The sequence below is a fragment of the Lampris incognitus genome, chromosome 8 (assembly GCF_029633865.1).
Source record: "Lampris incognitus isolate fLamInc1 chromosome 8, fLamInc1.hap2, whole genome shotgun sequence".
Classification (NCBI taxonomy): Eukaryota; Metazoa; Chordata; class Actinopteri; order Lampriformes; family Lampridae; genus Lampris; species Lampris incognitus.
In genome coordinates this window covers 7,239,423-7,300,370 of record NC_079218.1, presented here as the reverse complement: position 1 = coordinate 7,300,370, position 60,948 = coordinate 7,239,423, and the positions used below count along the sequence as shown (strand labels likewise).

The 60,948-nt window shown below is 48.7% G+C and overlaps 2 protein-coding genes across 3 annotated transcripts in view; one reads left to right on the top strand and one right to left on the bottom strand.

The window, feature by feature from the left end:
• Positions 1–3,672: 3,672 nt before the first annotated feature.
• On the bottom strand, positions 3,673–32,313 carry igsf5a (immunoglobulin superfamily, member 5a). 2 transcript variants are annotated; one of them, XM_056285256.1, is made up of 9 exons: positions 32,290–32,313; positions 29,515–29,595; positions 22,387–22,701; positions 18,259–18,552; positions 14,315–14,434; positions 9,207–9,231; positions 9,004–9,095; positions 5,104–5,168; positions 3,673–4,192 (listed from the first exon to the last, which is right to left on the bottom strand). In XM_056285256.1, the coding sequence occupies exons 2-9, from the start codon at positions 29,558–29,560 to the stop codon at positions 4,091–4,093; spliced, it is 1,059 nt and encodes a 352-aa protein (XP_056141231.1). In that variant the 5' UTR covers positions 29,561–29,595; positions 32,290–32,313; the 3' UTR covers positions 3,673–4,090. The 2 variants fall into 2 exon arrangements, with proteins under 2 accessions (XP_056141231.1, XP_056141232.1); XM_056285257.1 differs by lacking the exon at positions 14,315–14,434.
• Positions 32,314–57,435: 25,122 nt separating this feature from the next.
• Positions 57,436–60,948, top strand: part of hmgn1b (high mobility group nucleosome binding domain 1b) — a 4,365-nt gene continuing 852 nt past the window's right edge. Inside the window, exons 1-6 of the mRNA XM_056285040.1 lie at positions 57,436–57,646; positions 59,419–59,445; positions 59,612–59,641; positions 59,731–59,772; positions 59,918–60,025; positions 60,635–60,948. The exon at positions 60,635–60,948 is cut by the window's right edge and continues 852 nt beyond it. Of these exons, the coding sequence (XP_056141015.1) occupies positions 57,629–57,646; positions 59,419–59,445; positions 59,612–59,641; positions 59,731–59,772; positions 59,918–60,025; positions 60,635–60,682 (273 nt within the window). The 5' untranslated portion in view covers positions 57,436–57,628 and the 3' untranslated portion in view covers positions 60,683–60,948. The remainder of the gene's footprint in view (positions 57,647–59,418; positions 59,446–59,611; positions 59,642–59,730; positions 59,773–59,917; positions 60,026–60,634) is intronic.

Here is a 60,948-nt window from a genome sequence, read left to right as displayed (position 1 = left end):
CCACTCGAGTTCGCTGTGATCGACGACCGTGGCACCATGCTCATTTTGGCTGAACCACGGAGTACCTTTTTTTTTTTTGCACTGAATGCGGATTGTGGATTTGTCCTCCATTGGAGGCGAGATGGAGCTGCACGTCCAGTATGAATAAAAGGATGGATGACAGCAGTGGTGGATCTAGAGATTTTTTCCTGGGGTGGCAAGACTGTGTCCCAGAGGTGGCAGCTGCCACCCCTTGCCACCCTGTAGATCCGCCCCTGGATGACAGCGACAACGAAACATACCTGCGCACGACGTGAAGATGAAATAGGGATAGCGTTCAAAAATCCCGAACTGTCCCTTTAAATCATCAAGAAAATTGAGGAGTGGCCAAAGCACAGAATTTTTGGTTCATTCGTTTTCAGTCTGACTGCCTACTCACGTGTATAATAGGACAAGAAGGGGTATTATGGGATAACTAGAAGAGCCCCGCTACAATGTAGCGGTTTGCTTATCCACCCGTCTACACCTCCCTCCTCTTCATCCTGCCAGCTAACCGCCTTCCCCCCTGCCCCTAAACCCCCCCCCACTCCAACTCCCTCCCCCCCAATGCTCAGAGTCATCTGAAATGCCGAGGAAAGTGGTTTTTAGCCATTTTTAGAAAATGCATATTTTGCATAATTATGCATAATTATAATTATTTTAATTTTCTGCTATTTTTCTGGTCCTCTCTGGAACAATACCTACCACCTCCAAAAAAAATGAGGATCATAAGTGCATTTTTGCAAAAATGCATATATTTTGCATAATGCCAAAACATTTCTAAGTCCCAGAAAAAAAAATTTTATAGGTGAAAAAATCAAAGATGCTCAGAATCATCTGAAATGCCGAGAAAAGTGGTTTTTAGCCATTTTTAGAAAAATGCATATATTTATGCATAATTAATTATGCAGCATGTGTCCAACATGTGCCATGCAGGGCCATGTGCGTGCAGGTCTTCTTTCCGGGCAACCCAACACTACAGCAGCCGATGTCTCTGGTTAGCAAACCTCCAGCAAGACAAGACCGCGTGATGCGTCTCGTTTTTCAGCGACTTCGCCATGCGCGAGGGCAATCTGTTCTTCATGTTGGCCCATACCAGCATGCTTACAGCTCAAAAATGCCCCCCCCCCAAATAAATAAATAAGTAAATAAATAAATGGGGTTTACATCCCTAGCAATAAAATGTGTCATCCGTGCATCCCCGTTTGCGTGGTGGCTCCTGAATATTGGAATTTGATATGTTGGATGATCATGGCGGCACGGTGGTTCGCGCGGTCGCCTCACAGCAAGAAGGTTCTGGGTTCGAGCCCCGGGGTAGTCCAACCTTGGGGGTCGCCCCGGGTCGTCTTCTGTGTGGAGTTTGCATGTTCTCCCCGTGTCTGCGCGGGTCAGGTGAGTCGGCCATAATTGTTCCTAGGCGTGTGTGTGTGTGTGTGTATGTGTGTGTGTGTATGTGTGTGTGTGTGTGTGTGATGGCCTGTCCAGGGTGTCTCCCCGCCTGCCGCCCAGTGGCTGCTGGGATAGGCTCCAGCATCCCCGCGACCCTGAGGGCAGGATAAGCGGTCCGGATAATGGATGGATATCGCCTAACCGGGGCGAACTCTCACGCATCTGGCGTGAGTCGCTTCGCGCTTTCAGGCTGTGTCTCAGTGAGGCAGTGATGTCAGTGAGTGAGTCGCTTCGCGCTTTCAGGCTGTGTCTCAGTGAGAGTTGCCTTGGCATCGTGATCAAGCTCTCGCGATACCAAGGCAAATCTCACGCCAAAACACCGCGATAGCAACAGAGATGAAGCGGCGAACGTAGAGGTCTCCCTGGCATAGTAATGGTTAAACCAAGGGAACGCTTCCGACTCTAGAAGACAGCTGAGTATTCGAAAACTGGGTATTGTATGTGGGTGTTTCCATGGAGACGCATCTTAAAGTGCTCTCTGATTGGTGCGCGCTGCGCATCTCCGTGTTGAATAAACGCTCTGTAAACAGCCGGCTAGCTTGCGTTAGCCGTCCGTGGCCAAGCGCATGGCAGAGAATGGAAGCGTACGCGCATGCGCACAAACGTGCGCAAAATCTCTCTCTCCGCCCAGGGTACCAAACTTGGCAACTCTTGCTCCTAAGGTATCATCCATCCATCCATCCCTTATCCAAACCGCTCTCAGGGTCGCAGGGATGCTGGGGGGCCTATCCCAGCAGTCATTGGGCGGCAGGTGGGGAGACACCCTGGACAGGCCGCCAGGCCATCACACAGGGCCCCCCCACACACACACAACTGGATCTATGGACGAGGAATTTTGGGAACAACTATACGTATAACAATGGTGCTGCTTACAAAGCAACACTGGAAGGAATATGCGAACAGGTCTGCGTGTCCTGGCTATCTCTAGTTTATCCCATGGGAAGCCATGAGTGTCTCTGACGCTGACTCTGTGCAGCCTTCCTCTCTTTAAGGTGATTTTCCCCCCCCCATGGTACTAGAATATAGATTGATATGTGCATATTTAACGACACGCATAGCACGCTGTGTACACACGCTAAAGAAACGAGTACTGTGAAGTACACGAGGACCGTGGCTATGGGTGATCAGGAGATTATTTGGAAGGTTGAACGTAGTATTTCTGGAGGGTAAACCAGAGGAAGAGCCACCCCCTCATAACTGACGGGTAGGTGATAATGTCAACTAACTTTGGTCGTTATTCTGCTTCGTTTCTCTGCTCGTGACAAACAGAGATGCCCTGGCCAGCCACCAACAGGACAGGCTAAGCAGTAATTAAAGATACCTTGTTCTATATCTTGTATATTTGTGCACTCGTTGACAGAGATGTAAATGGGGAATGTACAAAATATTGACAGTGGACTTTTTTTTTTAAATAGCTTTATTTACGGTACATGAAAACTGCCGCGTAGAATGCAGTTTTGTTTGTGATTCTTATAAAACACGGTGGTTCAAGTGCACTTTAATTTAACGCCCCCAACCAAACTTTAATACTAAAATACATATGTGAGATGAACAAATATACCTCACCCATCAATATGTCGGTATGCATAATACATTACACGGTGTTACAAATCCGGAGAAGGATATTCAGGAAATAATAAGAACAGCAAATGGCTAAGAGCAGCTGCCATTAAATATACATCTGACATATTTCTACGTCTCTTTTTGAATGGCAACCACGTGAAATGCTTGTCTTGCATCTAAACACGTGGAGAAAAGGGGCAGGACATTCATTTATAATGGAGACAGACAGAAATTAAAACTTGAGCAAGAAGGAGGAGGGTGAAGATGATCCAGCCTGGACTCTAACATTGATGTTGCATCGCATACTGGCTGCATGACTTGCAGCACTAAGAACTGGTCTTAGTTGGCCGTGTCTGCGGGTGGGAAGCCGGATGCGGGTGTGTGTCCTGGTCACTTCGCTAGCGCCTCCTCTGGTCGGTCGGGTAGCCTGTTCAGAGAGGAGAGGGAACTGGGGGGGAATAGCGTGATCCTCACACGCGCTACGTCCCCCCAGGTGAAACTCCTCACTGTCAGGTGAGAAGAAGTGGCTGGCGACTCCACATGTATGGGAGGAGGCGGGTGGTAGTCTGCAGCCCTCCCCGGATCGGCGGTGACCGGGACGGCTCGGAGGAGTGGGGTAATTGGGGCGGGTACAATGGGGGGGTGGCTTTATAATATGAAATTATAGTATAAAATCGGGCAAACAAAATAATTTGAGAGAAACAAACAGGAGTCGATATAAGACGGGGTCAGGGGTGGTGTTCCTAAGGCCTCCGACGCCGCTTCAGTCTGCCTGCTGCTGCTGCGTATGCAAACGGGCTGCGTGGAAAACCTTTAACGCAGCACTTCCAGAGGAAGATGGTTGCCAGAGCTTTCAACGGGGTTATTTAACGTCATTTCATAACGCGGTGGGACATCTCCCCCCCCTGGAGTTTGACCGACAGAACCGTGTTCACCCACACTCTGCAGGGCGCGAGCCGAAGCCGGCAGTCCCAAAGTGCCGAGATGCTGCGTCAACGGCCGCTCCCAAACTCCGGAAGACGTTCGACTTTTAGAGCCCCTGCTCCGAGTCTTTCCGTCCTTACACGATGGTGACGTGTCTGTGTTTCCTAAATCCACCCGGGGTGTGGCGGGCTCCGCCGTGGCCGTTTTCATCCAGGTTGCTTTTGATAATATCGGGGATCTGACGGAAAACAAAACACACAACAACAATGGACCACGTGTCCAGTCTGCCGTCGCTACACTGAAAAAATTCTGCCCCGGATAGCAAAGAATCTTTGGCCCGAGTGTGGCCCACATCCGCAGTTGTCTTACCGCCCGCATTTGGCCTTGAGCGACGGCGTTGACTCGGGGTGGGCGTGGCTGCCTCAACTCAGCCACACTCGGGCCACGTCTGGCCCGCATAGTATGTGCTGGAACCCAAGTCAAGCCCGGTTCACTACATTTGGGCCATGTCTGGCCCACACGACGCTTGCCGTAACCCAAGTCAGGTCCGGCTTATGACATGCGGGCCCACGTCTGGCCCACATAACTGAGCCGTAAGTACCAAAAGGGCCCCAGATTGGGCCCAAACGTGTCCGCTATCTGGGGCAGAGCTGAATTTTGCCAACCTTTCCCACTTCCCCTCTTTGTGTTGCGCCGAAGCAAAGTTTATACAACAGCAAAAACTACCGCCCTGCCGGAAAGGCAGTCAAGCTCGTAATCCCTCGGCTGTAATTAGAGACTTGGAAAAAAAACAACACGTGTCCGTGAGGCGTCTCATACGCTGCTTAAATTGCACTTAAGAGCCCTGAATTATGTATAGTGCTTGGTCGTTTATCAAATGCTTGATAAATGAGAGAAAAAGCAATTGTCTCCCTGATAACGAGCGGTAATTAAACCGCATAAGGCTGACGCAACCCGCGGACCAGGGCTCGTTGCAACGCAAGACCGAATCTCCCCGCTCATCTGCGAGGCGCCGAGGAAGCGAGCGGAGGTTTTTGCAGCGAAAACATGCAGTTTGTCCCCTACATGTCGTTTTGAAATGCTCGACATTGTCGTACGCCACGGTGAATTACTGGATCTGCCCCCCCCCCCCCCAAACAGTCTTGTTACCTCGCAAATGTTGGAGTCGTCTGTCTTGCTAAAGCTGCTGTCGCCAGATTCACTGGGAGGCACACCTGCAGACAAAGAGGACAGAGAGCGGACTGGAACGATTTCAAGAGGCGGGGGCGGGGGTGGGGTGGGGGGTGATGATTATATCTTACTCGTTAGACAGGATGCATGAGGAGAGAATGGTTAAATACCACAGCAAGAAGCTTCAAAGGAATCTATCATTTTTTCTATCCGGATGGGGACATTTGGTCCCCAGTCGGACAGAAAAACCCGAAACCACCTACCTTGTGGGGACATTTTCTGGGTCCCCATCCCAGATAGCAAACATGCTGTGGCCCGGACCCGTCCCACACCCAACACTTCATCCGGCCCACATACCGCGTGGAATGATGGCACTTGGGCGGTCCGCTCCTGTTTGCCAGATCTGGGCCAGAACCAAGCCATAGCAATGGTGCATGTGCCACGTATGTGCCAGAGGTGGCCCCATATTTGTGTTGTGATACTTGGGCCATATTCACCATTTACCACACGGGCCACTTCAGGGTCACATCCAGATCACATGTTGCCCAGAGCACCGCGTCTTTGCCCAAAAAAAAAAAGCCCACATTTGATTTGGCGTATTTGGGCCATATTTGCTGTCATACATGTGGGCCACTTCAGGGCTCACATCCATTTTGTCAGGACCTGAAGAAGACCATCGGTGCCGCATCACTGCCTGAAGTGGCCCACATCCGGATGCTATCTGGGAAAGGGTCTATTTCAGGGTAGGGACTTGGTTTTAGGGTTAAGGTTAGAATTACGATTAGGTTAAGGGTTACGGTTAGAATTAGGATTAGGTTAAGGTTAGGGTTAAGGGTAGAATTAGGATTAGGTTTAGGTTAGAATTAGGATTAGGTTAAGGTTAGGGTTAAGGGTAGAATTAGGATTACGTTAAGGGTTACGGTTAGGATTAGGTTAGGGTTAAGGGTAGAATTAGGATTAGGTTAGAATTAGGATTAGGTTAGGGCAAGGTGGTGACAGGGGAGAGCGTAGCCAGGCAGCATCGGATGGTGGTCTGTAGGATGACTTTGGAGACCAAGAAGAGGAAGCGAGTGAAGACACAGCCGAAGATCAAATGGTGGAAGTTGAAGAAGGAAGACTGTTGTGTGGAGTTCAGGCAGGAGTTAAGACAGGCACTGGGTGGTAGTGAAGAGTTGCCAGATGGCTGGAAAACCACTGCAGAAATAGTGAGGGAGACAGCTAGGAAGGTACTTGGTGTGTCATCAGGACAGAGGAAGGAAGACAAGGAGACTTGGTGGTGGAATGAGGAAGTACAGCAAATTATACAGAGGAAAAGGTTGGCAAAGAAGAAGTGGGATAGTCAGAGAGATGAAGAAAGTAGACAGGAGTACAAGGAGATGCAGCGTAAAGCAAAGAGAGAGGTGGCAAAGGCAAAGGAAAAGGCGTATGGTGAGTTGTATGACAGATTAGACACTAAGGAAGGAGAAAAGGACTTGTACCGATTGGCTAGACAGAGGGACCAAGCTGCAAAGGATGTGCAGCAAGTTAGGGCGATCAAGGATAGAGATGGAAATGTGCTGACAAGCGAGGAGAGTGTGCTAAGAAGGTGGAAGGAGTACTTTGAGGGGCTGATGAATGAAGAAAATGAGAGAGAGAGAAGGTTGGATGATGTAGGGATAGTGAATCAGGAAGTTCAGCGGATTAGCAAGGAGGAAGTGAGGGCAGCTATGAAGAGGATGAAGAATGGAAAGGCAGTTGGTCCTGATGACATACCTGTGGAGGCATGGAGATGTTTAGGAGAGATGGCAGTGGAGTTTCTAACTAGATTGTTTAACACAATCCTGGAAAGTGAGAGGATGCCTGAGGAGGGGAGAAGAAGCATACTGGTACCGATTTTCAAGAACAAGGGCGATGTGCAGAACTGTAACAACTACAGAGGTATAAAGTTGATCAGCCACAGCATGAAGATTTGGGAAAGAGTAATAGAAGCTAGGTTAAGAGGAGAGGTGACGATCAGCGAGCAGCAGTATGGTTTCATGCCACGAAAGAGCACCACAGATGCGATGTTTGCTTTGAGAATGTTGATTGAGAAGTATAGAGAAGGCCAGAAAGAGTTGCACTGTGTCTTTGTAGATTTAGAGAAAGCTTATGACAGAGTACCGAGAGAGGAGGTGTGGTATTGTATGAGGAAGTCAGCAGTTGCAGAGAAGTATGTAGGAGTGGTGCAGGATTTGTATGAGGGAAGTGTGACAATGGTGAGGTGTGCGGTTGGAATGACGGATGGGTTCAAGGTGGAGGTGGGATTACATCAAGGATCGGCTCTTAGCCCTTTCTTGTTTGCAATGGTGATGGACAGGTTGACGGACAAGATCAGGCAGGAGTCTCCATGGACGATGATGTTCGCGGATGACATTGTGATCTGTAGTGAGAGTAGGGTGCAGGTTGAGGAGAGCCTGGAGAGGTGGAGGTATGCACTGGAGAGAAGAGGAATGAAAGTCAGTAGGAGCAAGACGGAATACCTATGCGTGAATGAGAGAGAGGACAGTGGAATGGTCAGGATGCAAGGAGTGGAGGTGACAAAGACATCTGAGTTTAGATACTTGGGGTCAACTGTCCAAAGTAACGGGGAGTGCAGTAGAGAGGTGAAAAAGAGAGTGCAGGCAGGTTGGAGTGGGTGGAGAAGAGTGTCAGGAGTGATTTGCGACAGAAGGGTACCAGCAAGAGTTAAAGGGAAAGTTTACAAGATGGTTGTGAGACCAGCTATGTTATATGGTTTGGAGACATTGGCACTGACGAAAAGACAGGAGGCGGAGCTGGAGGTGGCAGAGTTGAAGATGCTAAGATTTTCACTGGGAGTAACGAAGAAGGACAGGATTAGGAACGATTATATTAGAGGGACCGCTCAGGTTGGACGGTTTGGAGACAAAGCAAGAGAGGCAAGATTGAGATGGCTTGGACATGTGTGGAGGAGAGATGCTGAGTATATTGGGAGAAGGATGCTGAATATGGAGCTGCCAGGGAAGAGGAGAAGAGGAAGGCCAAAGAGGAGGTTTATGGATGTGGTGAGGGAAGACATGCAGGTGGCTGGTGTGACAGAGGAAGACGCAGAAGACAGGAAGAAATGGAAACGGATGATCCGCTGTGGCGACCCCTAACGGGAGCAGCCGAAAGTAGTAGTTAGGGTAAGGTTAAGGTTAGAATTAGGATTAGGTTAAGGTTAGAGTAAGGTTAAGGGTAGAATTTTGATTAGGTTAAGGGTTACGGTTAGAATTAGGATTAGGTTAAGGTTAGAGTAAGGTTAAGGGTAGAATTAGGATTAGGTTAAGGGTTACGGTTAGGATTAGGTTAAGGTTAGGATTAGGTTAAGGTTAGAGTAAAGTTAAGGGTAGGATTAGGTTAAGGTTAGAGTAAGGTTAAGGGTAGGATTAGGTTAAGGTTAGGGTAAGGTTAAGGGTAGAATTAGGATTAGGTTAAGGTTAAGGGTAGAATTAGGATTAGGTTAAGGTTAGGGTAGAATTAGGATTAGGTTAAGGTTAGGGTAAGGTTAAGGGTAGAATTAGGATTAGGTTAAGGTTAGGGTAAGGTTAAGGGTAGAATTAGGATTAGGTTAAGGTTAAGGGTAGAATTAGGATTAGGTTAAGGTTAGAGTAAGGTTAAGGGTAGAATTAGGATTAGGTTAAGGTTAGGGTAGGGGTTAAGGTTAGACATGTAGTTATGATGGTTGAGGTTAGGGTTAAGGACTAGGAAACGACTATAGTCAATGAGTGGTCCCTACAAGTACAGGGTGACACGGTGTGTGTGTGTGTGTGTGTGTGTGTGTGTGTCTGTGTGTGTCTGTGTGTGTGTGTGTGTGTGTGTGTGTGTCTGTGTGTGTCTGTGTGTGTGTGTGTCCATCCTCACTCGTCTGGCCATCTGTCTGGTATCCCAGGTTAACTTGTCCCCGTCTCGTTCCATTTGCGCCCTCGCCGCTTATCTGGCTCTGTGTCCTCGCTCTCATGCAACACAAAAACACAACAAAGTGCCGTTTTCTTTCTTTATATCTTTCACCCCATGATGACTCACAACAGAGAACCAGGAACGTCTGAGCGGTGGATCCGTCCTACCTCATCTCGTCTTGGTAACCGGGCTCTGGAAGAGATCATAGAAACAACACAGACGAGTGAGTCTGGATGCCCTTTACTAAAGGCCCATTTATCCAAAAGTGCTCCGTTCTCTTTAGATGACATCATCAGGTAATGTTTATGCTAATCTATGATAAAATGTTAAGTATACCTCATTACAGCAGGGCAGCGTTATCGTGGCAGGATAGAATATGGTTAATATCAAGTGTTACGATGGAGATTTCTTGCAGTGAGTTCACATATGTAGTGTTTATGGTTTATAATGCATGTGATGCTTCTCGTGTCGTCATCTGATGTTGTTTTATTTTATTCGTTGGGGGCGCTCTCGGTTCATTTTGTTGTAAGTGGTTGCGGGTTGAAAGAAAGAAAGAAGAAGAAAAACCCCGAAAATGTGGAATCGCCTTCGTTACAACTACCAAGCATGGAGGCTGAATAAGGTAATAAAGGAATTTAAACATTACATCGCTGCCTTGGAATTAGATGTAATACTACTACTGCTGCTACTACTTCTATACTACTACTACTACCACCACTACTACTACTACTACCACTACTACTACTACTACTACTACTTTCGGCTGCTCCCGTTAGGGGGCGCCACAGCAGATCATCCGTCTCCATCTCTTCCTGTCCTCTGCATCTTCCTCTGTCACACCAGCCACCTGCATGTCCTCCCTCACCACATCCATAAACCTCCTCTTTGGCCTTCCTCTTCTCCTCTTCCCTGGCAGCTCCATATTCACCATCCTTCTCCCAGTATACCCAGCATCTCTCCTCCACACATGTCCAAACCATCTCAATCTTGTCTCTCTTGCTTTGTCTCCAAACCGTCCAACCTGAGCTGTCCCTCTAATATTCTCGTTCCTGATCCCGTCCTTCTTCATCACTCCCAGTGAAAATCTTATCATCTTCACCTCTGCCCCAAACTGACCTGCCCCAGCCCGTAGGCCGCTCACCACTCGCAGCGCTCTACTGGCAGGTTAGTGACAGCACAGCGCCGAACAGACTGAACCTATAGAAAGGACTGGATTCTGGGTTATGGGTTTTGTTAAAGTTAGAGAAGTTGAAGGGGGGGGGGGACGTTCTGAATCTGATAGCCAAATCACGCTATGGCAGCCTTACTGATCATTACCCACCCTTAAACCTAAACTCAACAACCACAACCCAACCTCAAGCCTAAACTCAACCACAACCCAACCTCAAGCCTAAACGTAAGCACAACCCAACCTTAAGCCTAAACTCAACCACAACCCAACCTTAAGCCTAAACTCAACCACAACCCAACCTTAAGCCTAAACTCAACCACAACCCAACCTTAAGCCTAAACTCAACCACAACCCAACCTCAAGCCTAAACTCAACCACAACCCAACCTTAAACCTAAACTCAACCACAACCCAACCTTAAACCTAAACTCAACAACCACAACCCAGCCTTAAGCCTAAACTCAACCACAACCCAACCTCAAGCCTAAACTCAACCACAACCCAGCCTTAAGCCTAAACTCAACAACCACAACCCAACCTTAAACCTAAACTCAACCACAACCCAGCCTTAAACCTAAACTCAACAACCACAACCCAACCTTAAACCTAAACTCAACCACAACCCAGCCTTAAACCTAAACTCAACAACCACAACCCAACCTCAAGCCTAAACTCAACCACAACCCAACCTTAAACCTAAACTCAACCACAACCCAACCTTAAACCTAAACTCAACAACCACAACCCAACCTTAAACCTAAACTCAACCACAACCCAGCCTTAAACCTAAACTCAACAACCACAACCCAACCTCAAGCCTAAACTCAACCACAACCCAGCCTTAAGCCTAAACTCAACCACAACCCAGCCTTAAGCCTAAACTCAACAACCACAACCCAACCTTAAACCTAAACTCAACCACAACCCAGCCTTAAGCCTAAACTCAACCACAACCCAGCCTTAAGCCTAAACTCAACCACAACCCAGCCTTAAGCCTAAACTCAACCACAACCCAGCCTTAAGCCTAAACTCAACCACAACCCAACCTTAAACCTAAACTCAACAACCACAACCCAACCTTAAGCCTAAACGTAACCACAACCCAACCTTAAACCTAAACTCAACCACAATCCCACCTTAAGCCTAAACTCAACCACAACCCAACCTTAAACCTAAACTCAACAACCACAACCCAACCTTAAACCTAAACTCAACAACCACAACCCAACCTTAAACCTAAACTCAACAACCACAACCCAACCTTAAACCTAAACTCAACCACAACCCAACCTCAAGCCTAAACTCAACCACAACCCAACCTTAAACCTAAACTCAACAACCACAACCCAACCTTAAACCTAAACTCAACCACAACCCAACCTTAAGCCTACACTCAACCACAACCCAACCTTAAACCTAAACTCAACCACAACCCAACCTTAAACCTAAACTCAACAACCACAACCCAACCTTAAACCTAAACTCAACCACAACCCAACCTTAAACCTAAACTCAACAACCACAACCCAACCTTAAACCTAAACTCAACCACAACCCAACCTTAAGCCTACACTCAACCACAACCCAACCTTAAGCCTACACTCAACCACAACCCAACCTTAAGCCTAAACATAACCACAACCCAACCTTAAACCTAAACTCAACCACAACCCAACCTTAAACCTAAACTCAACAACCACAACCCAACCTTAAACCTAAACTCAACCACAACCCAACCTTAAGCCTACACTCAACCACAACCCAACCTTAAACCTAAACTCAACCACAACTCAACCTTAAGCCTACACTCAACCACAACCCAACCTTAAGCCTAAACATAACCACAACCCAACCTTAAACCTAAACTCAACAACCACAACCCAACCTTAAACCTACACTCAACCACAACCCAACCTTAAGCCTAAACGTAACCACAACGCAACCTTAAGCCTAAACGTAACCACAACCCAACCTTAAGCCTAAACTCAACCACAACCCAACCTCAAGCCTAAACTCAACCACAACCCAACCTTAAGCCTAAACTCAACCACAACCCAACCTTAAACCTACACTCAACCACAACCCAACCTTAAGCCTAAACGTAACCACAACCCAACCTTAAGCCTAAACGTAACCACAACCCAACCTTAAGCCTAAACTCAACCACAACCCAACCTTAAGCCTAAACTCAACCACAACCCAACCTTAAACCTAAACTCAACAACCACAACCCAACCTCAAGCCTAAACTCAACCACAACCCAACCTTAAGCCTAAACGTAACCACAACCCAACCTTAAGCCTAAACTCAACCACAACCCAACCTTAAGCCTAAACTCAACCACAACCCAACCTTAAGCCTAAACTCAACCACAACCCAACCTTAAACCTAAACTCAACCACAACCCAACCTTAAACCTAAACTCAACCACAACCCAACCTTAAACCTAAACTCAACCACAACCCAACCTTAAGCCTAAACTCAACCACAACCCAACCTCAAGCCTAAACTCAACCACAACCCAACCTTAAGCCTAAACTCAACCACAACCCAACCTTAAACCTAAACTCAACAACCACAACCCAACCTCAAGCCTAAACTCAACCACAACCCAACCTTAAACCTAAACTCAACCACAACCCAACCTCAAGCCTAAACTCAACCACAACCCAACCTTAAACCTAAACTCAACAACCACAACCCAACCTTAAACCTAAACTCAACCACAACCCAACCTTAAACCTAAACTCAACAACCACAACCCAACCTTAAACCTAAACTCAACCACAACCCAACCTTAAGCCTACACTCAACCACAACCCAACCTTAAGCCTACACTCAACCACAACCCAACCTTAAGCCTAAACATAACCACAACCCAACCTTAAACCTAAACTCAACCACAACCCAACCTTAAACCTAAACTCAACAACCACAACCCAACCTTAAACCTAAACTCAACCACAACCCAACCTTAAGCCTACACTCAACCACAACCCAACCTTAAACCTAAACTCAACCACAACTCAACCTTAAGCCTACACTCAACCACAACCCAACCTTAAGCCTAAACATAACCACAACCCAACCTTAAACCTAAACTCAACAACCACAACCCAACCTTAAACCTACACTCAACCACAACCCAACCTTAAGCCTAAACGTAACCACAACCCAACCTTAAGCCTAAACGTAACCACAACCCAACCTTAAGCCTAAACTCAACCACAACCCAACCTCAAGCCTAAACTCAACCACAACCCAACCTTAAGCCTAAACTCAACCACAACCCAACCTTAAACCTACACTCAACCACAACCCAACCTTAAGCCTAAACGTAACCACAACCCAACCTTAAGCCTAAACGTAACCACAACCCAACCTTAAGCCTAAACTCAACCACAACCCAACCTTAAGCCTAAACTCAACCACAACCCAACCTTAAACCTAAACTCAACAACCACAACCCAACCTCAAGCCTAAACTCAACCACAACCCAACCTTAAGCCTAAACGTAACCACAACCCAACCTTAAGCCTAAACTCAACCACAACCCAACCTTAAGCCTAAACTCAACCACAACCCAACCTTAAACCTAAACTCAGTTGCCATCGCTACTGTGCAAAAACCAACCTTGGCGTATGCATTGCACAATATTTTCAAGTCGGACGCTCACTGATACTGTGATTGGGCAGTCCTTACCGGTCAGGTGGATTCTGAGTGAATGTCTGTGAGAACGGAGACTCTTGGCCCTTCATTATAACATCTTAATAATAAATTATAATGCCTTAATGAACGAGTTATTAACCATAAATAAAATAATCGGCAACCACTTGTAACCCCTTATAAAGTGCGCCTTACTTTAAAGTGGTAACACTAGTTCTGCTGGTCGGTATATAATTGAATGAAGATCTCAGTCTGGCCCTGCCCTTGTCCCAGTAACAGACCCGAGTGAAACTTGTTCTGCATTCTTTTGATTGGCTACTACAGTTCCTGCAATGTTGTATCTGCTGGCTTTGGGGATTTTGGGGGCGCAGACCTGCTTTAAGACAAAGTGCAATTCATAAATGAGGTTTGTACTAATAGCATGAGAGCCACGGCTTACCTTGTACTTTCCTGCGTTGGTAGCAGAAGATTATTCCAAGGATAAGCAGCACCAGCAGAGCAAAGCCCCCAACTGACGCAACCACGGCTATTAGCACGGTCCAGTCGGTGGGGTTGGGGACTGTGCAGGAGATAGACCAGACAGACCGGAGTGAACAGGGTGAAATGTCGCAAGGCCAACAGAGCCCGGTTGTACAACTCTGTCGCAGGTCCCAGATTACCATGACTGCCAATGTTCTCTCACATGCATATGACGTCCCCGTATGGATGCATGAGGGCGTGACTGAAGAAATTCACTCAGATCAACTTTTAGACCAGATTTAAACTCAGTGCAGATTATCCACTTAATCCTTACGCTGACCTTAGCCACACCAAACCCAGACCTAAGCTTCACCGTCTCTAGATTAATATCTAAACTTAACCTTATGCCTAAACTTAGTCATCGCTAATCTAAAAGCATTCATACTGATGATGTGAGTGGGAATCCTCGACAGTGTCCTCGTTCATCAGTACGTTGAAATGCAACTTATGCATGTAAGAGAAAGTGGTTTGACAGCTTGACATGTGGTCTTGCGAGGCCAGACATATAGTAGTACAGAAGTATGTACGTCTATTCTCCCCTGAGACTAGCTGACAAATATGGCATAAATGTGACAGACTGTTGGCAAGCAACACATTTAGGGGGCTGCAAATCTGTTGAATATGAACATTTTTTTCTGTGAGACTAATTTGTTGAGTTATGACCCTACCCCCAAGCGAGCTGCGGGTTTTGATTCATGTCTTTAAACTCAAGTTTTATAATCTCTTAAATGTTGGGAGTCCAGCTGCTGAGGTATAATATCTTCAACAACAATACTTCAAATTAAATAAAAAGCAATGTTGCCTCCCATAAGGCTAATGTGAGTTGGAATGGGTCAAATTCAATAAGATAATAGTGATTTATGGGGGTAAAGGTATAAAGAATATAGTGCGTCGCAGTTCGGGTTACACGCGTTTTTTCCCCCACATCTTAATATTCTTGTCCGTTTGTGTAAGGTATATTTTGAATGGGGGACACCTCCTCTAGGCCCTGTGACGGCCTGGCGGCCTGTCCAGGGTGTCTCCCCGCCTGCCGCCCAATGGCTGCTGGGATAGGCTCCAGCATCCCCGCACCCCTGAGAGCGGGATAAGTGATTTGGATTATGGATGGATGGATGGATGGATACAAACTTCTTCTGAGTCCTATCAGCACCCATTTGAACTAGACTGGCTCTTTTTGGCTGGACCACAACAGTAAGGCCAGACCTACACATGCAGTTGTATGTGAGTGAGTGAGCGAGTGAGTGAATGAGTGAGTGAGCGAGCGAGAGAGGGAGTGAATGAGTGAGTGAACGAGAGAGGGAGTGAAAGAATGAATGAGTGAGTGAGCGAATGAGCGAGCGAGTGAGTGAGTGAGTGAACGAGAGAAGGAGTGAAGGAATGAATGAGTGAGTGAGTGAGCGAGTGAGTGAGTGAACGAGAGAGGGAGTGAATGAATGAGTGAGTGAATGAGTGAGTGAGCGAATGAGCGAGTGAGTGAGTGAGTGAACGAGAGAGGGAGTGAAGGAATGAATGAGTGAGCAAGCGAGAGGGAGTGAAGGAATTAATGAGTGAGTGGGCAAATGAGCGAGTGAGTGGATGAGCGAGTGAGTGAGTGAGTGAGTGAGTGAACGAGAGAGGGAGTGAAGGAATGAATGAGTGAGCGAGCGAGAGGGAGTGAAGGAATTAATGAGTGAGTGGGCAAATGAGCGAGTGAGTGGATGAGCGAGTGAGTGAGTGAGTGAGTGAGTGAACGAGAGAGGGAGTGAAGGAATGAATGAGTGAGTGAGCGAGTGAGAGAGGGAGTGAGTGAGTGAGTGAGTGAACGAGAGAGGGAGTGAAGGAATGAATGAGTGAGTGAGTGAGCGAGTGAGTGAGTGAGTGAGTGAATGAGTAAGTGATAGAGTTTCACCACTCATCAGATGGCCGAGTTGGAGTTTCCCCATTGGCTGTGCAAACAGTGAACAGTTTTCTATGACATCATCAGCTGTGCATGGAACCCATGCCAAAACAGCTGCTTTTTAAACGTAGTCACGCAAAAACCGCCGTTTAATGTAGTCGTGGTCCCACCATATATATATATATATATATATATATATGTACACACACACACACACACACACTAGTTTTAAACCTAGTCTTGTTTTACCCGAAAACCAGCCAAATTCTTAATGTACAGTTATTGTTTTTGTAATCGCTGTCGTAAATAAGCAAATATTGCGTGCCTCTTTTAAAGGCTGCAATATGTAAATAATTCCTGCGATGCACCAAAAATTTCACAAGTTTAACAAATAATCATGGTTTGCCACAATTTACTCTAATAAAAACCCCAGTTAACGCCACGTCTGCCTCATAAATCCAACACATCTCTGCTTCTAAAAGAAGCAGCCGTTACAGCACTGATTCCTGAACTACATATCCGAGCAGGAAGCTCAACCTCCAACCAAATGCAAACATGCAACTGCTCTGCAAGCTCTTCAGCAGTGAGGTGCTGCAAGGTGGCAGGAAAGGCAGGCGGGAGAGCGCTCTTGTTATACTTCACAATCAGAGTAATGTCCGCGTGTGCACAAATGATGTGTTTTCCAATGAATTTTAATGAGGCGCTAAGATTTGGTGAGTCATCATCCCAACTTGAATGGCGCATACTAATGAAAGGCACCTATCGAGTGAAGGCAGGCGTTTGGGGCAATAGTGAACCGAATATATGTGATAGAGGACACAAGAGCAGAGTCCACCAAACAAGGTTGAGACTCAGCCATGATGGACGCGAGAACAAACGGTTTTGAAAGTCGGCCTGCTTCGCTCGTGCACTTCCAGCCGCTGCAGAAGAGGCAGCGGCTTTTGCAATAAATGGTTCGAAGATACGATCCACCACTGCCGTGGTGAGTTGACGGTATTACATTACCTCACCCAATGGCTGATGACATCATGTACATGTTAAACACCTCAATTATCAGTGTTTACAGCAGTACCCTCCTTTTACCAGCGCTTGATATTTTATGCTTATGTTATGTCCACTATACTGATGTGTCAATGAAAATCTATGTTGTACCTTTTAACATATTCACCACCTCCTGATGATCTGAGACACACTGCCAATAAACGCGCTTGAAACGACATGTAATCTTTGCTATCACATGATTACCACATCCGGCTTCCCACCCGCAGACACGGCCAATTGTGTCTGTAGGGATGCCCCACCAAGCCGGAGGCAACACGGGGATTTGAACCGGGATCCCCGTGTTGGTAGGCAACGGAATAGACCGCTATGCTACCCAGACGCCTCGCTACCACTACTGCTTCATACTGTGCAACTATGATATGCTTACAATGCAGCAAATGTACTGCTAATACACCTACAAATAGTACTACTATGATATGATTAATATGTAAAACTTTGGTACAACTACTGCTACTTCATATAGTACACTACGCAGTAGGGATTACTACTCCATTACACTATATGGTTACTACAGTATGTAGCACTATATGATGCCAGTGGGCAACACTTACGTTGCTGACTCTCCTGCACACTGCTTTGGATAAAAGCATCTGCCAGATGAGGAAATGTGAATACACATGACAAGTCTGTGGCACCCTGCTTCTTTTTTTCTTTAACAAACAGCAAAACTACAAAGTTTTAGTGTACAGGACCTTCTTAAAGCAAGCATGGATGCCTGCTTGCTTTGCACCAAGGAATTCGAGTAGGATGTGTGATCTACTCCAGCCATAAAGGTGACATTTTTAATTAGACACAGTCCCTAACCCTAACCCTAACCCTTAACCCCTACGAGTCTCTTTAGACAATACGCTTAGACAGAGGAAGACAGGTTAACTGGTCTCATCTCAAATGATTTGAAAGCAAGATGGAGTCACAAGGCCTCTTACCAACCACCAAGTGGACAGAGCTGGACAGCGGACTTATCAAGGCTGGGACGGTCACCAGGCACTCCACCGTGGCGTTGCTGACAGCGTTGAATTTCAGGATGCTGGTCGAATTAAACATATACCCATGGCTCTGGGAGGTGGTGGTGTTGAAAAGGCTGGTTTCCACAACCTCGCCGTTTCGTGACCAGTTGACCGCGGGTTCGGGAAACCAACCGCTCGTTACACACTGGAACTCAACCTGCTGGTCCTGAGCCGCTGTCAAGTTCCCGCCCAGGATGTCCACTGTACCGCTTTCTGGGATAGAGTGGTGGACAGGGGAAGGGTGGGGAAGGGGGGAAAGGATGGAGAGTGGATTTAATCAGGGATAACCGTAGGGATGCTAAGGACTAAATGCCATAGATGCAGGGGAGCAGAGGGGAGATGGTGAGTTAAAATAGATGAGAGATACTGGGTCCATCCACACTGCTGCGACAAACAAAACAAAACATGTTTTCAGAAACTCAAGTCATATCAAAATGGAAATCTGGGATTTTTATTCATTAATAATTTGTTATTTTATCCATCTGGACCATGGAGCCAGGTTACACAATACTGAGAGACACTCTCCATATACCACTAAGAGTTTTTGACTGGTAGGACGAACGCTGGTTCAGCAAGAAACACATTCCTGCTCAAACAGGATCATGATTTAAACATGACGACAATATGGCGATGCTTCTGTTGGGCAGCTAATCTGCCAATTCTACGATAAATATTACAGTATTCCCACTCTTCCGAGCCTTCCCGGTCTCTGCTGCTCCACCCCCTCTGCCGATCCGGGGAGGGCTGCAGACTACCACATGCCTCCTCCCGTACATGTGGAGTCGCCAGCCGCTTCTTTTCACCTGACAGTGAGGAGTTTCACCAGGGGGGGACGTAGCGCGTGGGAGGATCACGCTATTCGCCCCAGTAGTGACCAGGACACATACCCACATCCGGCTTCCCACCCGCAGACACGGCCAATTGTGTCTGCAGGGACGCCCGACCAAGCCGGAGGTAACACGAGGATTCGAACCGGGATCCCCCGTGTTGATAGGCAACGCAACAGACCGCTATGCTGCCATTTTTACATAGGTGAGAACTGTTTCCTGCTGAGCTGATGCCACACAAACCACAACGGCTGCTACATCCTGTTTGCAGTTCTTGCTGCCAGAGGAGGGACAGAGCAGTTGTTATGGCCACGGGCGTGTCCGTACAGTAAAATTACAAATTTCAGGTTTAATGTGTCTGCTTCCTCCGGGTGGTCCGGTTTCCTCCCACAGTCCGAAGACATGTAGGTCAGGTGAATCGGACTTCCTAAGTTGTTCCTAGGTGTGAATGTGTCTGCCCTGTGATGGACTGACAACCAGTCCGGGGTGTTTTCCCCACCTTCTGCCCAGTGACGGCGGGGATAGGCTCCAACACGCCGCCACCCTGATTAGGATGGAAGCTTTAGTAGGAAAATATCATTAGCTGCTTTCTAGATGAGTGCCTCCTTTGTTTAACGGGTCTGTTGCGCTGGACAGCGATCTGAATAATCAATGTCCTCACCAGCAAGTCTATCAGGTCTTCTCATTACCCTCAGCTTGGTGTTTTACGACAAGAAAGAGAAAATTTGTGTACTCAGAAAGGCTCAAATCAGTGGCACCATAGGACTAGTGCACCCTGGGAAGGCAATCAACAACAGAGTTGACCGCTGGGTCCAAGATGCATCACTGTGAGATTACTGCCTGATTGCTATTGAGTTGAGACGTATGTGGGGTAGGACGCGGCTGGGTTGCGGCATTTTAAGATGGCGGGGAGAGGAGAGTCGACTGTGGTAGCCCTCATTCTGGAGGCAATGACAAAACATTTCTGTAATTAGTTTTTAGGGGATTAACACCGGAGTAAACCTAATGAGTCATACTTTCTCCCGTGGGCCACATCCCCCGTTCTAACCAAGCTGACTCACGATACATAACACCTTCTGGGGGTCTGAAGATGATACATACCCCCCGAGCGCTTTTGCAAATGCGTGACTTTATATGATAGTGCTTTACTGCAAAATCCTTGACATATATTTTTGTAAACTATCCCCATGTACACGCCTCAACTGCCAGCGTCTCTTGGGCAACATAAACAAGCATTCTTTCTTAAATAAAGCATGACGCAGCCTAAAAAGAGACGACTTTTTAAGGTAAGAGATATCCAGCCCTTCGATTCAAAGCTGTCGAATGCTTGAATGCGAGCGGACTAGACGTGGCCATGTTCTGCCAGACGCTGCTCAGGGGGAAAGCCTCCGTGAGTCTGCACACCCACAGCTTACGATGTGTTGTACTGCTCTCCAGTGCACAGCCCGGCCACTGCACCCCCCTTCACCACTCTGCAGGGGCTTCAACACTAAATGTGAAGCGGGATTCATATTTAGGAACGAGGATGAGTCCTGGCTTGTCGGCATGTTTACAGCTCAGGATCACAAAAAATGAAAAGAGCATGATAATAACAATAGCAATGTCATATTCTATTGATATCTAGGGAGGTCACGTTGGTGAGTTAGCTACCTACCAGCTCGAGCTGGTCGATATTCTGTTGTTCTGTTCAACTGAGACTGCGGGGTGCGAACTATACAATGGCTTTTTGGGGGGGGGGGCTCACTGCATTGGGGGGTATACCTCAGAGAGAACTTACAATGAGTCATCGGTAATAAAACGTCCGTGTTGCAAGCCTAAACTCGCTGTAAATCAGCAGACCTGCGCCGTCCTCAGAGACGAATATCGAAATAAACATCCCCTACGGTGCAAAACAGCCAAACTGAATACAGCAGTGTTTCTCAACCCAGTCCTCAAGGACCCCCTGTCCTGCAGATTTTCTTTGCAACCCTGCATAGGTACCTGTTTGTAGTTATTCAACCAATCAGCAATGAATTTTGTCAGATGTTGCACACCTTGCATAATTAAGTGCTGCGAGATGATTGGTCGAGTAAGTACAAGCAGGGCTACCTATGCAGGGTCACAATGAAAATCTGCAGGATAGGGGGTCCTTGAGGACTGGTTTGAGAAACACTGGAATACAGCATAACAACTCTGCAGCAAATCAGGGGCAGATCAAATGCAAAGCCTGTGCAGCAATCAGGAAATTCTTCTCTTATGGTGGGTTTGGTACTGCTCCACCGCGTTTGGGTGGTGGCGATGGGAGTGGCACGGCTGGAGCGTCATAGTGAGCGAGTGATGAATCGCCCCCTTTAAACGCAACCTGCACGACAACATCGTGTTACTGTCACAGAAGGCGATACAGAAATGCACATAGTGGATTTCGGCAACGTCTTCCACGTCAAATTGTCACAGAGACAACCGACGTAGCACACTTATTTACAATCCCCAGTTCAGAAGACTATAGCAGAAGAAGAGGACCTATGGTCACAGATGAGGTGACGTTAAAGTGTCCCGTAAAAATTATATATCTATATTTCCAGGGAGATTTCGGGCCGAGTGTCCGATGAAATGCATAGGGAAAACATGGGATTCTGTGGAATGACCTGAATGGGGCGGCACGGTGGTTAGCGTGGTCTCCTCACAGCAAGAAGGTCCTGGGTTCGAGCCCCGGGGTAGTCCAACCTTGGGGGGGTCGTCCCGGGTCGTCCTCTGTGTGGCGTTTGCATGTTCTCCCCGTGTCTGCGTGGGTTTCCTCCGAGTGCTCCGGTTTCCTCCCACAGTCCAAAGACATGTAGGTCAGGTGACTCGGCCGTACTAAATTGCCCCTATATGAATGTGTGTGTGTGTTTGTATGTGTGTATGTGTGTGTGTGTGTGTATATATGTGTGTATGGGCCCTGTGATGGCCTGGCGGCCTGTCCAGGGTGTCTCCCCACCTGCCGCCAAATGACTGTTGGGATAGGCTCCAGCATCCCAGCGACCCTGAGAGCAGGATAAGCGGTTCGGATAATGGATGGATGGATGGATGGATGGATGGATGGATGATCTGAACGGTGATTGTGTCATTCTCCATTAGCCATCACACTATTCATCCAAAGTGAACTTAATAAAGCAAAAAAAAAAAGCAAAGCTATCTAAATCCTATTTTCAGGAGAGGTCCTTCAACACCCTGGTGTACATGTGTACATTTGTGATCCTACCTTGCACAAGGAGCTGGGCCGTCCTCGCTCCGAACTGCCCCTGGACGATGCAGGTGACCGGCCCAGAGTCATTGCGGCTGACGTTACGGATGGAGAACTCCCAGCGGCTTGTACTGCCGGTGGAGTAGTTGGTGGCGGAGAACCGCTCCGAAGAAGGAATGGGACCCGTCTCCGCACTGATGGTCATGACCAACAGCTTTTGCACTTCCCAGATCATGATCTGCCACTTCCCCTTCAAACTAGCGTTGAATCTCGCCTCGGACCCTGTTAGCACCGCGTCACTCTCGGGCTGGATCTGGAACTGCGCTGGCGTTACTGAAAACACAGATTTAAGAGTTGAAGTTAAGATCTGAAGTTGACAAGAAGAAGAGATAAGAGTTGAAGTTAAGATCTGAAGTTGACAAGAAGAAGAGATAAGAGTTGAAGTTAAGATCTGAAGTTGACAAGAAGAAGAGATAAGAGTTGAAGTTAAGATCTGAAGTTGACAAGAAGAAGAGATAAGAGTTGAAGTTAAGATCTGAAGTTAACAAGAAGAAGAGATAAGAGTTGAAGTTAAGATCTGAAGTTGACAAGAAGAAGAGATAAGAGTTGAAGTTAAGATCTGAAGTTGACAAGAAGAAGAGATAAGAGTTGAAGTTAAGATCTGAAGTTGACAAGAAGAAGAGATAAGAGTTGAAGTTAAGATCTGAAGTTGACAAGAAGAAGAGATAAGAGTTGAAGTTAAGATCTGAAGTTGACAAGAAGAAGAGATAAGAGTTGAAGTTAAGATCTGAAGTGGACAAGAAGAAGAGATAAGAGTTGAAGTTAAGATCTGAAGTGGACAAGAAGAAGAGATAAGAGTTGAAGTTAAGATCTGAAGTGGACAAGAAGAAGAGATAAGAGTTGAAGTTTAAGATTTAAGTTGAAAGGCACTCTTTCGACCTTGATAGATAAGACCGTCTCTGCATTAACACACACCTATTGTCTCGTCTAGAGCCGACAGGACTCATGGTAATACCTCGCAGTATCTCGCAGCGTGGTTAAAGGACCATTCTGTATTTTACAACCCGGGTCTTATTTCAGTATTTTTTGCATATCGATTGTGATATCATTTTACCCTCCGGCTTCGTTTCGGGGGTTGTGGACACAGGACCACCGCCGGATGCAGCTTTACAGTGATGTTTTAGGGGGCGACTGAAAATGAACCTTAAATCTGTCCTTTCAGCAACAAAACTAAAACGTCCCAGTGCCTCAGCTAGACTGTTTGCCCGATCTCCTATTATCTGTGACTTCTCAGTCGCGCTGTCCAGGCTGGGTAGGCAGTCAGAGTGCCGCTATTGGTGATGGGAATTCCTGCTCTTCTCAAGTGAGCCAGATCCTTTGGCTCAGCCCAGCAATAAGAGCCGGTGTTCTGACAATTTATGCTGCCTTGTCAAAAAATGTTACCGCTGCCTAAATCGATAGCAATCAAACCCTAACCCCGACCCTAACCTTGCAGAGAACTGCTAGGTGGCACATCTTGATAGGCAGCTCATATCGACAGAACACCGGCTCTTTTGGCTCCCAAATGGCTCTTGGTTGAGTACCACTTCTGGCTTTTACAAATTTAGCAATATTTTGACCTATGATATGTGTGCTCGTGACGTAAATTATTCAGTGCAATTGTACCAAACCTAATCATTTCCAGAATATCATAAGTTTACATTATGCTAGGTAACTGGAGGGTCACTGGTGCAACATACAAAAGTTTGCGTAGCTCTTGATGTCAGACCCAGACTGGCACCGGGAGAATTCCTGGTCACCTGGCAAGCTGATGCTGAATGAAATGGATAAATCAAAAACAACACAGGGCAACTACAGTCCCTCAAAACTGTAGACAGTCACCCCACCACCACCACCTGCTTTTAACCTGATGGTACGATCTCTGCTTGTCATCACACGTGTCTGGTTGCACACACACTTCAACACAACATTCAGTCAGTGCGTGGGAATGCGTGTGGCCGAGCAGGTGGCGAAAAGATCATCCTATTATTCTGTCTTATTTTAATTTACCAAAAAACGAATTGATGACTTAATTGATTATGGCTAATGACTATTGCAAACTGTTCTCTTCTCTAACATGTCTTTTCTCTCTCTCTGAATGACGTCTCCTCCTTTCTCTTTTTCTGTGTTTGAACGGTGTCATGTGAGTCTCTCTCGCATGCATGTGCAGTCGGTTCTCCTCCCAGGTCTCCATGGTGATGGTGCTCGCCATTTGGATGCTGCCTGCCCTTCCACTCCTCACCTAAGTTTTTCCTATTACATGATGATGCTGGTCGCGTGGCTCGGGTCCTGGACTGCTCCGTTGGCACGTGGACACCACTTGGCATCCTGTGCATCATGATCTTCATAAATGTGATGTCCATTACAATTCTGTTATCCTCTTTCAATGTTGTATTGTGTAAATTGCGTGAACACAACATCCATTGCACGCTGCCCGTCTTGGGAGAGAGATCCCTCCTCTGTTGCTCTCCCTGAGGTTTCTCCCTGTTAAAGGGGTTTTTTAGGGAGTTGTTCCTTATCCAATGAGAGGGTCTAAGGACAGGATGTTGCGTTGCTGTGAAGCCCACTGAGGCTAATTTTTAATGTGTGATATTGGGCTATACAAATAAAATTGACTTGATTTGAAAAAAGAAATCGGCTCTCAGACTGGAGCCGACGTTTTGACGATTTATGCTGCCTCGTTGAAAAATGCTACCGTAGTGCGAATCGACAGCGGTGCCTAAACCCCAACCTCTCCTAACCACACACAGAGCCAGTAAGTAGCACATCTCAACGGGTAGCACATGTTGACACACCGGCTCCCATCGTCCAGCTAAAGGATGCGGCTCACAGAGCCCACCACGAGCTAGCCGAGGCAGAAGCTGCAGGCTGAAGCAGGAAGTAGCTCCGCAATGCCATCGACCCAACGTTCGGCGTGATGGGCAGGCCTTGGGGGTCCAGGCCCGTCCGATAAGGTCACTGCGCCCCCTCAGCTGAAATACATTTACAGCTATAAAGTGAAATTCAGTCATACAATTTGGTAATGGAAGACTTAACACTGTAATGCCAAAATAAAGTACAAAACGGTGATCGTTTGCATGTAGGAAACCCTCTCTTACTAAAATAACAACCCGCTGCCGAGCCAGTTAAAAACAACTACCATACCCACACTGTATGACCTGCCAATCAATTATATTACGAGGTTGAACTTCTATTTATTACCGAAAACCCAAAACATGCTCAACAACATGTTGTTGGGCATGTTTTTTGGTGGCCAACGTCACGACTGATGATGCTGGAAGAAGAAGAAGAAGGAGGAGAAGAAGATGTTAGGTGGGCGGCACTAATATGGACATTTTCTTGGCGGTAAACAAAGCTAAAACTCAGCAATACGCAACTTAGCCATCACTCGATTAACACGGACATAAGAGAGTGGTTTGGAACAGCACCCACATCGCCAAATAAGTCGTGGCAGTGACGACCAAGCTCAAGCTAGTGATCTGGCTAATGCTAGCTTAGTTCTGCACTCACGGGCCCGTGTCCGGCCCTGTGTCCGGCCCCGTGTCCCCCCGTGCCCGGCCCCGTGCCCGGCCCCGTGCCCGGCCCCGTGCCCGGCCCCGTGTCCGGCCCCATGTCCAACACTTCCACAACCAAGCCTGTGAATAACAGGATGTATAAAAACCAATAGGTACAATAGCAAAAACTACAAAAACAAGACCCAGGTTGTAAAAAATAAACAAAAATAAACGATCCTTTAAGTAATTGTGAGTTTAATGCCGCTGACTGATCGTTTGCCCTCCTGCCCTAAGTTCTGGTCGGGATTCGGTTGTGTCGCTGAATGAATTGCTAGACAGAAAACGGACTTGCCTTTTAATTTAGCAGTGAAAACCACTGATGGGAGGATGCAGTACAGATGAATGGAAGAGTTTGCCGGTGGGCTTTAAACATACATGATGTGTCTTTCTGTGCAAAATGTTTAAAACAGTCCTCCTTCCAACCAGCTGCAAAGTATCGTGACAACCCCGTCACCTTTTAAAGCGTCGCTCCTTATTAATAAAAGACGAACGTTAGGGGATAAAAGGTCGGGAGCATGCAAATCGTGTGCAGCGTACTTGCATTTCCCTTGCAGAGCCTACTTTTTGATCGGCAACGTGGAAATCTTGTATTTCCTTTTCATCAGGCCTGCCAGCGTGCAGGGATTTTATTCCAGCTTTGGGCGCCAAACATCAGCTTGTAAATGCAAATGCTGGTGCGTGTTCATCCCTGGTGGCGGTCCCATCTGTAGCCGTGTTGATGCGGTTTATTTTTGTCCTCGTGTGCAGCGTGCATGATTATGTTAATACAACACTGACACACAACCCAGATAGCAAAACCGCTGTGGCCCGGACCCGTCCCACACCCGACACTTCATCCGGCCCACATACCGCGTGGAACGGTGGCACTTGGGCGGTCCGCTCCTGTTCGCCAGATCTGGGCCAGAACCGAGCTATAGCAGTGCCGCATGTGCCACATATTTGCCAAAGGTGGCCCATATTTGTTTTGTGATATTTGAGCCATATTCATCACTTACCACACGGGGCCACTTCAGGGTCACATCCAGATTACATGTTGCCCAGAGCACCGCATCTTTGCCAAAAAAATATTTGGGCCATATTTTCTATTGTACATGTGGGCCAGGCGGCACGGTGGCACAGCGGTTAGCGCGGTCGCCTCACAGCAAGAAGGTCCTGGGTTCAACCCCCGGGGTAGTCCAGCCTTGGGGGTCGTCCCGGGTCGTCCTCTGTGTGGAGTTTGCATGTTCTCCCCGTGTCTGCGTGGGTTTCCTCCGGGTGGTCCGGTTTCCTCCCACAGTCCAAAGACATGTCGGTCAGGTGACTCGGCCGTACTAAATTGCCCCGAGGTGTGAATATGTGTGTATGTGTGTATATCAGGGGCCCCCAATTACTCTTCATAGCGGGCCACTTTTAGGGCCACTTTTAAAACCATGGGCCACTCAACCTCCAGCAGCACGTTGTTCGCTAGTTTGTTTCGGTGTCGATACGTTGCAGGTATTATAATTTAAACAGAGATTTTTCGATATATTACTAGTCTTACTTTTACTAAGAAATTCTTTATTTCACACAGTAGTGGCCAAAATTTTATTTCCAAAAAAAAATTAAAAGGTTTTTTTTTTGTTTTTGGTAGGGAAATGAAAAAAAATTCTTCCTTCTGGCATTTCTCCCAAAATTCTCGCAGACCATAAATCAACCCGTCACGGGCCGGACGTGGCCCGCGGGCCGCCTATTGGGGACCCCTGGTGTATATGATGATGATGATGATGATGATGTGTCAGTGTGTGTGCGTGGGCCCTGTGATGGCCTGGCGGCCTGTCCGGTGTGTCTCCCCGCCTGCCGCCCGACGACTGCTGGGATAGGCTCCGGCATCCCCGCGACCCTGAGCGCAGGATAAGCGGTTCGGAAAATGGATGGATGGATGTGATGCTAAAGACGTGGTTGAGTTTGCTCAAGGTGCAGAAATATTAAAAAGACCAAGAGCTGTTGTTAGTGTTAGATGGGAGGGAAACTAGGTGCTTCTTTCTTTAGCTGGTGCCACGCCCTCGTCAAGGTAAACAGTGGAAATTCTTCTTTGCCAGTCAGTCGCCAAACTGGCACGTACACGGTCAAACGGTCAGCGATGTTTGTTATGAGCAAGCCAGCCTGCGTTTGGATGAGAAGACTGATTTTGCACCTACAACCTCAGTTTTTGGGCCCGGTGATGGCCTGGCGGCCTGTCCAGGGTGTCCCCCCCGCCTGCCGCCCGACGACTGCTGGGATAGGCTCCGGCATCCCCCGTGACCCTGAGAGCAGGATAAGCGGTTCGGATAACGGATGGAACCTCAGCTTTTACTCTAGACAGACTCGGGTTGGCATTCCTCTTTAAGAACTTTGAGGACGTCTTGAAGTCTTAAAACATATTCGCTGTACCTGTTTTGTCGTGTGCGACACAAGAACCACTAGCGCGGTCGGCCTCCGCCACGACAGAAAGAGCCATTCTGACAAACACACAGGCCTAATCTGAGTTCTTGGGGTTACTGTTTATCTTGGAGAATCTTAAAACTGATCACAACACGTGATCCCTGACGCAGGTCATATGAATGTGTTTATATGCTGGAATGGGAAAACGGTAATCACGCTATCGTTCCTCTATGGCTTCATAATTCTTATTTACCGTTGTTTTATTGGGCTTTTGCAGTTAACGGTGCATTACAAGGGCTGTTTGTTTATTTATTTAGTTAGCTAGCTAGCTAGCTTGCTTCTCCCCAATTGTATCCAGCCAATCACCCCGCTCTTCTGAGCTGGCCCGGTCGCTGCGCCACCTCCTCTGCTGATCCAGGGAGGGCTGCAGACTACCACATGTGGAGTCGCCAGCCGCTTCTTTTCACCTGACCGTGAGGAGTTTCGCCAGGGGCGTGGGAGGATCACGTTACCCCCCCCCCAGTTCCAAACAGGTGCCCCGACTGACCACAGGAGACGCTAATGCAGTGACCAGGACACATACCCATATCCAGCCCCCCCCGACACAGCCAATTGTGTCTGTAGGGATGCCTGACCAAGCCGGAGGTAACACAGGGATTCAAACCAGCGATCCCCATGTTGGTAGGCAACGGAATAGATGGCTATTCTACCCGGATGCCCAAGGTAATTTCCTACATATATGAATAATAGATTATCGAGACGTCATAAAATCTCTTGACTATGTCAGGTAATTCAGTATGACATTGTGCTTGAAATGGTGGTCTTATGACGCTTTTTGTAAATTTTCACCAATTTTGGGAGAAATCTGCAGAACTCGTGTAGCTTCTATTATCAGGCTGGGTGATGATGGCCTTTTTTACAGATGAAGCGTGCAGAGACCGTCATACACTTCCAATAGAAAATGGTGTAAATGTGGCATTAAAACGTGCCTAGCTTATTCACAAACGCTACACTGGAGTAAAAGGAACCTCATCTGACACTACACGTTTGAAGACATTGCACAGCTGTAAATGGTAAAACGGTGGAAAGGGGATGATGGTTTTATCTCTCCGGTCATTTTTTCCCCCTATCATTTTAGCCCACTTGTTGTATCACCCGACAAAGAAATGCTTACCTCCAGTTGTGCACAGCAATGAAATGATGAAGAAGAGAAGGGCCATGTTCTCCGGGTGACGGTCATAATAATGCTCCTATCCTGGAAGACATGAAACGTGCACTGGTGACACCTTACACAGCAATATCCAGAGGAACTGAATCAAATGCAACTGGACTTGGTATATAGCCGTGAAGACGTTTCAGAAAGGCACGAAATGACGAAGCCTCTTGGATGAGAGGCGAAACGTCTTCACGGATATATAACCAAGTCCAGTTGCACTTGATTCAGTTCCTTTGGATAATTATGACCTGGATGAGTGAGAACATTCACAAACATGCTTACACAGAAATACACCTTACACAAAATACACCTTAACCAAAATACACCTTACACAGAAATACACCTTACACAGAAATACACCTTACACAGAAATAGCTCCGTTTGCAACGGGGTTCATTAACATTATGAGCAGACCCTAGGCAACTAAGGTGAAGAAGAAAATAACAGGACGCTAAAAGAAGAACAAAAATTGTGTTGAGAGCCATACCCTTAAATTTTGACATCTGTGTGCACCGTTTATCACTCCATACCTTTACTACCTTTAGTTAACACAGAGTAGACTGATTAAGGCTGCTAAATGTAATAATTATACTAATAATAATAATATGAGAAGGCGGCACAGTGGCGCAGTGGTTAGCGCGGTCGCCTCACAGCAAGAAGGTTCTGGGTTCGAGCCCCGGGGTAGTCCAGCCTTGGGGGTCGTCCTCTGTGTGCAGTTTGTATGTTCTCCCCGTGTCTGCATGGGTTTCCTCTGGGGGCGCCAGTTTCCTCCCACAGTCCGAAGACATGTAGGTCAGGTGAACTGGCCTTACTTAATTGTCCCTATGTGTGAATGTGTGTGTGGGCCCTGTGATGGACTGGCGGCCTGTCCAGGGTGTCTGCAAACACCTGTTTTGTTTTTTGTCTTTCAAAAACACCTCATCTCTTCTTTTCTCTTCAAAACAAATGCACCAGTAACAGAGGGTGAATGGGGCAATGAGCAAGGCAGTAACACTTTGCAATACTGTACACAAAATCCGACCAGGGAAGGAATGGTGAATAAACCAGGAACAAACTGTTCATTAACAAACCGTTAACGACACCTCCCGAGTAACTCGGGCTCAAGAAACAGGCTGTTGGACACCATGTTAATGAACCAGTGTCTAGTTCCTGGACATCTGTGATTATGCAACATGGCTACATGCTAAATAAGTGATTTCTGGTTAATTCTGACTCAGGTACTATAAGGCACGTAATACCTTCAGTAACCACTTAGCATGACACACTGCTTACCTTGAGGAGGCACAGAAATGCTAATTAATGGTAAGGTCACCACGAAGTAACGAAGTATTCCTTTTATCAACCCCGTATGATGCACGGTTTTACTTGAGGAGGCGAAGAAAAACCGAACTAATATGATGTGAAGGAGCAGCGGTTCTCCTCCGAGATCCCTCCGGATGACCGAACTCCTGACCCTACCTCTAAGGCTGAGCCCAGACACCCTACAGAGGAAACTCATTTCAGCCGCTTGTATCCACAATCTCACCCTCACTACCCAAAGCTCATGACCATAGGTGAGGGTTGGAACGAAGACTGACTGGTAAATCGAGAGCTTTGCCTTCCGGTTCAGCTCCCTCTTTAGCCCCGTGGACCCACCATCCGCGGGGCTGAGCATTGGGGTAGGGTGCAATGCAGGCTGGGCGGCAGGCAAAGGTGGGGACCAGGGCGTGCCGACTTCCGGCTTCGCAGACTGGTCCTGAGGATGTGGACAAAAACATTTCTGGCACAAGATATTTCACCACCACTATGAATGGAAATAAGTAGTAGTACCCCTTTGTTTCATCGCCATTTGAGCATTCCCAAAATTTTGAGGGCCTCAGAGAGTAAGAGGCAACTTTGAATTCTGGGTAATCGCTGATTGTTGCTGTAAACAGATGCAGACACAGATGTGTTTGACAAAAAGTGGTATCTCCATTATGAAAATGGAGGGATCCCAGATAACAGACACAGTTGGGCCTAATCGGTGGCACTTTTGGTACTTACGGCTCAGTTACGGCCTGGCTACTGTTGTGTGGGCCAGACGTGGCCCAAATGTCAGAAGCCGGGCCTGACTTGAGTTACGGCAAGTGCTGTGTGGGCCAGACATGGCCCAAATGTAATGAACCGTGCTTGACCTGGGTTACAGCACATACTATGTGGGCCAGATGTGGGCCATATAAGGTGGACCTGTGGCTGAGTTGAGGCAGCCACACTGACCCTGGGTCAACGCCGTCATTCAAGGCCAAATGTGGGCCGTATTTGGGCCAAAGCCTCTTTGCTATCTGGGATGCTTCACATGTCCTGTCGGCTGACATGGATTCTTCGAGGTGATCTGTCGTGTGCCCACACACTCGCTAATGACGTTCACATTTCCTTGTTGTTAAACGGTCCGGTTCTTAACGTAGTGTCACGTGGCCCATGAAAAGCTTATACTGTACTTCACTAATACCCGATGCAGTCGAACAATTTCTGCACTTAACATGAGATGTATTTGAAAAATAACAAGTCTCTTATTTTCCTCGATGTGCGACATGCTTTCTGCCCTGTTGTCGCTTTTATTTCATGCTATACGTAGTACACCGGTTAGCCCGATAGCGCGGTTCTTTCAAATCCACTTGTTGCATAAATTAACTCAGCAAATTAATGTTAGGTGTGAAGGAAGCATATCTGCTGTGCAACAGCGTCCCTTGTTTGTTAGAAGAAGAAAAAACTTACTGTGTGAAGGCTCCCACGGATGTGTGTGTGAGGGAAATCGACGTAAGCTTCATTTGGTCGATGCTGGGTGAGCCGAGAGACTCCACCTGCAGCGGTGAAACCCACAGACAGGCCAAAGTCCAACCCCGGCCCATTATTACTCTTATCTCTCAAACATACCACTGACTCAATAAGGCTTGGCTCACACTGCTGGCTGGCCATGGTTCACAGTGTGTGTGACCGAAAACAAAAGCCACATTTTTCCCTTACCGCTTGAACAAATAGTAAAGTGAGTTGGCCTACGTGATGGCTGTGGGTGGCCCATGATGTCCTAAATAAGATGACTGGCCATACGTAGAACTGGTTGTCCAAATTGTCCACGGTTCATTAGAAGTCGTTTATTCCAAGTATTAAAACGAAGATGAAGGGAGAAAAAGGATGGGGATGAGTCTAGATCAGTGGTTCTCCACCTTTTTAGGGTCCTGGACCCCCTGCGTATTTTTGATCTACCCTGAGGACCCCTCCACCTGATCTTGGGGGAGGGGGGTTGCAATTTGATAGAAACAGTAGAAATTGCATTATAGCATTTATTCACTCTTTGGGGCAAAAATAAGAGCTTTCAGTTGTAACTTAGATATAGTTAACAAAACAGAATTCTTATGCAGTAACTTTCAGATATATGTAACAAAACAGAATATGTATTCAGTAACTTTCAGATATATGTAACAAAACAGAATATGTATTCAGTGACTTTCAGATATATGTAACAAAACAGAATATGTATTCAGTAACTTTCAGATATATGTAACAAAACAGAATATGTATTCAGTAACTTTCAGATATATGTAACAAAACAGAATATGTATTCAGTAACTTTCAGATATATGTAACAAAACAGAATATGTATTCAGTAACTTTCAGATATATGTAACAAAACAGAATATGTATTCAGTAACTTTCAGATATATGTAACAACAGAATTCTTATGCAGTAACTTTTAACAATGCAAACGGGAGCGAGACCTCTTATTAAAATACAATAAATTACACTTGTGAAACAGATGTAATTAGAGAAAAAAGTCCTGTTACCCTTTATAGTTTAGGTAGATAAAGGTCTCAGTCACATTTGAGTAAAATAATCCAATTTCTATAAATGTCATAGGATCTTTTTTTTGAAGATATTTTATTTTCACGGACCCCTTGCAATTACACCACGGACCACTAGGGGTCCGCGGACCCCCGGTTGAGAAACACTGGTCTAGATGGTCATACCCAAGAAAGAAAACTCATAAACTCATATCTTAACTCCATATATATTTATATCTATCCATTCCATTATCCGAACCGCTTATCCTGCTCTCAGGGTCACGGGGAGGCTGGAGCCTATCCCAGCAGTCATTGGGCGGCAGATGGGGAGACACCCTGGACAGGCCATCAATCCATCACAGGACCATATACATATATATATATATACACATACATACATAGTGGTCATAGATAGATCTGATGAAGTCTTACAAATCCATCCATCCATTATCCGAACCGCTTATCCTGCTCTCAGGGTCACGGGGATGCTGGAGCCTATCCCAGCAGCCATTGGGCGGCAGATGGGGAGACACCCTGGACAGGCCGCCAGCCAAAAAGAAATACCTTTTGGCGTAAGATTTATATAGAATTAGTGACTATGTTTGGGACAAAAATTACTTTTCATTGGGATGAACTCCTCTTTGGTCTCTTACATGCAACTCCCACAAACATACAAGTTACTTATTCGGGATATTGAGGGCCCTGTGATGCTCTTACAGATCACGATTTGGTTTTCAGGGGTGCTGTCATGGCGCGATGGCAGTTGCCATCCTAAGAAAACATCTGAAGGCATCATGTTTTTGTTTAACCCTTCAGTTTAATTAAGTGCTGTAGCGTCACGTGATCAGTACCATGGTGGTTAGACAATTTATCATTATACTGAGGGATCCAGGGATTCACCCCATGCCAAATTACACAAAACACCTGAAGTGGGACTCTGCGTGCCACTTTGCATTTAAAGAGACGGTCCGGTGTCAGGGCACATGAATGAACCGGCGTCCGGCCCGCTGGAGGGTGGAGGGTTGTAGCTAAGCTTCTCCACACCAGAGTAAGAGGAGATAAGCTGCTGGCGTGTGAGCCACCTAAGCTCTAACAAGGCTTATTTATAGTCTCATTACACACAGGGGTTGAGAAGGTTACTTCCAGAATGCTATCAGTCACCGACGCGCTCGCATCACTCACCCGGGCCGGTGCGGCGAGGAGGGAGACCGTCCCTCGTTTGGGAAAAGCCCCGGTTCAACCTCCCGTCAGGGCCAGCATTCATCCTGCCGGAGAGCCTCTGACAAAACGCTGAATCTCCGCCAGCCGCCGGGGCCCGTCGGGGCCGCCGCCCGGTAATTTGGTCTCCGCTATGACCTCTCTGTGGGGCAAGGCAAATGAAGGAGAGAATTTCAATTTGATAGCGTCACAAAAAATGACTCTGCCAGTGGCAACCCTCGCAAATCAGAATGAATGCCCCCTCGGTTCTCAGTCCGCCAGTTCGCCAGCGAGAACCCGCAAGGCTCCTACTGTGGGTTTGAACAGTAACTCGTGTGATTTTCAGTCAAACGACGGTAACCTCAATAAATGTATGTGCATTACCGGTGACCCGTGACGACAAGTGTTTGCCTCTGACCAACCTGCACGCTTAGATGAAGAGTTTGGGCACTGGTGGTTGCAGGGCGATGGTCGGAGGGTGGACGGGTGCGGATGCAGCACAGGTGACATGAGAAGAGCTCCCGCTCCCACTGAGAAGCGACACGCAGAGCTGTGACACGTGTTAGACGGCAGTCCATGGGACACCCAGTCCAATATCAGCAGCACTGAGGTCAGCTGGCTCCTATACAGTAACGCCGGAGATGGGAGCATACTGCACAGTTCGGAACCAGAATCGGGCTCATTGGCCGTGTGGGTTTGCACAAACATGGAATTTGCCTCCGGTTTCGTGACTCTGTCTGGGTATTTAACATACACTAACAACACCACAACACGACAATCTGCAGATACATACACAAGGACTGACTTGTCTCTCTCTCTCTCTCATCATCAGCTGCTTCCCCGGGGTCGGGTTGTGGTGGCAACAAGATAAATAGGGCACTCCAGAAGTCCCTCCACCCAGCAATGCCCTCCTGCTCCTCCTGGGGGGTCCCAAGGCGTTCCCAAGGCCAGAATGGACATGTAGTCCCTCCAGCAAGTTCTGGGTCTACCCCGGGGGTCTCGTCCCAGTTGGTCTTCCTGGACCAGTCGGCGATGCCAGAAGTCGGCACGCCCCCGGTCCCCACCTTTACTTGCCACCTGGCCTGGATTGTACCCTGCTCACCCCCGCGGGTGGTGGCTCCATATTGTTTTTTCAGGCTGGGCCCGAGTTCAACGGTTCCACCAGGTGGCGATGTCTTTTCCACTGCACGAACGAAGACGAGCAGTATGGCACCAGCATCACTGTGGCATGTCCACCCTGGATGCAGCCTCCTCGTCCCTACAGCAAATTAATGGCATTCTATATTCTGACCACTAGGGGACCCTGTAATGTCATGTAGAAATTAGTGTACTCGTCTCGTATATATTCCCATGTATACTCAGTGTTTCACATATACGTGCAGTTTTAATGATATCCTATCATACTAATATCACTAATCACTAATATCACTAATATCTTTTGGGGGGGTGTGGTGGGGGGGCTTTGTTTTTGACTGAATGCAGCTTTGTGGCTGTATATTGTTTTACCTACAGGTGACGTAAATGAACACAAAAGTGGAACCAGCGTTACCACCAAAATCTGTAATATCACGTTAATGACAAACTGCAAAAAAATAAACGAATAAATAAAATGACCGTGACGCGTTGAACCCGGTGACTAAAACGGAGGAAAATGAAGAAGCGGCCGTGAAAGGATGGAGGGGTTTTGAGCGTGGGTTGCATTCATCTGTATAGCGATGCAGTGCTGTGCAGATTTCATTGAATGAACCCAGACACGTGATTAACATGAACCCTAAAAAACAACACTGGCCTTCGTAGTGCCCGCATACAATGTGAAACACGGGTAACGCTTTACAATAACTACACAACTGCAGCATCGGTACGTTATTAGTAGCTACTGAATTCAGCATTCGTAAAGCAGCACGTGCACCAATGGTTAGTGTGTTAATAGAGGTTTATAAACGCTTATTAATACTGCAATTCATGATTAGTTCAGGTAGTTACTAGTTGATAGTTTGACCTCATCTGAAGTGAGGACTATCTAGGCCTTACGAAGCATTGACACATGAGAGGCCAGCAGCACCTTGAGACTCACAAAAGCCTAAAGGATCATAAGGGTCCTTTAGAAAGTGTAAGTACACGATTAACACACTATCTAGATGTGGATTTGGGCGTGAATTAATCATGAATTTCAGCATTGGCAAGTATTTATAAAGCCTCTGCTAACACACTCGCTGACCACTGGTGCAGGTCTGGCTTTACAAATATTTTACAAGCGCTTTACGAACGCTTTACAGTCACTAATACTTCGCCAACGCTTCGTGTGTGTACTTATTACAAAGTGTTGCCCAAATATCACAAAATCTGCGGTTCCTTAACCTTCGTCACCTGACGAGATGAAGAGTTCGCGCGCGAAGCCCACGTTGTGTCTATGGACGGAGAACGATTGAAGACCCCCCCCTTTTTTTTGAGGGGGAGGGGGGTCGAAGCTAATTAACTCTTGGCTGTAAATGCGCAACTGCGTGCCCACAGCACCACCACGGTGAGAGACTAAATGAGAGGAGACGACGTCAGCTGGCACTGGCTTAGACGTTAACGTAAGTATAAAGACGCCTACGGTGACATCATTGTTTTTCTCTGTAAGCAGTTACATTCTTTTTTCACCAATCTGGCGGTGGCTCATTGGGTGTGTGTGTGTGTCAGTGTGTGTGTGTGTGTTTTCTACATATTCAGCCAGTTGGTGGTATTTTTCCAACGTCTAAGCCACAACACAACGTAACGTCCCTGTTTGTTTTGGGTCTCCTCTGCCGGAGAGGAATTGGCTCACGCTAAACCTTTTTTTCGAACCCTCAAATCCCGAAACAACCTGCTGACCAGCAGAAAGCTCAGCATGCGGGGCGGCGTCCGGGCCTCCTCTGCCGCTCGGGGTAGGGCCCGGCTGACGGTGGTGGTTTTACGAGGGTACGTAGTAGTAAAAGCTGGAATGTCTCCAGACACAGCTGGTATTGTATAGGGAGAGGAAAGCGCACGACTATGAAAAGCAGGAAAGAGACGGTGGGGGTGGGGGGGAGGGTCTGACATGCGAGTCCTCTGACACTCACACATGGCCTGTGGTGCAAGCCATTCAGAGACCGGTGTTTCCGCCACGGCGTCTTCCCACGATCTTGAAGGAGAAGCACACATGGTAGCAATACGGCTGCGGAGATAGATTGATATAAGCTAAAAAGTTGTGCGAATGATTGAAAATATCGAGCTCGTACAACTGATATAGTAAGTGTGTCTGTCTCCAAGTCAAAACCAACCCCCCCCCCCCCCCCAGATAGCAGGCACATTTGGGCCTAATCTGGGGCACTTTTGGTACTTACGGCTCAGTTAGGGCACTGGCAACTGTTGTGTGGGCCAGACGTGGCCCAAATGTCATAAGCCGGGCCTGACTTGGGTTACGGCACATACTATGTGAGCCAGATGTGGCCCAAATGTGGCCCAAGTGTGGCTGAGTTGAGGCAGCCACGCTCACCCTGAGTCAACGCCGTCATTCAAGGCCAAATGTGGGCCGTGAGATAACTGCAGATGTGGGCCGTATCTGGGCCAAATATTCTTTGCCATCATCATGGACGAGTTCAGTAATGTCTCCATTTAAACTAGATTAACCACGCAGACGGACGGATGGCTTGCGCAAATGCTCTGACGTCACATTGGCGCAGCACACGAAGCGGTGGGATGGCAGGTCATTGCATCAGCTGTTTTCACACCATTCTCCTGAGCTAACGCACTTAGTCCACCTCATACTTGTTCTTTTCTGAGTCACTTTCCGCCATCTTGTCTGTGGGAGCTGATGTTGGCTTATTGAGCTTTGTCCAGCCACTGAGGCTGAAAGCTGAAGCCAGTGTGCGAGTGCCATAAGTTGCAGCTCCACCATGGCCACTAAGGGGCTGGCTCCAAAAAAAGCAAACCAAAACAAAAACTTCCAGTCCAATATAAATTAATTGCAGCTAGAAAAGTGCTATATAAAATGCAACTTAATTGATTGGTTGATTGAATTAATTAGGGATAAAAAAGTCAATAATTTTTTGCAACAAGAAGTTGGGGGTCGTTCATTTCGAAGCTGGCACACGGGGGGGGGGGGCTTTGAAACGTATTGTTCCGTTAAATATTGCAGCGACCGGAGGAGACGGTGGATGTGACGGCTACGCGCTGGGGAAGCGCAAGGGATTCTGGGACTGTCAACGTTCGCCTTCAAATCATTGTTTATCAATGTTGTGATTATTGTTGTGTTGTTGTTGTTGGCACGTTTTACTCGGACTGTAGGACCATGACTGATATGTGTATGTTGGATAATCAAATTACTACGGGAAGCCATGGTTCGGCAGGACTGGAGAGAAACTAAACAAAAGACCAGGTCTGTGGTCGTGTGGATAATGTGACTTGGGAGCTGCTGTTAATTGTTCTCTCCCTTCTGTTCTCTTCCCGTCTGTTCTCTCTCGCCAGTTCTCTCTAGTAAGTTCTCTCCCGCCAGTTCTCTCTTGTCTGTTCTCTCCCTTCTGTTCTCTTCCTGTCTGTTCTCTCCCGCCAGTTCTCTCTAGTCAGTTCTCTCCCTTCTGTTCTCTTCCCGTCTGTTCTCTCCCGCCAGTTCTCTCTAGTCAGTTCTCTTCCTGTCAGTTCTCTTCCCATCTGTTCCCTCCCGCCAGTGCTCTCTAGTCAGTTCTCTTCCTCTCTGTTCTCTTCCCGTCTGTTCTCTCCCGCCAGTTCTCTCCCGCCAGTTCTCTTCCTGTCAGTTCTCTCCCGTCAGTTCTCTTCCTGTCTGTTCTCTCCCGTCAGTTCTCTCCCGTCAGTTCTCTCCCGTCAGTTCTCTTCCTGTCTGTTCTCTCCCGTCAGTTCTCTTCCCGTCAGTTCTCTCCCGTCAGTTCTCTTCCTGTCTGTTCTCTCCCGTCTGTTCTCTCCCGTCAGTTCTCTTCCTGTCTGTTCTCTCCCTTCTGTTCTCTTCCCGTCTGTTCTCTCCCGTCAGTTCTCTCTCTCCCGTCAGTTCTCTCCCGTCAGTTCTCTTCCTGTCTGTTCTCTCCCTTCCGTTCTCTTCCTGTCTGTTCTCTCCCATCAGTTCCCTCCCGTCAGTTATCTCTCATCTGTTCTCTCCCTGTCTGTTCTCTCCCATAAGTTCTCTCCCGTCAGTTCCGCCTGGTTTTGGCGGCGGGTCAGCATTCAACAGCACTGTGGGGATCATGCGGTGTACTACGGGACGTGAGAGAGAGCCGGCTCGCTTCAGTGTTAAGTATTCAAACCAAGTATGTGGGAGACGCACTCATTAACGCGGGCGCCTCACGGCAACAACGTCCTGGGTTCGAGCCCCGGGGTAGTCCAACCTTGCGGGTCAACCCAGGTCATCCTCTGTGTGAAGTTTGCATGGTCTCCCCGTGTCTGCGTGGGTTTCCTCCGGGTGCTCCGGTTTCCTCCCATGGTCCAAAGACTTGAAGGTCAGGTACTAACCCTTGGTGTGAAAGTGTGGGCCCTGAGTGATGTCCTGGCGGCCTGTCCAGGGTGTCTCCCCACCTGCCACCCAGTGACTGCTGGGATAGGCTCCAGCATGCCGCGACCCTGAGTAGGATAAGCGGCTTGGATAATGGCTGGCTGGCTGGCTGGCTGGCTGGACGAGGCACATTTGTAATGTGTGATATGGGGCTATGCAAATAAAACTGACTAGACCTGACTTGACGATGGTATGTGGGGGCGTAGCCACCTTGACAGACAATTCATTGTCTATCATTGTGCCTGCCACTCAGGTCCCACCCCAGCTCCGCCAACGACCCACCCTGTTGACCAAATTTGGATTTTCTGGCTCCAACAACTGACAAGATGGCGAGCATAAAGCCAAAGGCTTCGAATTGCCCCTTCGGAAACCAATAGGTGACGTCACAGGCGCTACGTCCCTCTTTTTTATCCAGTCGTATTGTTTTGTCCCTTCTTGAGTGACACCGGTAGTTTCTCAGCAGATGTTACGACACTTCCAGTAGACCGTATGGTTCCTCCTACGGTGGCTTACACAGCGGTAAAAAACAACACTCTACTTTCTCCTAAAGGATGAAACATGCCCGACACTTTTCTTATGGACCCTCAAAATTACAAGCGACCAAATCATGCATGTGTTCAGCTTACGTGTCCTGCCCCTTTAAAGACCATAGTAAGTCTATGATGTCCATCCATCCATTATCCAAACCGCTTATCCTAATGAGGCTCACGGGACGCTGGAACAGCAGTGTCACTGGGCGGAAGGCAGGGAGACACTCTGGACAGGCCGCCAGTCCATCACAGGGCACACACACACACACACACAGACCCACACACACACACCCACACACACACACACACACACATTCACACCTAGGGACAATTTAGTACAGCCGATGTGGTAGTCTGACCTCCATGTCTTTGGACATGTAGGTCAGGTGGACATAAGTTTGGACATGAGACTGATCAAAAGCCACACGTCCCTGAGCGTCCGGGTAGCGTAGCGGTCTGTTCCGTTGCCTACCAACACGGGGGATGGGCGGTTCGAATCCCCGTGTTGCCTCCGTCTTGGTCGGGCGTCCCTACAGACACAATTGGCCGTGTCTGCGGGTGGGAAGCCGGATATGGTTATGTGTCCTGGTCGCTGCACTAGCGCCTCCTCTGGTCGGTCGGGGTGCCTGTTTTGGGGGGGGGAGGCTGGGCAGAATAGCGTGATCCTCCCACGCGCTACGTCCCCCTGGTGAAACTCCTCACTGTCAGGTGAAAAGAAGCGGCTGGCGACGCCACATGTATAGGGAGAGACATGTGGTAGTCTGCAGCTCTCCCCGGATCAGCAGAGGGGGTGGAGCAGCGACCAGGACGGCTCGGAAGAGTGGGGTAACTGGCCGGATACAATTGGGGAGAAAAGGGGAGAAATTTTTTAAAAAGGGGGGGGGGCACACGTCCTAACTCATGCTTGTCTATTGTGTCAGTTGCTTGATTTCTCCAAGTGTCTCCTCTCAGTGATTGCCACTATAGCCTACAGTTCTGCTCCATATCCACCTACAAGGAATGAGACATGACCCGGCAGTACAATTCATTCATTCCTTCGTTCATCTTGAGTCGCTTCTCCGGGGTCGGGTCGCAGTGGCAGCAAGCTAAGTAGGGCACTCAGACGTCCCTCTCCCCAGCAACGCCCTCCAGCGCCTCCCGGGGGATCCCAAGGCGTTCCCAGGCCAGACTGGACATGTAGTCCCTCCAGCGAGTTCTGGGTCTACCCCGGGGTCTCCTCCCAGTTGGCCATGCCCGGTAAGCCTCCAAAGGAAGGTGCCCGGGAGGCGTCCTGATCAGATACCCGGACCACCTCAACAATACTTAGAGCTAAACAGGCTCTCATCAGAAGCACACACGCATTGTTTTAGTAATGCCATGCAATAGCCTAATCAATAATCAGAAATATAGCCTACATGGGTTTATTGCTATGGCTGTCTCTCGGGTCCTCAGCCTAAGGTGCTGCTGAGGTAACTCTCCCTCCATCTGACTCGATGGTTCTTGTGATAGAAGGGATCTCATGTGCTCTTCACCACAAAACGAGAGACAGCCTCCTTTGCTGCTGAGTGTTACCTTATTATTAGGAAATGCCCACCTAAAATCCAATTTAATTTGTTTTCCACAACTGATATGATGGTTTAATAATTTTTATGGGATGAGTAGAAGGCAAGAAGGTCCTGGGTTCGAGCCCCCGAGGTAGTCCAACCTTGGGGGGGTCGTCCTCCGCGTGGAGTTTGCATGTTCTCCCCGTATGTGTGTGTTGGCCCTGTATGATGGCCTGGCGGCCTGTCCAGGGTGTCTCCCCGCCTGCCGCCCAATGACTGCTGGGACAGGCTCCAGCATCCCCGCCACCCTGAGAGCAGGCTAAGCGGTGCACGGACGGATGCACGGATGTTTTGTTCTTCTGTGTAAGTACTTGCCATAATCGGTGGGGGACCGGTTGGTGCTAGAGCCCCTCTCAGACGGACCGGAGTAATCTGGCTTACCTGCCCCTGCAGATGGGAAGGACACCATTTGCTCCAGAGGAGCAATCCACTTACTGGGCGGCACCGTCACTGAGTCAGCGTTACAACACCAGATCAGGGAGACCATCAGGAAAAGAGAACGGGGGGGAGGAGGGGACACGAGGGAAGGAGAGAGCGGGATAGGGAGAAAGACTCGTCTTGTTTCCCCGTCACCCAGTAGGGCCATTCACGAGTCTCTTTCTCATGTCTTCATACACAGACCATGACAACAGCTGTTTGTCTTGGCGCCTGCTGCGCTGACACTTGGCGCGAGAAATGTGCCGGAGGAGGTGTTTTATAAGACGGGCACGGCGCAGCTGTTCAACTTCATCCGCTCCCGGCCGAGAACCCAACCAACGGCCGGCAGCAAGTGGCCGTGTGTGCGCGAGGGACACCAAACAGACGAGCAGTTGTCCTCTCGCAAAGAGGCTTTGGCTAAGGTCACCCTTACCTTCATCCCGCCGCTCACCCTTGAGGATTACGAGAAGGTCGGAGGGTATTGCAGCGCCCTCCGAGCCGACAGCTCAATACTTCACCCGTCCGAACGCACGGCGGCGTGACACCTACGTCAAGAAAAAAAAAAGGAAGAACACGCCCGGGTCAGACCGCCTCGTCGTTCTTTGTCCCGAGGAATTCTGCGAACCCGACTTGGGGAAAAGCTGGGACGGTATGGAAAATGCAAGAAAGCGGGGATTTGTAAATTGACTTTGACTTGTATTTCACTGCAGACAGCGTGAACACAACATAACACGTGTTCTTTTTCTGGTCGAATTAATTTCATTTGTGAATATGCATCCCCTCCCTCCCTCCCTCCCTCCCTCCCTCCCTTCCTTCCTTCCACTGTCTTGATGCTCAATAACCCAGGTGGGAAAGTCAAAGAAGGTTGAATCAGTTCACCAGGACACAACGTTTACTGACAGACACGTTTCATCACTCATCTAAGTGACCTCTCCAGTCTCAGCTGACTGCAGGTACCCCCACCCTAATAAACAATACAGTGGCTGCAGGTGTCCCCACCCTTATAAACAATATAGTGGCTGCAGGTGTCCCCACCCTTATAAACAATGCAGTGGCTGCAGGTGCCCCCACCCTTATAAACAATGCAGTGGCTGCAGGTGTCCCCACCCTTATAAACAATACAGTGGCTGCAGGTGCCCCCACCCTAATAAACAATACAGTGGCTGCAGGTGTCCCCACCCTTATAAACAATACAGTGACTGCAGGTGCCCCCACCCTTATAAACAATACAGTGGCTGCAGGTGCCCCCACCCTTATAAACAATACAGTGACTGCAGGTGTCCCCACCCTTATAAACAATACAGTGGCTGCAGGTACCCCCACCCTTATAAACAATACAGTGACTGCAGGTGTCCCCACCCTTATAAACAATACAGTGGCTGCAGGTACCCCACCCTTATGAACAATACAGTGGCTGCAGGTACCCCCACCCTTATAAACAATACAGTGACTGCAGGTGCCCCCACCCTTATAAACAATACAGTGGCTGCAGGTACCCCACCCTTATAAACAATACAGTGGCTGCAGGTACCCCCACCCTTATAAACAATGCAGTGACTGCAGGTGCCCCACCCTTATAAACAATACAGTGGCTGCAGGTGCCCCACCCTTATAAAAATACAGTGGCTGCAGGTACCCCACCCTTATAAACAATACAGTGGCTGCAGGTACCCCCACCTTTATAAACAAGACAGTGACTGCAGGTACCCCCACCTTTATAAACAAGACAGTGACTGCAGGTATCCCCACCCTTATAAACAATACAGTGGCACAACGACCGAAACCAACCACCGGTTTTATAAGCAAATATGGGCGTGACCACGAACTAGAGTTGAGTTTCAACGGTCGCACCCACATTTACAATAGTAAATCCGTATAAATTGTAAATGAACTGAACAAGTTTGATGTGTGAAAGCTGGGAGAGGAACCGCAACGAGGTCACAGCATGAAAGCATGAAGAGCGACCTGATAAGGTGACTGAACTCACGCAACACGCCCGTGTCGAGTTCGGACAGAAATCACTCATCCACACAACATGAAAAGCTGGACTTGAACATTTTCAAATATACTGAATCACACGACATTGAAAATGATCTAAACCCTGAGGCCTCCGGGAAGCGTAGCGGACTATTCCGTTGCCCACCAACACGGGGATCGCCGGTTCGAATCCCCGTGTTACTTCCAGCTTGGTCAGGCGTCCCTAGACACAATTGGCCGTGACTGCGGGTGGGAAGCCGGATGTGGGTATGTGTCCTGGTGGCTGCACTAGCGCCTCCTCTGTTCGGTCGGGGCACCTGTCCCAGATAGTATCCGGGTGTGGGCCACTTCGGGCAATGATTACTTTAACTCCTAATATTTGGCAACAGCTCCGCCCAGGATAGGAAGGCTGTGCATAGGGTAGTGCGTTCGGCTGAGCGCACTATTGATAACCCACTCCCCACCCTGCAGGACTTACACACCAAGAGGTGCCGAACCAGAGCCTACAGGACTATGAAGGACCCACACCACCCCAACAACGGACTGTTCCAGCTGCTGCGGTCAGGCGACCGCCTCCGCAGTCATGCTGCAAATACAGAGAGACTGAGACGGAGTTTCTTTCCTAAGGCCATCAGGACTGTGAACTCTGACCTCACCAGGGCCCCCTTGCTGACCCATACTGCCCTCCCCATGCTCAAGCACGTGCACACACGCACACACACACACACACAGTAAGGTAACCGACTACACATAACTCATTGTATGTACATACATACCTCATATTCCAGGACATATACCTCAGATTTCTATTTTTAAGTGCTTTTGCTGTATATATTGTGCCGTCTGTTTTCTTTTTACAGAGAGTTCTTAACTGTTGATTGTAAATTGTATATTGTAAACTGGAATGCGTGTGTACCTGTTGTACGTTGTCGTTTGCACATCTCGGAGCTCGTACCTTTTTTCATTTCACTGCACTCGGGACTTGTACTTGTGTGTACGTGACAAATAAAACTCTTGAATCTCTTGATGCGGCACTGGCGGCCTTCTTCTGGCCCTGACAACATGGATGTGAGCCTGAAGTGGCCCACACGTATCATAGCAAATATGGCCAAAATATGCCAAATCAGATGTGGGCCTTTTTTGGCAAAGATGCGGCGCTCTGGGCAACATGTGATCTGGATGTGACCCCGAAGTGGCCCGTGTGGTAAACGGTGAATATGGCCCAAATATCACAAAACAAATATGGGCCACCTTTGGCAAATATGTGGCACGTGTGGCATTGCTATGGCTTGGTTCTGGCCCAGATCTGGCAAACAGGAGCGGACCACTCAAGTGCCATCATTGCACGTGGTATGTGGACCGGATGAAAGTGTCGGGTGTGAGACGGGTCCGGGCCAGAGCAATTTTGCTATCTGGGGTGCGGGGGGGGGGACTGGGGAGAATAGCGTGATCCTCCCATGCACTACATCCCCCTGGTGAAACCCTCACTATCAGGTGAAAAGAAGCGGCTGGCGACTCCACATATATCGGAGGAGGAGGCATGCGGTAGTCTGCCCCTGAATTCACTACATCGGTGTCAGAAGTGGGATGGTGAGACCGCGGGGCCATCGCAGGCCCGTGCGCCCAGAGGCGTGAGGGAATGACACTAAAACAGTCAAAACAATTAGATACAAATCAGAAGACGCCATCAGCTCCTTTAAACAAGACCTAACAAAACAAGACCGGAATCATATGTGGAAGATGTCAATGCAGCCTATGACACATTTCTGTCCATAACAGCTGCTCTCTATGAAAAAAACTGCCCAAGATATTATTATATCATAAAAATATTATCAAAAAAGACATGCACATTGGGGTTTATACTCCTGTCTGCGCACCCTGACCGAGGCACGGCAAGACGAACCGGAGTTGGTCCCTGGGCGCTGCACGGCGGCTGCCCACTGCTCCTTGCTACACAGCTAGGACGGGTTACATGCAGAGCGTAATTTCCCCACGGGGATCAGCAAAGGATCTCAAACTCAAAATCAAAAAATCACTGTATATCTCGAAACAGCTGGGGGGGGGGGGCTTCAAAACACCACGACCTCCAAGCCATTCGAGGGTGAATGTCGATCTTTTCGAATGCTTATGCAAATTGAAGTCATTCTTCCATGCGGCAACAGAGATTCTGTCAACAGGAGTGCACAAATTCAACAAAAATCTAAAAATCCTCATGGCTGCTTAAAGTTGCAGGGAAGAAAACCCTGACCGTTGCTTGTGTGTGTGCATCTAACTGGTTCTCAGAGTGCTCGGCCCCTCTTGCTGCCGCTTCTGCCTGCTGCATGTACGAGCTTGTCATCGTGGCAACCCAAGAAATTGCTGGTGGATGCCAGCAGTGAAGGAAGCTGTCAAGATGAAGGAGGAGGCCTCCCAGGTCTGGGCAGGCCTGGGAATACCAGATTCAGCGCATGGGATGCCTGCAGGCCAGAAGGTCTGAGGCTGCTCTAGTTGCAGGGGCAAAAGCCAGGATGGAGAAGTTCGAAGGAGAAGGACTTTAAGATAGCTTCATAGAGATTCTGACAAGCCATGCGGTGAAGGGGAAGGAGCGATATCACTTGGTTGTTTGGGGTCACGCTGGCTTTAACCGGGCACACAGTCAGAATGTGTAGGGAGAACTTCTAGGATCTCTTGAACCAGGAAGACAAGAGGCGACAGATCCCAGGAGCTCATGGCCCATTTTCATGAAAATCACTGGGGTAGCAGCGGTAACGGAGGGCCTACCCCCTTTGATGAGAAACTTGCCTGCCGTTCTTACTTTGATTTTTTTGTAAGTGTTCTTTCTCTCCCTCAGTTGTATTTCCAGAGTTCCCCGCAGAGCACTTGTGCAAATGCAGAAAAATTACCATTTTCCTGCTTATAAAGCCAGTCAACCAAGACCGGCAAGCAGAACTTTAATAGCAGCTCTGCAAGTTGCTTTTCATTCAGTCAGTGGAACTTCCATTGTCTTACAGCGTAGGTTGACGCGTTATTGAGTTTTACTAGCAGGTTTCATAGCCACACTTTCCCTTGCTGGAATTTAACAGTTTACAAGACAGAAATACGGAGATTATGTTGTAAACCAAACTCCGACTGTGCTCCGAACAAAAGCAGAAAGTAGGTTCAGATCTTCTGGCTGAACATTGAGGATGCACTACTCTACTATGGTGGACTCTGAGCACTGTAGGCTTTGTAACTTCTGCTCCGTTCTATGGACTAACTAATGCCATTTTTAAACGATAATCCCGTAAATGTGCTCATTAGTATATTTTTTGCTGGGGAAACCCACGTCCCGATACCTTCACGTGATCATTTTACTTTGCACAGTGCACAGTTAAGCTTCCTTGTACAGTTCTGTTGTTGGTATTCGCTGCCCGGCCATGTTGGCTATTTTCCACAAACAGGTTCAGATTTCTACTTGCAGCGAACAGTCACGAGCAGTAGACATTGGTTCATAAATTCCGTACCCGTCTCATCTGCAAACAACACTTGGAACTGACTGTAAAATATATTGAATGTTAATGTGTCGACTGTCTGTGTCTGATACTGCTTATCGGTGTACATTTTATCCCAATGGTCAACTGGCCGCCTCTGTTTTGGTGCCAGATCCGTACTATACTGCTCGTGATAGGGCCATACGAGGCAACTTTCCCTTAGCTTGAGGTATTCGTACGTTACACAGAAATATGGAGGGCAGTTCAGCCTGAGGGGCCAAATGTTATTTGTGTCAACTGCCTTAAGAGGTCATACAGCAGAGATAAAGGAAGTCTGTGGTCTGTGGCCTCTCTGCTTGGAACTGAAGGAACCAACGTGAAACTGGAGGAACAGGTTCATTTTCTCAAGGTGAAGGTGGTTGCCAAGATTGATCCATTTGAAAAGGGTATGAAAAGGCCTTATGAGGGCCGCTGTTTTGGAATGAGGCCACTGTTTCTTCTGTCATTTGCTTTGTCTCTTTCTGATTTGATTTAGTTGACATATCAAAACACACACACACACACACAGACACACACACACACACACACACATACACAGACATACAGACATATATATATATATATATATATATATATATATATATCATACACGGCGACAAAGTCCTGTTCATTGAAAACGTCGAGATTTCATAAAGTCAAATGATAATTTATTTCCATTGTAGTGCTGTTATGAAGAAGACAAAGACAACAAGACAGATCACAAATGACTAAGGCACCCTGTACCATCACATAGGCTACAACAATACATCTTTATATATATATAACATTACAAAGAAAGGCACCTATTATAGCCATATACACTGATGAGCCAAAACATTATGACCACCTGCCTAATATGATGTTGGTCTCCCGTGTGCTGCCAAAACAGCGCCGACCCGCTGAAGCATGGACTGTACAAGACTCTTGAAGGTGTCCTGTGGTATCTGGAACCAAAACAGCAGCAGCAGATCCTTCAAGTCCTGTAAATTGTGAGGTGGAGCGACCATGAATCAGACTTTGTCAGTCCAGTACATCTCACAGATGCACAATCGGATTGAGATCTGGAGAATTTGGAGGCCAGGGCAACACCCTGAACACTTCATCATGTTCCTCAAACCATTCCTGAACAATGTGTGTAGTGTGGCAGGGCCATTATCCTGCTGAAAGAGGCCACTGCAATCAGGGAATACCATTACCATGAAGGGGTGTACCTGGTCTGCAACGATGGTTAGGTAGGTGGCACGAGTCAAACTGACGTCCACATGAATGGCCAGACCCAGGGTTTCCCAGCAGAACATTGCCCAGAGCATCACACTCGCTCCACCAGTTTGTCGTCTTCCCATAGTGCATCCTGGTGCCATCACTTCCCCAGATAAACAGTGCACATATACATGACCACCCATGTGATCTAAAAGAAAACGGGACTCATCAGACCTGGCGACCTTCTTCTACTGCTCCAAGGTCCAGTTCTGATGCTCACATGCCCATTGTAAGTGCTTTGAATGGTGGACAGGGTCTGACTGGTCTGCAGCTATGCAGCCCTATACATAGCAGGGTGCGATGGAATGTGTGTTGTGACACATTCCTTCTGTAACCATCATTAAAATTTTCTGTGACTTGAGCCACAGTAGACCCTCTGTTGATTCAGACCAAATGGGATAGCCCTCATTGCCCTCTTGCATCGATGAGCCTTGGGCGTCCAACACCCTGTTGCCAGTTTGTGGTTTGTCCCTCCTCGGACCACTGTCGGTACTCACCACTGCTGACTAGGAGCACCCCACAAGCCTTGCTGTTTCAGAGATGCTCTGACCCAGTGGTCTGGCCAGAACAATTTGGCCCGAGTCAAGGTCGCTCAGGTCTTTACCCCTGCCCATTTCCTCTGCATCCAACATGTTGACTACGAGAACTGATTGCTCACTTACCATCTAATCTACCTAGACCTTGACATGTGCCCTTGTTTGGAGATGATCAACGTTATTTGGTTCACCTGTGACTGGTCATAATGTTTTGGCTCCTCAGTGTGTGTGTGTTTGTGTGTGTGTGTGTATGTATATATATATACACACACACACACACACACACACACACAGCGGCTATGTCACCAGGCTCCCCCGCACACCCAACAAAGTGGCCACTCCCATGGTTGAGTGTGGCCACTTCATTAGGCGCACCCAACAAAGCGTCCTCTGAGCGCACATACCTACAGTACATACAAACACATACTCCTACACGTACCTACATTCATACACCCACATGCATGTTCAAGTCATCATCACATTTGGTCAATCAACCATTCCCCACGGGCACGTTTAAACCCGAGACAACTCTACTGGAAGTCTATTCCACTCTACCGCCGCCATGTACAGACAAGTATTTTGCCCAGAACAGGTCTTAAAGCTACATGGCACAATGCCTGTGGCCCTGCCTCTAGTTGAACAGCCATGTGCATCCCTATCGAATATAGAATAACTGGTAACACTTTCTATGAAGCGTGCATCTATAATGCCCTATAAGCATCTGTAACACCCTATAAGCATCTATAATGCCTTATAAGCATCTATAATGCCCTATAAGCATCTACCTTGGCCCAATACCTGGCAAGCTCTCATGCGTTAGTTTCCATTTCAGCTGCCTTACCCTATTGTTTTACTGTCCACCATTTTATTTCCTTGAATTGGGAAGGGCCAATATGAGTCATGTGGCTAAGGTTCAATAAAAAGCCCTGACTAGTTTGTTTTGAGCTGTTTGAAGTTTAGTCTTCATCCCCTTGGGGGTGCTACTGTACCATGCAGTATGGGCGTAGTCAAAGTGAGGCTGAAGTAAAAGTGATGCTGAAATTCTCAGGATTTCCTTATTCCAAAAAAAACGGGCCTTACGTGCCAGAAAGCTGATTTTCTGGTTCACCTTGTCCCGTGATCTCGCCACCCAAGGATCCGTCCAACTCACAGCCCAGGTATTTGACAGAGGTTTTGGCAGCAATCGCAGCCCCGAGGACCTTCTCAGCCCTATTTTTGAACAAAATAATATAGATTCAGATTTCCCAAGACGCAAGGACAATTTCTTTTCACAGCGCATTATCTTTGGAAGCTCACATCACCAGTGTTACTCGGTCTGCATACTTCCACCTATGCGGTAATAATCGTCTTCGCCCGTCACTTACACCCAACAGCACCGCCATACTCACTCGCACCCTGGTTACATCCCGTGTTGACTACTGCAATTCTATCCTCTTTGGTCTTCCTCTCAAGCGTCTTCATAAACTTCAACTGGTCCAGAATTCAGCTGCCCGTATCATTACCAGAACTCCTTCCATAGGTCCCCCCACAGTCCAAAGACATGTAGGTCAGGTGACTCGGCCGTACTAAATTGTCCCTAGGTGTGAATGTGTGTGTTTGTGCCGGCCCTGTGATGGCCTGGCGGCCTGTCCAGGGTGTCTCCTTGCCTGCGGCCCAATGACTGCTGGGATAGGCTCCAGCATCCCCGTGAAGCAGTTTGGATAATGGATGGATGGATGGACACCTGATGACCCTTGGTTCATTACTGACGATGTGTCCAGGTTGCACCACATGGAGTACCAAAGAACTAAAGACGGCCCAAGGCCTCAACAAACTCTTGATTTTAATTAATTTGTTTGTGTTTTTTTAATAAATGTAGGGTTTACTTGCAGGGAAATACTTCTGTGTGCCATGTTGCCGTGTCTCATGTCTCTAAGTACGGCACTGCACTGCCACCTATGCTCTTGCTCTTAAAACCCACCTTTTAAACATTGCTTTAAATCTGTTATCCATCTTGCTTTTTGTCGGATGAACTTGTGCCATTTAATATTGCAGTTTAACTGTCGCTCATATTTTTCTTTGGTATACTGTTTTTTCATGTTTATTTCCTTTTCCAGGGAGTCTTAGACCGACCCTGAACAGTGCTACACAACTGATTGCTGTACAATCAATAGGAATCAGAGAAAAGTGAGCCCTGATGTCTTCCAATTATTCCATCCATCCATCAATTATCCGAACCGCTTATCCTGCTCTCAGGGTCGCTGGAGCCTATCCCTGCAGTCATTGGGCGGCAGGCAGGGACACACCCTAGACAGGCCGCCAGGCCATCTCACTCACACACACACACATTAGTAACTAGGGACAATTTAGTACGGTCGATTCTCCTGACCTACATGTCTTTGGACTGTGGGAGGAAACCGGAGGAAACCCACGCAGACACGGGGAGAACATGCAAACTCCACACAGAGGACGACCCGGGACGACCCCCAAGATGGACTACGCCGGGTCTCGAACCCAGGACCTTTTTGCTGTGAGGCGACCGCGCTAACCGCTGCGCTGCCAAGGCAATTCTTATCGTTCAAATGCATTTCCCATTTATCAATTTGCTTGTTGTACTGTTTAATTATCCGCATTCACCACTTCTTGTTAAATGCCGTCCAGAGGAAAAAATGGCAGTATCCTGCAGAATTAAGTTCTAAGGACAAGGACGATTTTAAAGCAATGCAAGTTTTATCACTTCACCCACTCTGACTAATCCTAATCACGGTGCTTTGTTTTGTACTTTCTTGCCTGGCAACGAACTTCCTCGGAACTGTAAACATGCTTCCAGAGCAGACATGTCGGACCGTCAGCCATGGGCGGGTTAAGTAAGCTCCCCCCGGGGTGTGGCGCAAATGTCACATTAACACAATGTGTTGAGAATCTTTTGGCGCGCACCAACCCCCCCCCCCCCCCGGAAGGCCCTGCAGCCACAACCGTCATTTAACGACCAGAACTGTCGGTTACCACTCGACGTTCCCAATTTTGACCCGAGTTTATTTTAGCAGCCAGTAAACCGCATCAGATGTTTTAAATTCCGCAGAATGGCAGCAGTGGGCTTATCACGCCACGGTAGAGGCTCGTTCCCGTCGACGCAGAGAACGGTCAACTGAGCATGCGCGAGTACTCGTCGCCTCTGTTGTTGAGGTCTTCCTAGAAGCCCAGCGCCTTGGGTTGCTACGCGGGGCGTGTGGAGGTGGGGTAGAGGCCTTTCGCGCATGCTCAGTTGGCCGTTCTCTACTCCATTTCCGTTCTCTGCATCGACGGGAACTGGCCTCTACCGTCAAGCCGCTGCACCGACCGTGGGAAGACGGTCGCTGGGCTGACGTCTACGCGCTGGGGACGCGCAAGGGATTATGGGACTGTGTGTTCCGGGAAGCCGTTGTTCGGCAGCCGTCGGGAGAACGCAGACAAAAAACGTACTCGTGGCGTCGTGAGGTGTACAGAACTCTTACACTACATCCCCGTCTCTTCATTCCCGTCAGTTCGATTCTGACGGGGGTTAACCTAAAATGGCACCCTTCGGGGTCGCGCGGTGTATGGGACACGACAGCTGTCAATAGGAAATCTTTACCTCGCCATTTCCCACGTCGCTGTCGGGAGGTGGGTGGAGTGAAGAGATGGAGAGGAAGAACCCGAGACTTGAAGCTGGACATTGAGCAGACATAGGCGCTTTTGGAAAATCTGGCATGGCCACAGACGGAGGCCGCCAGAGATGGAGGTTGTCAAGCTTAACCCGATGACTTCAGTGCACTGCGGTTCCAACGTCCCCCGTCCCCTCGAGGCCAGGAGGACCTGTGCCGGAGAGTAATTTCCTACGATCGCCCCCTGGAGGCTCCGGAGGACCAACGCCAGGGAACGCACGCCGCCTGCCGCCGATCGCCTCCCAGTTAACATCAGAGATACAGCGCCTAGGACACCAGCCAAGCTGCCCAAACACAATAGGATGACGCTGTTAGAGCCATACCTCTCGCAAGTGCAGTTGGCATAACGGACCAGCATGGCATAACGGACCAGAGCAGCGAGTAGCTGGCCAGCCACCACCACCAAGAGGGAGAGAGCCTGGGTGCCTTTGCCGCAGATGTGCAATTACACACTCAACACAGCCTCCAAAGAGGAGCTGGCCTTCCACGCTTTCCAGCGGGGGCTCACACTGAAGCAGTTGCGCCAGCATATTCGCCTCGCCATGCCCCAGCCCCTCAGCAGGGCTTTCTGTGAAGCTGAACGGGCCGAGGTAGTACTCTTCACATGGCATACAAGCAGAAGATCCCCGCCCTCCGACCGCGTGTCAGGGTAGGCGACCATGAGGACGTGGAGGGGGCAGACGGGGTTTACCAAGTCCAGCTTCCACCACAGCAGTCTTGCCAGTGGCCTCCAACATCCAGGCGACCTCCACCCCAGCTGACTGACCGCTGCTACTGGTGTGATGAGCCTGGTCACATAGCCAGCGACTGCCCAGTACTGAAGCCACCCAGCCAACGGAAAACGACGGCGGAGCGGTCTAGTGAAGGGACCGCCACTCCCGTCTCCAGCCCCCCTTCAAGGCCGATGCGTGTTGGTTGGCTGCCTAGGTCGCACCAAGGGATAATATTTGGACTGCCAACTCGGCGCTCGATTCTGCAGGGCCCTGGTAGACACGGGGTCTACCACTTCCTTGGCGCGGCCTGGCATCCTCCCGGGCACCACCAGCCACCTCTCCGTAGCATGGTCCCCAACCAACACCCAGCTGATGACATTGACTGGGGGAAGGGCTGGGATGAGATGGAGGAAGTCACTGCGAGTCCGGGCTGGAGACCAGGAGCTGACACACGAGTTCTGGCTCGCCAACATCTGGGACCATGTATCATCGGCCTGGACCTTTTGACCCGCTGGGGATCCCATGATAACATGTCAGAGGCAACCATCACCTTCAGCACGAAGACCGTGGCGCTCCGGTCCAGCCGGAGGAGGAGGAGAGGGCTCAGGGGCTGGCTAGCAGGCTCAGAGCCCCGGTGTGGCATTGGAGTGCCGCTGCTACCAGCGGCAGAAGGTGCAGGGCCAGATGACACCAACGGTGGCAGCCGTCCAGACCGCCAGCAAGGAGGAGCGGTTGTTCTCATTGACCACGCAGCAGCAGGAGGGAGATATGGCCCTTGCAGTGGTTGTAGGGCTGGCTGGAGACAGGGCAGCACCCCGAGTGGACGGAGGTGTAGCCAGGGCAGCACCCCGAATGGACGGAGGTGTCAGCGCTAGGGCCCAAGGAGGGGGCCTACCACAGTGGGGCAGCTTTGAGCTGCACGACGGTTTGGTGTACTGGATGTGGTAGGCTCCCGGACGAGGGAGTGGCCTCTTGCAGCTACTGGTGCCCCGTGTGCTCCGTCCCCAGGTTCTCCAGATGGTCCATGGGGACCATGGTGGTTGGGCAGGGCACTGCGGGAACGCCAAGACCCTCCACCGTCTCCGGGGGTGGTTCTACTGGCCTGGCTGTCGACGCGACGTGGAGCTGTACGTGCACTGCTGCGATTCCTGCACCCCGCCGGGCTTGGGCCGGCTCCGGAGTGCGGCGGAAGAAGGCCTATGGCACACGGTGCTTTGGGCGGCCTGTTCGCCAGCGATGCCCCCCTGGACATTTGAGGGACGATGTCTTGGGTGATGAGGTCGTCGAGGACAACTGACCCTTCAGGTGGGGGCTATGTAGCGGTCGGGAAAGACGGTCGCTGGACTGACGTCTACGCGCTGGGGAAGCGCAAGGGATTATGGGACTGTTATGCTCATGTTGGAATCATTGCGTTATTAATGTTGTTGTTCCGATGTTTGCCTCGGACTGGGTAGACGACCATTTGACGGACTGACTGTAGGACCATGACTGACAAGTGTATCTTCTATAATGAACTAGTCCCGGGAAGGCACTGTTCGGCAACTACTGAGGAGAGGTAGAATAAGGGCGCATTCCTGGGGTCGAGCGGGATATGGGACTCAGAAGCTGCCAGTGCGTCCTTGCCTGTCGTTTCCCGTCGGTTCCGTTCGGTTCTGGCGGGGTGTTTAAAGTGAATCGGCACTCTCGGGGTGCTGATTAATCGGGTCACAAGAGATTTTTTATATCTCTACATTCTTCGCTCGGCACACTACTAAATTTACTAATCACTGAGCAAGACCGCTGGGATAGGCTCCAGCATCCCGCGACCCCGATTGGGATAAGCGGCTTGGGTAACTGATGGGACGGACGGATGAGCAAGACCGGGTGCACCGCTGCAGCACCTGCAAGGCACAACAGCGCGTTGTCGTCTGCAAGGTCGTTCACCGGAAGTCGGCTCCATTTGCATTATGGCGCCCCCCCCCCCCCCCCCCCCGTTCAAACACTAGAGCACGAAAACTTTGTGTCTGCGCGTAATTGTGCTGTCGTGTATACTATCGGGTTATTGATTCGTGTTCCATAGTGGAGAGCTTGTTCGGAAGTATTGTAGTGAATTCGGGGGACAACGCAACCACAGAAACTGCCGCGGCCGGGAAGCGAACCCGTATCGCCCGCACCGCAGGAGACATCGCTAACCGCTCGACTAAAGGGTCAGACCCGCCGGCCAGCGGCCAGCGTGTCTTCTTATCCATGCAAGTTACACTATATTGGCCCTTTTGCTCAGACCGAGCGTCTCGCAGCAGTTTTACGCGTTTGAAAGGGGGGCGACCGGGCGTTTGACGAGGGGCTTTGTCTGCGCTGGTTAACCTGAGGCAGAAACCATCAAGTTTCCGTCATCGCAGCTGTAATTTCTGGTAATGACGTATTTGAAGCTCATCTCCCATGGTATAAATGCACAAATAATCACGTATTCCAACATGATAGATTTGAATATTTTGATTGTTGTTGTTGGGGAAAAAATCATCAGTTCTTTAATATGGGATAAACCAATGAAGAAACTAATTATAATAATAATAATAACAAACGTTTGAAATCTTGTCTACAAGTGAAGGCGCTGTTTCCCCCCCAAAACGAATTTTTGGATTCACTCGACTTTTCTACCCGAGTGTGAAGAGACCGACGAGAGGTGCTCCGGCGGAGGAACCGATCCGGGACCCATCGACCATACCAAGGCTGTCGCCATTTTCCCAAGCCTATGTACAAAAGCCTTGGCGGAGGGGGGGTACACACCCTTCCCCGCTCTATTGTCAACGTAAATGGCACAGTTCACGCAAGTGCGAGATCGAGGAGAACTCGCCCGGAAGCGGCTCTTCGAACGAGATCTAACAGAGACGCGCGTTTTGTTTGAAAAGCACTTCTTCCTCGGCCATCTCACCAGCAGGCTATATGATCATTTTTTTGTTTGCATGCCCGCTCAGAATGGAGGGCATCCTCATGGCTTCGACTACACGGACACACACACACACACACACACACACACACACAAAAAGAGCAGAAGAAGAAGAAGACGAATTCCATACATATTCCGCGATTGACGTGGGAAACCGTCCAAACAGACGGCGGCCGCGATTTGAAATCGCGCTGTTGACGACCGTGCGAGCCAATCGGCGGGCGGGCGGGGGGCGGGCGCCGAGCCCGTCCGTCAGCTTGAACGTGTAATGATATGAATGGGGAGGGAGGGGGAGAATCCAATCCGGTTTGAGCTAGTTTTTGTTCCTATGGAACATTAACGGCTCACTCCGCCGTAATAGACTGTTGCCAGTATAGCCTCACACAGAATTACACTACCATATTTTTTTTGTTGTGCGTTTAGAAAGCCGTCGCTGTTTTTTTTTTTTCCCGCCTTTCCAAAAAAAAAGCACACACAAAACGAGCCATGCCTAAAAGGAGCAAAGTGAGTAGAAACGCTATTTTTCATGCATACAGCGGTGCGTTCACGAACGCGGGTTTGCAAGCTCTGCAGAGAAGCGCTTTCTCTGCAGTTGGCGGTAGAGTTGGCGAAATGTAAGATGGCTACGGTCGCGTTTCGGGAGTTTCGGACGCCGATCCGCCCGCTCGGATCGGGGTCTTCTGTTCTGATTTGGCTCTAGTAGCTTTTATTTGTGCAGGTCTCGTCTTCCCTGCTGCCCCTGCTGCTCCTCCCGCTGCAGCGGTTCCGTGTGTCCCGGGCCGGCTTTCTCCGATCGTCTCCGGACGGGATTTGTACGACAAAGGCTCCCGTGGGGTTGTATTTTGTGTAAAACGTGCGAGCCGGAGGAGTTATATTTACCGATTTAGCTTGTTTACCGATATGGAAAACACGGACCGGGGGGGGGGAGGGGGACGGGGGGGAACGTTTTCTCCGTCTTTCGACCGCGTTTCTGCGTGAAAAGTTGGCCGTCGTATCGACGACCTCCCCCCGGGGGGGAACGCGTTGAGCCGCGGCATTGTGAAGTTTCGGAGTCGTTGCCGAAACTGTAACGTTTGCTCTGCCCTCCCCCCGCCACACACACACTGATTGACGGCTTATGGGAAACGGGCGCTAAGTAAAGCGGGTTGCGGCGTGTGCGGTTTCCCTCGCGAAACTACGCCGCGCTGGGCAGTACGCGGTCTCGTTGGCTTGGCTTTTCCGTCCCCACACATGAGCGCGCACGGCTCGGCTCGGCTCGGCTTTTCTGGCGTTCAGCACCAAAAAAAAACCCGAGCCGGGCTCTATCTAGTTCGGCGGAGGGAACTGTTTCGCGGCGGAAGCTTTTTTTTTATGTGTGTGTGTGTCACGTCGTCCCCCGCCCCCCCCTTCGGTTTTATTGTCGGCTCGCGCCAGCCGCGCGGGTTATGCAATGGCGGCGCGGGCCTCCTCCTCCGACGTCGCCGCGCGGCTCTTGTTGCTGGGGCTTCTGGTAGATTCCGCGAGCGGCTCGCGCGCTTCTTCGCGAGCCGCGGTTTCAAACGGATGGCGGGAACCCTTCTCACACGTCCGCCCGCGCTGCCGGGGGGAGGGGGGGACGCTTCCTCGTTGTTTTTCTTCTTCTTTGGGGGGGGGGGGCGGGGCCAACTTTTCCCTCCGCCAGGCTTTTCTTCTTCTTCTTGGTTTATTTATTTCCTCCTCTTCCCCCCCTTCGTGTTTTACTATCGTCTCCGGTTGTGTTTCGGCCTGTTAACCCGACTCGTTAACACCCCGGCCCGTCGCGTCTGTAGCCCGGCCGGGCCGGAGATGACACGGCGGATTCGAACCGCCGACCCCCCCGGAAGTTGTTTTTTTTATATATATATAGTAGGCAAGACTTAGGGGAAGTGACGTAAGCAGCCTGACGCGGCTTTAATAACGCATGGCGAGGGTGATCTACACATGGAACTAGAACCCGATATAAGTGGAAGAATAGGAAGCACGTATAGGCGATATTTAGCTGTAACACCACGACCCAATGGCTTTTAACCAGAGGTGTAAAAACCCGGCCCAGAAAGTACAAACCCTAACCGTGTCTTTACTCCATCCATGTATTAAACGGCTGATTTGGGAAACTAGTCAGTGCAATCTGACGGTTTAGTACATGGGTGGAGTAAAGACACGGTTAGGGTTTGTACTTTCTGGACCGGGTTTTTACACCTCTGCTTTTAATGCCCCGCTTTGTTTTTATAAGTGCGACTCCGTATTAGCTAACTGGTTCTCCCTGTTGCTCCCTACAGGCAAACAACGACGCTGAGGCAGGAGCGGTAAGTTCGTCCTCGCCGGAGCAAGTTTAATTGCTGTGCCTTTATTCGCCTTAATAACGTTATGACATGATTCACGCGTATGGCCGCCAGGGGGCAGTAACAATACATTCATGTGGCTATTTAATGAGTAGAATTCATTTTCTCTCTCTCCCCCCCCCCCTTGCAGCCTAAGAGGAGATCCGAGAGGCTCAGGGATGTAAGTATAGACGCAAGCCAGACATATGTTCATAATAACCCATCTGTTACCTTGTCACAACAAAATACTGATGGATGTCTCCATCACAGAGACCTGTAAGCGCAAAGGCAGAGCCCAAGCCGAAGCCAAAGGTAGGAAATTGTTCTATTGAATTTTTTTTGTTTTTAAACCAAATCACATTTCGTTCACCTTTAAGTAATTTTATACCACTCTTGATAAAAAAGTGGGCCCAAAAGAGGGAAGAGTGTTGAGCCTGTTTCCATATCCCTTTTGCAGAAGGCACCTGCTAAGCCCAAAAAAGCTAAAGAGGTGGAGAAGGCCAAGCCCGAGGAGAAAGAGGCCGAGGCCCCTGCGGAGAATGGTGAAGCCAAAGCTGAGGAAGAGGTGAGGGTCATGTGCATGAAATTATGTGCCATCATGGACAATCTCTCCCACCCGCTCCATGACGTGCCGGTTGGGCACAGGAGTACTTTTAGTAATACTCATTCTGCCGAAATGCACCACAGAGCGCCACAGGAGGTCATTCCTGCCTGTGGCCATCAGGCTTTACAACTGTTCCCACAGAGTGTCAGACACTCGGAGTTAATGGTCATTGGACCGGCCCTTCAACTTGGTTTACCCTGTCAGGTTTTGTTTGTGCTGCAGTAGTGCAATATGGATGGGTGTTATGTGCACCGTGCTTGCTGATATATTTTGTTTTAATTTCTATTTCTTATTTTATCTTTTATTTCTGGTTTTCTTCTTTCTATTTTCTTGTTATCTTGTATCTTTGTAGTTTTTTTTCTTACTAGAGCGTGAGTGTCTGCAATAGAACCCAATTTCCCCTTAGGGATGAATAAAGTATTCTGATTCTGATGTGGAAGAGCGCACACGGCATCTATCAAACTTTGAGCAGAATGAGATTTCTCTTGCATTCTGCCCAAGATATCACCTGAACATAAAGGTCATGGCCTAGCTGTTACAACTTTGACACTCTCGCTTATTTTGTTTCAGGCACCCGCTACAGAAGACGGCGAACAGAAAGAAGAGGCGGCAGAATAACATCTCTCAAACCACATCTTTTATCAGTACTCCCTGTACCTCTTTTTCTTGTACAATTCAGGGGAATATTTTTATCAGCTATTTTCTAAATACAGGTTTTTTAGTAGTTTGATTGTAGATGACACATTTTTTTTATTGAAGGAAAAAAAAAGTACATTTTGGAAATGGGGATTTCGGCATCTCCCACAATTTTAAATCACCCTAACAACAGCGGTCATTGTTAATGTCAGTGGTTTTCATTGTAGTGTAAGGGACGGGGAGGGTGC

Excerpts from the sequence above, each read along its gene's own strand:
- igsf5a (XM_056285256.1), bottom strand. The coding sequence starts at position 29,560 with ATGGCCCTTCTCTTCTTCATCATTTCATTGCTGTGCACAACTGGAG. Across the intron at positions 18,553-22,386 it reads GGCCCAGCTCCTTGTGCAAG|AAAGCGGTACAGTGGACATC; the intron begins GTAGGATCACAA and ends ACTCTATCCCAG. Across the intron at positions 5,169-9,003 it reads CCAGACAGATGGCCAGACGA|GTGTGCCTCCCAGTGAATCT; the intron begins GTGAGGATGGAC and ends CTTTGTCTGCAG.